Source organism: Arvicola amphibius, chromosome X (genome assembly GCF_903992535.2).
Source record: "Arvicola amphibius chromosome X, mArvAmp1.2, whole genome shotgun sequence".
NCBI lineage: Eukaryota > Metazoa > Chordata > Mammalia > Rodentia > Cricetidae > Arvicola > Arvicola amphibius.
In genome coordinates this window covers 135,936,731-136,003,116 of record NC_052065.1, presented here as the reverse complement: position 1 = coordinate 136,003,116, position 66,386 = coordinate 135,936,731, and the positions used below count along the sequence as shown (strand labels likewise).

General features: G+C 48.7%; 6 protein-coding genes and 2 pseudogenes across 20 annotated transcripts in view; 5 read left to right on the top strand and 3 right to left on the bottom strand.

Annotated features, from left to right (window-relative positions):
• The window catches only part of Hcfc1 (host cell factor C1), a 24,044-nt gene extending 20,147 nt beyond the window's left edge, over nt 1-3,897 (top strand). For 2 of the 5 annotated variants that reach the window (XM_038316482.1, XM_038316485.1), the window contains exons 19-26: nt 1-365; nt 671-1,012; nt 1,161-1,279; nt 1,367-1,504; nt 1,933-2,118; nt 2,755-3,055; nt 3,467-3,530; nt 3,691-3,897. The exon at nt 1-365 is cut by the window's left edge. In XM_038316482.1, the coding sequence (XP_038172410.1) occupies nt 1-365; nt 671-1,012; nt 1,161-1,279; nt 1,367-1,504; nt 1,933-2,118; nt 2,755-3,055; nt 3,467-3,530; nt 3,691-3,730 (1,555 nt within the window). In that variant the 3' untranslated portion in view covers nt 3,731-3,897. The remainder of the gene's footprint in view (nt 366-670; nt 1,013-1,160; nt 1,280-1,366; nt 1,505-1,932; nt 2,119-2,754; nt 3,056-3,466; nt 3,531-3,690) is intronic. The other 3 variants (XM_038316484.1, XM_038316486.1, XM_038316483.1) reach the window with 2 other exon arrangements.
• Nucleotides 3,898-8,531: 4,634 nt separating this feature from the next.
• Nucleotides 8,532-16,592, top strand: LOC119804716 (renin binding protein). Of its 3 annotated transcripts, none has more exons than XM_038316311.1 (11): nt 8,532-8,640; nt 8,846-8,954; nt 9,109-9,184; nt 9,289-9,364; nt 9,514-9,686; nt 10,110-10,334; nt 11,290-11,371; nt 12,018-12,193; nt 12,825-12,956; nt 16,274-16,361; nt 16,449-16,592. In XM_038316311.1, exons 2-11 carry the CDS (start codon nt 8,848-8,850, stop codon nt 16,571-16,573), a joined length of 1,260 nt encoding a protein of 419 aa, XP_038172239.1. In that variant the 5' UTR covers nt 8,532-8,640; nt 8,846-8,847; the 3' UTR covers nt 16,574-16,592. The 3 variants fall into 3 exon arrangements, with proteins under 3 accessions (XP_038172239.1, XP_038172242.1, XP_038172241.1); XM_038316314.1 differs by having other exon boundaries at nt 8,565-8,640; nt 8,793-8,954; XM_038316313.1 differs by having other exon boundaries at nt 8,589-8,711.
• A 163-nt stretch (nt 16,593-16,755) lies between these two features.
• Naa10 (N-alpha-acetyltransferase 10, NatA catalytic subunit) lies at nt 16,756-22,003 on the top strand. Of its 3 annotated transcripts, none has more exons than XM_038316315.2 (8): nt 16,756-16,932; nt 17,340-17,438; nt 17,777-17,835; nt 18,817-18,862; nt 18,952-19,067; nt 19,263-19,307; nt 20,918-21,002; nt 21,690-22,003. In XM_038316315.2, the coding sequence occupies exons 1-8, from the start codon at nt 16,912-16,914 to the stop codon at nt 21,924-21,926; spliced, it is 708 nt and encodes a 235-aa protein (XP_038172243.1). In that variant the 5' UTR covers nt 16,756-16,911; the 3' UTR covers nt 21,927-22,003. The 3 variants fall into 3 exon arrangements, with proteins under 3 accessions (XP_038172243.1, XP_038172244.1, XP_038172245.1); XM_038316316.2 differs by having other exon boundaries at nt 16,777-16,932; nt 21,599-22,003; XM_038316317.2 differs by having other exon boundaries at nt 16,777-16,932; nt 21,603-21,794.
• Nucleotides 22,004-25,652: 3,649 nt separating this feature from the next.
• Nucleotides 25,653-26,135, bottom strand: LOC119805103 (40S ribosomal protein S23-like). Its single transcript, XM_038316956.2, has one exon. The coding sequence runs from the start codon at nt 26,133-26,135 to the stop codon at nt 25,704-25,706; it is 432 nt and encodes a 143-aa protein (XP_038172884.1). The 3' UTR covers nt 25,653-25,703.
• A 627-nt stretch (nt 26,136-26,762) lies between these two features.
• Arhgap4 (Rho GTPase activating protein 4) lies at nt 26,763-43,922 on the top strand. Of its 6 annotated transcripts, none has more exons than XM_038317124.1 (22): nt 26,763-28,665; nt 33,251-33,458; nt 33,539-33,701; nt 33,905-33,967; nt 34,249-34,461; nt 35,307-35,435; nt 35,544-35,765; nt 37,428-37,529; nt 37,701-37,892; nt 37,989-38,073; nt 38,322-38,349; nt 38,512-38,614; nt 40,193-40,253; nt 40,339-40,416; nt 40,536-40,628; nt 40,724-40,829; nt 40,920-41,153; nt 41,229-41,302; nt 41,381-41,564; nt 41,890-41,976; nt 42,265-42,364; nt 43,301-43,922. In XM_038317124.1, exons 1-22 carry the CDS (start codon nt 28,599-28,601, stop codon nt 43,532-43,534), a joined length of 2,826 nt encoding a protein of 941 aa, XP_038173052.1. In that variant the 5' UTR covers nt 26,763-28,598; the 3' UTR covers nt 43,535-43,922. The 6 variants fall into 6 exon arrangements, with proteins under 6 accessions (XP_038173052.1, XP_038173050.1, XP_038173049.1 ...); XM_038317122.1 differs by having other exon boundaries at nt 40,494-40,628; nt 41,384-41,564; XM_038317121.1 differs by having other exon boundaries at nt 40,494-40,628.
• A 460-nt stretch (nt 43,923-44,382) lies between these two features.
• Nucleotides 44,383-45,953, bottom strand: Avpr2 (arginine vasopressin receptor 2). Of its 2 annotated transcripts, none has more exons than XM_038317467.1 (3): nt 45,929-45,953; nt 44,767-45,651; nt 44,383-44,588 (listed from the first exon to the last, which is right to left on the bottom strand). In XM_038317467.1, the coding sequence occupies exons 1-3, from the start codon at nt 45,951-45,953 to the stop codon at nt 44,383-44,385; spliced, it is 1,116 nt and encodes a 371-aa protein (XP_038173395.1). The 2 variants fall into 2 exon arrangements, with proteins under 2 accessions (XP_038173395.1, XP_038173396.1); XM_038317468.1 differs by having other exon boundaries at nt 44,403-44,588; nt 44,855-45,651.
• Nucleotides 45,954-55,043: 9,090 nt separating this feature from the next.
• LOC119804512 lies at nt 55,044-57,137 on the bottom strand (annotated as a pseudogene).
• A 2,834-nt stretch (nt 57,138-59,971) lies between these two features.
• LOC119805565 lies at nt 59,972-60,622 on the top strand (annotated as a pseudogene).
• The last annotated feature ends 5,764 nt before the right edge of the window (nt 60,623-66,386 follow it).

Genomic DNA, 66,386 nt, shown 5'->3' with positions numbered 1-66,386 from the left:
CCTGATGGGGGAGTCCGCCGAGGTCCTGTCAGCCTCCCAGACCCCTGAGCTCCAGGCCGCCGTGGATCTGAGCAGCACTGGGGACCCATCTTCAGGCCAGGAGTCTGCCAGCTCTGCTGTCGTGGCCACTGTGGTGGTCCAGCCACCCCCACCCACACAGTCTGAAGTAGACCAGTTATCACTTCCCCAAGAGCTGATGGCTGAGGCCCAGGCGGGCACCACCACCCTTATGGTAACAGGGCTCACCCCAGAGGAACTGGCTGTGACTGCTGCTGCAGAAGCAGCTGCCCAAGCTGCAGCCACTGAAGAAGCTCAAGCCTTGGCTATCCAGGCCGTGCTCCAGGCTGCACAGCAGGCTGTCATGGGTAAGTATCAGCTGAGAGCTTTCAGAGGTAGTTCCCTTGGGATGAGTGATCACCTAACAGGGAGGGCTAAGGTGCCATGTGGGGACAGCTTGAGATGAGAAGACCTGCTTCTTTTGAGAGTACATAGTGTACTTCGAGGAAGGCCTATGTAGGACAGGAAGTCCTAGAAAGGAGACCCAGGGCCCAGAGGTGAGGGCGTAGTAGGATGTAACCAGGTTGAAAGCTGTGGAAAACAAAATCTCAGGAGCACTATCAACTGTCCATTGGGCCAGGCACACTTTTTGCCAGGTATTCTTTTTGAATAGTAGGTTTTTTTGGTCCTGGAGCAGGCACTGGGGAACCCATGGATACATCTGAAGCAGCAGCAGCAGTGACACAAGCAGAGCTGAGCCATCTTTCAGCTGAGGCACAAGAGGGTCAGGCCACCACCATACCCATTGTGCTGACACAGCAGGAGCTTGCAGCCCTGGTGCAGCAGCAGCAGCAGCTCCAGGAGGCTCAAGCCCAGCAGCAGCAACACCTCCCTACTGAGGCTCTGGCTCCAGCTGACAGTCTCAATGATCCATCCATCGAGAGCAACTGCCTCAGTGAGCTAGCTAGTGCTGTCCCTAGCACTGTGGCCTTGCTGCCCTCAACAGCCGCTGACAGTAAGCTGGGCTGCTTTTTGGCAGGGGTAAATTGTTGATAGAGTTGAACTGGTGGGAGGTGGACATTGTGGCCAGGGTGGCATGGGGGTTCCAAGAGTTCTGACTCAACACAGAACCTTCTCCCTGCTGATACTTTGTTTCTTCCCAGGCCTTGCTCCATCCAACACATTTGTGGCTCCACAGCCTGTTGTTGTAGCCAGCCCAGCAAAGATGCAGGCTGCCGCTACCCTAACTGAAGTGGCCAATGGCATCGAGTCCCTGGGTGTGGTGAGTTCAGTGCAATGGGCCCCAGGGATAAGAGCAGCACTGCCTTTGGGCCCCATGTACTTGATGTCACTCATTTCTGTTCTCTAGAAACCGGACTTGCCACCCCCACCCAGCAAAGCCCCTGTGAAAAAGGAGAACCAGTGGTTTGATGTGGGGGTCATTAAGGGTACCAGTGTAATGGTAACACACTATTTCCTGCCACCAGATGATGCTGTTCAGTCAGATGTAAGTATACCCAGTAGTTGGCACTCTTGGGTGGTAGGTGGATCCTGCATTGCCTGTGAGGCAACTATCAATAGAAATAAACTTAGCTTTACAACTTTGCAAGAGTGCTTACAGGAGAATTCCACCTTCATACCACTTGAACAATTAAGAAATGGTAAGGCAGCCAGGTGGAGACCTTATCCCCAGAGAGTAAGAAAGCAAAATACTCTTTCTTCGCAGCACCAAGTTAACCTCACCATATCCCTAGGCCTTGCTATAAAGGGGCAACCATCCCTGAACAGAAGTCTTGGTCCAATGGTCCCCTGTGATGTTGGCCATTCTAAACAAGTACTCCAACCCTGAACTGCCCCCTAGTTTCTCTAGCATTCTTTCTGACTTAAGGCATTGTGCCATTTTCTTCTCTCCTGGTTTTCCACGTCTTGCTCTAGGATGACTCGGGCACAGTCCCAGACTATAACCAGCTGAAGAAGCAGGAGCTGCAGCCAGGCACTGCCTATAAATTTCGTGTTGCCGGAATCAATGCTTGTGGCCGGGGGCCCTTTAGTGAGATCTCAGCCTTTAAGACATGTCTGCCTGGTTTCCCAGGGGCTCCTTGTGCCATTAAAATCAGCAAGGTGAGTCTTTCTAGGGCTGCCTTTCTGTTCCTTACTGGTCTGCTGTCTCTGCCCTAAGGAGGTACAAATAAACAGAGCCGGGGGTGGCTGGACCAGGAGTGTACCAGATAAGGGCAAGGTAGCCACAGGTTATGTGCTAGGCTCTTCTGATAAATCTTTTTGCCTAATCCTGAAAATCCTAAGGAGGTCTGAGTCTTGATACTCTGATTCTCAAATGCAGAAACTGAGTTATGGATTAGGGAATGGGTCGGGGGGTGTTAAAGAGGCTCTTTAAAACCCTTTGAAATTTGATGTGGAATATCTGGGTTGTTTTGGTTAATTTTGTATTACATTTTTGTGGGTGGGGGTGTGTGTATGTGGGCATAGATGTGCCATGGTGCTCATGTGAGGGTCAGAGAAGGTCCTGTGGGTCACGGAGATCGAACTCAGTCATCAAGCTTGGCAGCAGGCGCCTTTACCATACCACTGAGCCATCTCACCGGCCCCTGGAATGTCTGTTGTGTTGGGGGAGGTTGTTTATGGAGGTTACTAACAGTTCTAGAAACTTCTAGCCCTCTTGCTCTGGGCATAGACAGGGTGGGCTGAAGCCACAGTGGCTGAAGAAGACAAGGCTTGATTTTATGTCCTGGGTTCTAGAGCCCAGATGGTGCTCACCTCACCTGGGAACCACCGTCTGTGACCTCCGGCAAGATCATCGAGTACTCTGTGTACCTGGCCATCCAGAGCTCACAGGCTGGTGGTGAGCCCAAGAGCTCCACCCCAGCCCAGCTAGCCTTCATGCGAGTGTACTGTGGGCCTAGCCCTTCCTGCCTCGTGCAGTCCTCCAGCCTCTCCAATGCCCACATTGACTACACCACCAAGCCTGCCATCATCTTCCGCATTGCTGCCCGCAATGAAAAGGGCTACGGCCCCGCTACACAAGTGAGGTGGTTGCAAGGTAAGTATTTATAAACCCCTTGGCAATTTCTAGGGGAGGCACAGGAGACCAGAGATAACTAGCTAGACTAAGGAGGCTTCACATTGGGATATAAGGGTGTATAGGTACTATAGAGGAGCCTCTCATGCTGTGGGAGTACACAGAAGATACCCTGGGGTGTTGAAAGGTGAGAGGGCTAGAAGAAAGCAAAAGCTGTTAGGCCCGAAAACAGCATGTCCCAAGGCCCTTAAAATGGGTAGCCTAGGCTGAGGTCAGCTTCTAGGAGGCATCTGTCTCAAGAGGGGCATTGAGGTCAGGAGCTGAGCCAAAAGGATCCTGTTGTACAAAGATCAGGGACCATGACAAGTAGGGTACACCCAAGTATTCCCTGCCTTTTGGTGGGCTGCTCACCATCTATCCCATTCCTTTCAGAAACCAGTAAAGACAGCTCGGGCACCAAGCCGGCCAGCAAGCGACCCATGTCGTCTCCAGAAATGTAAGTAGCCAGTCCCTTTCTAGAATCTTCTGTTGGGGGTACTTAGAGTGGAAATAGGCTTCAGCTGCTTGGGACTGTATTCACATAGGGTCCTGAATCAGTGTTTTTGCAATGTTCTTGGGACTCTCTATAACTGTTCTTCCTCTCTTTTTTACATAAGGAAATCTGCTCCAAAGAAGTCTAAGGCTGATGGTCAGTGAGGAAGCTGGCCTGCATCTGAATCCTCCAGACCCCTCTGCTTCAGGAACGCCCTATAGGGCCCACCCTCCCACCCTGCCCACCCAGCCTTTGCACTTCACCCTCACCAACCACTACCATTCAGTCTCCCCACTTCCCTCTGTTTTTACAATAAAGAAAGCACATTTTACCATTGCTGTTGGGAGGAAAGCAGAAGACAGATTGGAAAGAGTGGCGAGTAAGCAAATGAGTGCAAGTTGTGCTCCTTCCTTTTCCTGGTGACCTCCATGAGTTAAGTATGACTGGACAGTTCAGAGACTTTGGGAAACAAAGGAGATAGCACCCACACTTAAGCCTACACTTGTTTGTAGTTAATCGCCCTTGGCCTGAGAGGCAGCCAAGGGCTAGAGGGGGAAGTGGTGTCCCCCAAGTTCCCTCAGAGGCTTTTCCCAGCAGGTGCCCCATTATGGGTATGTGTCTGGTTCTAGTTTGTTTTGTTACTATCCTTTTATTTTCAGCCACCTCCCAGCCCTTCTTCAGGCTTAGTCAGATCTGTCTCACCCAGCAAGCCTACCAGAAGCTTAACACATCTCAGAGGCCTTTGTGCTACCACGTAACACCTCTCCCTTCCTCTTTACAAAACAGATGAGGGAAAAGGAGCCTTGGGTGGTCTGAGCAGTGGCTGTGAAATCCTCCCATTGGGCACAGAGTGGTCCCCAGTGACCCTGGCTTTGGCCCACCTTGTTTGAGCCTGGGGGCCGTATCACCAACTGCTGCGTTTGTTGTACTTTTTAAGTTGAAATTAATGAAGTTAACATTTTTATTGTAATTTTAGCCTTAGTGTGTGGGGGTTTATCCCTTTTTGTTAGCTCTGTACAGAATGTGTATCGTATTTTTTTTTCTTCCACCCCGCCTCCTCCTTTCCTCCTCTTGGCTAATCATTGGCAGGGATCTTTCTAGGGAAGCTGAGACAGCAGCTAGGGCAGGAGAGAAATGGTGTCCTGGGTAGGACCTGGTAGACATTGCCTCCTCAACTAATTTCCTGTTGCTAGCCCCTGCCTGCTTTTGGAACAGTGTGAGACCTTAACCTTTATTTCCTGTGGGTTAGCACTTGACATGTAGAGGCTTGGACTTGAAGATGGGGTTCGCCTTCATCAGTATCATTTGCAGAGATTGGCCCTGAACAACACAGCAGGAGCAGGGGACAGGTGGGTCCTGGCCACCTTGAAGGCAGCCCAGGAAGGGGGTAAGGTATGCCATATATCCCATGGAGGCTGGGGGTAGGTACATAACACAAACTCAGTAATTAATTTCATAGCATTATCCCCAAGCTCTGGATTTTTCTCTCCAGGACCCCAGCTTTAGGCGGTGAGTAATGCTTGCAAGCAAGTTACTAAAGGATTTAAAAATGGACAGCCAATGTGTTCAGCCACTCAGGCCCATACCCCCTGGGGCCTCTAGTGTATTGTATCATATTTCTCTGTGGAAAACGTCATGTTTAGTCAAGTTGGAGCCCACTCTCCTGGTCCATTTGTTTGCCCTATCCCTTTTCCCAAGCACCCTTTGATTTCTCTTCTGAGAACAGTACTACCCGTTCATCTATTGTAGAGTAACCCGTGACTCAATATTACCATAGTGCGATGTTGTTTTGTGCTATTTTGAACAATTAAAAGACTTTTTTTGAAATAACCATCTGGTGTCTACCCCTGTGTCAAGAGTGTCTTGCGACCTTTGGAAAAGGGAAGCTGGGACCTACCCAAGGTTCACTTGAACAGGGAATCTTTTGTTACCAGGAACCATGGGTGAGTGACTCTCAATTGCCCTTCTAAGAAGGCTCCAGTGCAAGGTATGCCACTGGGGCCTCTAGAGCCATGCTACCTTATAGGCCCAAGGCTGAGGGGCCTCTTGAGTGCTTGCTGCTGATTTTGCATTTGGAAGCCAGATCACCTATTCTCCCACTAAGGGGCAGACCAAGATCAAGGCCTGGCTGGCCATTGGCAGACATGAGTAAACTACAGCCTCTATAGTTCCAACATAAACTCAGGAGGCTCCAGGATGGCAGCTGTAGCAGAACAGGTATGTCTGACAAAGGATGGATACTCAATCTAGGACCAAATCCTCTTAACTTTGTGCACAGGCCAAGCGTCCAAAGAGGTCAAGGCAGAATTGTTGACCCTGTTAGTCCTGCAGCCAGTTGGGTGGTACAGCTATGACTTGATTGAATAGTGCTATCTGGGCAGAAAGCTAAGAAAGCCTGGAGATAGCCGGGCGGTGGTGGCGCACGCCTTTAATCCCAGCACTCGGGAGGCAGAGGCAGGCGGATCTCTGTGAGTTCGAGACCAGCCTGGTCTACAAGAGCTAGTTCCAGGACAGGCTCCAAAGCTACAGAGAAACCCTGTCTCGAAAAACCAAAAAAAAAAAAAAAAGAAAGCCTGGAGATAAGGTGGTCCTGGCCTATAGCCAGAGCTCAGTGTTGACAGCTCTAGGTGCCAGCAGGCCGAGAGTAGTAAGCATACCACCTTCATGCATCTCCACGTCCCTGGTGCTTGAGCTAGAGAAAGAAAGAAGGGGTATGGGGACATGTTTGATCAGCACCTCACTTCTTTCTGACATCCCTGCTGCTACTCCCTTTTAGGCTTATTTTTTTTAGATGGTCTCACTGCATTCCTGGCACTCAGTATGTAGACTAAGCAAGCCTCAAACTCAGAAATCTGCCTCTGCTTCCCAAGTGCTAGATTATAGACTGTCATACCCAACTTTATTTTTAATTGTGTGTGGGTAGGTGGGTGGATAAGTATGTGTATGTTCCCTCAGATACCAAAGACATGGTCCTCTGGAGCCAGGGTTACAAGCAGCTGTGAGCTGACCAACTTGAGTGTTGGGAATTGAACTCGGGTCCTCTGTAAGAGCAGTATACATTCTTAACCACTGGGCTACCTTTCCAGGACAGCCAAGACTACATAGTGAAACCCTGTCTTAGAAAGCAAAAACAAATACTGAGCTTGAAGCTGGGTGTGATGCAACACACCTTTAATCCCAGTTCTTAAGAGGTAGAGGCAAAAGGGTCAGGAGTTGAAGACCATCCTTGACAAATAGAATTCAAGGCTAGGCTGGAATACATGAGACTGACTGTGTTGCAAGCAAACCGAGCTTGAAGGCAGAAAGAGGCATCACAGTCTTACCTCACCCTGCTTCCATGAGATCCAGGGCCAGGGAACCACCTTTAGTATTATACTAAGGCTTGGCCTTGATTGATCTTGAGGAGGATGGTATGTGTGTAAGGGAGGCAGAGGAGAGGATGAACATGGATAAAAAACAGTTTAAATAATGGCACACAAGCTTCCTAGCTACAGATCCAGGGTCCCCTGGGTATAAGTTAAGATGAGGGTAGATATGAACACAACAGCTGCAGTAGACACCTAACATAGATGGGAACAAGGCTTACTCCAAGCACTACAAATGTGAAGTGTTTCAGGCCAAAAGCCACTCCAACCTGCAGAGCTAGCCAGCAGCCATAGTCTTTATGAAATCAAAGGTCTGCACACAGCTGGGATGTGTGGGTGGCACAAGAACATAATCATATCCAGGGATTGGATTCTTTTTACTAACCAACTCCTAGAGCAGCATTGATGAGTCAGCAGGTCTAGTTACTTTACACTCTTGGATTGCTGTCCATCCTTAAGGGCATGTTCTAGAAACTGGAGTGATGACTTAGTTAAGAGGGCCCAGGTTCAGTTCCCAGCACCTACATGAAAACTCACAACCAACTGTAACTCTAGCCCCAGAGGATCCCTCTTCCGGCTTCTGAGGATAATAAGGGCATGTGGTGCAGACACACATAGAGGCAATAATAATAACATTTTGAACATGTTCAAGTTCCCCAAACTACCTCAGGCTTTCTGACTGAAACTCTTCCTCCACAGAATTCTGCTGATCAATGAGGTTGCCCAATGGGTAACAAGAATGGGTGGAGGGGGGCTGGAGAGATGGCTCAGAGGTTAAGAGCACTGACTGCTCTTCCAGAGGTCCTGAGTTCAATTCCCAGCAACCCCATGGTGGCTCACAACCATCTGTAATGAGATCTGGTGCCCTCTTTTGGCCTGCAAGTATACATGCAAGCAGAACGCTGTATATGTAATAAATAAATCTTTTTAAAAAAAGAATGGGTGGAGGGGCTGGAGGGATGGCTCAGAGGTTAAGAACACTGGCTGTTCTTCCAGAGGTCCTGAGTTCAATTCCCAGCAACTACATGATGGCTCATAGCCATCTGTAATGAGGTCTGGTGCCCTCTTCTGGCATAGAGGTGTACATGCAGGAGGAATATTGTATACGTAATAAATAAATTCTAAAACAAAAAGAATGGGTGGAACAGATCAACCATCCTGTCTCAGAGCCAACCTATACTGAGTAGCTAGAAGGTCCAGAGATCTGGAAGGTGCCCACTCTGCTCTGCATGATTACCCACTGTTTTCTCAGAAGCATCTTTTGGGATGAAGTATCCAGGAACTGACAATCAGGGCCAATGATACTGACAGCTGAATTGGCAGATATGACTTGCCCACTATATGGGGGTCATAGGGTCTCAGGATTCAGGCATTTCCAGGAGAACCCCAACCCTACACATTTTTTGGGATCAGCAGCCTCAGTTGCCAGGCCCAAGTCATTCTTCCTACTCTCCCAATGGGACAAGACTCCTCATCCAGTTCCCACCAGGGTGATCTAGAGCAAGGGTGCTCAGCCCCGGGCCTAGATGGGCAGGGGGCGGGGAAAACCCCGCCCTCTGTCCCGCCCCTACCTCCGGGCCCTTTGAACCCAGAGGAGGATCAGGTGGGTGGGGCACTGCTCGGTCAGCTGAGTGACTGTCACGGGATTGCAACTAACTCCCATTTCCTGGAGGAAAGCGAATAAGTGAACCGAGCCTTACTAGTCAGAGGTAACCTTGGCGGGAGAGGCGCTGTTCTGGAAGGTCCCAGGCAACGGTGGGGTCAGAAGCCCATCGCAGAGGCAAGAGGGATCCTTGACTCAAGGACCTAAGGGGGGTGGGATGCTAGCAAACAGCTCTGGGGCCCACTTGAGCTGTTTCAGGAAGTCGCTGTGAAGAACTCTGTCTCCATGCCCTGACCTGAATCACTTCACAGACATGGAGAAGGAACGGGAGGCACTGCAGGTCTGGAAGGAACGAGTGGGACAGGAGCTCGACACTGTAGTCGCTTTCTGGCTGCAGCACTCCCATGACGAGGAACACGGGTTAGCTACCCCTCACTGATTGTCCCAGGGCTTTTGCCCCTCTGAAACCCCTAATTCGTTCTGAGGTTTCACAGATCTACTGGCTTCGGGAGAGTAGTGAAGCTATGAAGAAGGGTGCAAGTCTCCTTCCCTCTTTTTCTAATATATCGCACAGGGGCTTCTTCACATGTCTTGGCCACAATGGGCAGGTCTATGATCACCTCAAATATGTCTGGCTACAGGGGAGGCAGGTCAGTTTTCACACTTAAGACTGTCACACAACAATTGGGGATACCCAGGGATACTTAGGATTTCCCTTACCCCAGCTGCCCCTCTAAACTGTATTCCCTCACAGGTATGGATGTATTGTCGCTTGTACCGCCTTTTTGAGCGCTTCCGCCGTGCTGAGCTTCTGGATGCAGCAAAAGCAGGTACTCTCTCCTACTCCCATCTCCTCAGGAGTTCAGTGGATCATTTATTCAGTGGATCTAAAAGGGTCTAGAAAAGGGAAGGGACTGGGTGTGTTCCAAGAGGCAGTATATTCCCAGCCCTCACCTAGCATGCATCTCCCCAACTCCAGGTGGTGAGTTTTTGCTGCATTATGCCCGGGTGGCACCGCCTGGCAAGAAATGTGCCTTTGTGTTGACTCGGGATGGCCGTCCAGTGAAGGTGCAGCGGACCATTTTCAGCGAGTGTTTTTACACCATGGCCATGAATGAGCTTTGGAAAGTAACAGGGGAAACTCGTTATCAGGTATGTGGGAGGGATGGCTACAGGCTGTCCGGTGTTAGTGCACTCTCACAGGTCTGGGAGCCTGCCACAACTCCCATTCATTCCTGTCCTACCATTTTGTGACCACCTTCTCTCCTCAGCTCTCTCCCAATTCCTATACCACCATAGGGACCCTGGGCTAACAGGGATCTGTCCGTGCCCTGTATCCAGGTAGAAGAGGTCCTCTCCTTCCTTCCTGGGCTCTACTACCTGGAAGTGACCTGAATCCCAGAGCCCCCCAAGCAGTGTTGGGTGGATCTGCTTGGCCTCTGGTGCCTGGCTGTGGGCCAGCCCTGGAGAGCTGTAGAAGGAGCAGGTGTCCTTGGAGAACAAGCTGAGTACTGGGTCCTTCCTAGGGGAGACAGATGGTACAAGGCTTGCAGCTTCTGTCTGTTCTCCCCTCAGAATGAAGCTGTGGAGATGATGGACCAGATCGTCCACTGGGTGCAGGTGGACCCCACTGGGCTAGGCCAGCCTCAGTTCTCGGGGACCCCAGACACAGAGCCCATGGCAGTGCCTATGATGCTGCTCAACCTGGTGGAGCAGCTTGGGGAGGAAGATGAGGCACTGACCAGCAAGTACGCAGAACTAGGGAACTGGTGTGCCCACAGGATTCTGCAGCACGTCCAGGTAGGCACAGAGAGAGTGGCAGAGTGACCCTCATCCTCCCACTATACAAGGGCCCCTCTGCCTGAAATATGTTCTTCAGCTTTCTAGACGGGTGGATTGGATCTAAGGAAGAACATTCATTTGAAACACAGTCCAGGGCCCTCAGGACAGTAGAGCCTGGCTTGCTGGGACAGAGATGGGTGGGTCCTAAAGTACAAAGAAGAGGCCAGAGCCCCAGGCAAATCCTGAGACCTTGATCTACTCTGCGTTCTTCCTAGCCTCTGGGCACCCAAATCTATCTCGCCTCCTCATTCAGTGTTTTACTCTCTCCCGCCTGAGATCCAGACCTAAAGGAAGGATGAGAACCTACAGGCCCCTGAGAGACAATCAGCCATTCCAAAAATGTTCTTCTGTTTTTCCAGAACTCCAGAGGTTAAGGCAGGAGAATCTAGAGTTCAAGGTCAGCCTTGCAGGTATAGAGTTTGAGACCAGCCTGGGCCCTCCCAAGACTGTTTCAAAACACACAACCATCAGGTGATGGTGGCACACGCCTTTAATCCCAGCACTTGGGAGGCAGAGACAGGTGGATCCCTGTGAGTTTGAGGCCAGCCTGATCTGCAGAGTGAGTTCCAGGACAGCTAGGGCTGTTACACAGAGAAACCCTGTCTTGAAAAACCAAAACCAAGACACCCACTTTGGGCCTACTGAATAAGTGAGTGGCTGGTACCAAGGGTGGAGAAAAAAAAAGGGATTTTTTTTTTTGAGACAGGGTTTCTCTGTGTAACAGTCCTGGCTATCCTGGAACTCACTATATAGACCAGGCTAGCCTTGAACTCACAGAGATCTGTCTGTCTCCCCAGGGTTGGGATTAAAGGTATGGGCCACCATACCCTGCGGGAGGGATTTTTGAAGTTAGATCATTCTGGTTGGATGACAGGGAACTGGAAACATCTCTCTTTTGCCCCTTTCCTGACAGAGGGATGGAAAAGCTGTGTTAGAGAATATATCAAAGGATGGTAAAGAGCTCCCTGGTTGCCTTGGAAGACATCAAAACCCAGGTGAAGATGTGTGCTGGGCCTATCAGGAAGAAAAAAGAACTCAGCTTTCAGTTTGGCCTCATATGGGAGGGAGCTGCCCTCCTTCCTCCACCAAGGACCAGACAGAGGAAGGAGATAGTCTGCATGGGACTGGGCATTGGCTGCAGGAGCTTAGGGAATGGAGTCCAGGAAAAAGGGTTGTGACAGAGTTCAAACATTTTTCATACTTGAGGAGGAAGGGAGGTTCCAGGAACTCAAGCCCTCAGAGGCTTGGGAGGGAAATTCTGATTCCTGCCTTACTTTTTTTTTGATTTTTGAGACAGGGTTTCTCTGTAGTTTTTGGTGCATGTCCTGGAACTAGCTCTTTTATTTATTTATTTATTTATTTATTTATTATGTATACAATATTCTGTCTGTGTGTATGCCTGCAGACCAGAAGAGGGCATCAGATCTCATTTCAGATGGTTGTGAGCCACCATGTGGTTGCTGGGAATTGAACTCAGGACCTTTGGAAGAGCAGGCAATGCTCTTAACCACTGAGCCATCTCTCCAGCCTGGAACTAGCTCTTATAGACCAGGCTGGCCTCGAACTCAGAGATCCGCCTGCCTCTGCCTCCCGAGTGCTAAGATTAAAGGTGTTGCCTTACTTTCTTTAAACCCTTACTAGGCCATGCAATAGAAGCTGGCTGGTTCCTGCTCCAGTATGCCCAGAGGAAAGGTGATGCCAAACTTCAAAAGCACATCATTGACAAATTTCTCTTGTTGCCTTTCCACTCTGGATGGGACCCTGAGCACGGAGGACTCTTCTGCTTCCAGGATGTTGATGGTCTCTGCCCCACCCAGGTGAGAATTCCCAGAGCAACTTGCTTGAAACCTGGCACATAGTAGGGGAACTCAGAGTCAGGCATGGTAGCACACGCCTTTAATCCTAGCACTTGGAGGCAAGAGGCAAAAGGATCTCTGTGAGCTTGAGGCCAACCTTGTCTACAGAGTAAGCTCCAGGACACCCAAGACAACATAGAGAGACCCTGTCTCAAAAAAAAAAAACCTAACAACAAAAATTTGAACCTAGAGTACAGTTTTCTCCAGCCCATATTCAGTGATGAAAGAAGAGTGTGTGCAAATGCTGGTGCCAAGACACACGTCTCCTTTGTCTGTGGTGCCAGTGGCTGGAAGGGCTCTGAGGTGGTTCACACTTTCTCACTTGGTGGCAGACAGCAGTGTCGAAGAGGCTTAAAGATGATGTGGCAAGACAGACAGCATTCTGATTTAAGGGCTAAAGGGAGTCTGCCCCAGGACTTTTCTTTTTAAGGAGCTGCTTAGAAAGCTATCCCTACTCTTAAGGACTATTCAAACTCTATCCCCCATGTCCTATGATTTAAAACCAAGTCCTGAGCCAGTCAGACTGAGCCACAACAGCGGATGTAAGTGTCCTTAAGGGGACCTCAACTGCCTATCTCTGCTCTGTTCTCAGCTAGAATGGGACATGAAGCTTTGGTGGCCACACAGTGAAGCCATGATTGCCTTCCTCATGGCTTTCAGTGACACTGGGGACCCTGCCTTACTTCAAATCTTCAACCAGGTTGCTGAGTACACCTTCGGCCATGTAAGTGCTGTCTCCTTGTTCCTTAGAAGCCCAGTTCAGATATGAAGGGTATAACAGGCACCAGGAGGGAGAAACAGGGGCTGTGTAAGGGGATCCAGTAGGTTTTCCCTCAGCCCCTCCTAGGGCCCATTCATGAGGTGTGGCTCTCAGCCACAAGAGTGCCTTTTGTTTGGTAAACCAAGAAAGAAACCCTGCCTCAAGGAATTCACTTTTCTGTGTGATCAGATTCTAATCAAGTAAACAAGCAAATGTAGAGAAGAATAAGCTGTGGAAAACAAAGTAGACAGCAAATGATAAAGAACTTTCTCATAGAGGGGTCAGAGAAAACCTTGTGACCAAAGATCCAAAGCAATGGAGGGCAGGAACATCCTTGATCTGCCAGGTCCAGCAGCCTGAGCCTTGACAGGGAATCCAACAGCTAAAAAAAACTGGTGAATCACCAGTTGAACACTACCTCCCCACATGTGTACGTGTGCATGTATGAGAGAGAGGAGAGAGAGAGAGAGAGAGAGAGAGAGAGAGAGAGAGAGAGAGAGAGAGAGAGAGAGAGAGAGAGAGAGAGTGTATAGGTAGGTTGGAGGACAACATCAGGTGGTCCCTCAGGCACTACATACCTTTTTGTTGAGACAGGGTCACTCACTAGCTATGTTGGCTAGCAAGCGAACCCTTGGGACCATCCTATGCCTGTCTCTCCAGTGGTGGGAGAGAACCGCCTGCCTCTGTCTCCTGAGTGCTGAGATTAAAGGTGTTCACCACTGCCACCAAGCTAGTTTGCAAGGCACTTTACTGACTCTTGGCCCAGCAGATGAGTTTCTGAGGCTGTTGTTTAAAAAGAGAAATTCAGCCTGTTACAAATGCCTAGTTGTCAATAAAAAAAATGTAGGTGACTTGGGTAAGGTGGTTCATATCTGTAATCCCAGGCCTTGGGTGGCTGGAACTAGAAGATCACAGCAAAGAAGAGCTTAGTCTGGTCTACATAGTAAGTTTAAGACCAACCAGCTACATATGGAAATCTTGCCTCAAACAAGCAAATAACAGCAAAAATAGTTATTATGTAGAGCCAGGAGCAAGGTGAGTTTTTTAGTACAGAAGCTAGAGAGAAGAGGGAATCAGGGCTAGTGAAGGAGACCAGAATCAGTCATGAAGTAGGAAAGAAAACAAATCAGGGGCCTCCCGAGGAAAGTGTACTTAAAGTAGGTAGTGTTCTTAAAGACTAATGGTATATTTCCAATGTCACTATTCTAGTGGTTATCCTACAACTGTACCAGGGACTCCCATTCTATGGCTTGTGGTTTTGGTTCTAGAAGAAAATTAAAGTTTATGTGTGACTTTTTTTTTAAAAGATGTCTTATGTAACCCAGGCTGGCCTCAAAACTCACTACGTAGCTGAGGATAACCTTGTACCTCTGTCCCTCCTGCCTCCACCTTGACTCCTGAGTGCTGAGATGACAGATGGGTGTACTACATCTGGCTGGTTTGTACTAACTGTAACTGAAATCCAGCATGGTTTTATTGTGATTAGAGACAACACTATCCAAACCATGCTACTATTACAGTGTGTCTAAACAGGCAGCTAGAGCTCTCTCAAATACTCAGTGCTAATTCCAAACACGAGCCATTAGGTCGTATCTCTGCCTGAATACTGAATATATATGTTAAGGGAGTGAAATAGAAGTCATCAATCTTTTTTCTTTTTTGTTTTTTCGAGACAGGGTTTCTCTGTATAACAGTGCTGGCTGTCCTGGAACACGCTTTGTAGACCAGGCTGGCCTTGAACGCACTGAGATCCACCTGCCTCTGCCTCCCAAGTGCTGGGATCAAAGGTGTGTACCACTGCCCAGCTAAAGCCACCAGTCTTAACCATAAAATGAAGTAAGAATGAACTTGAACAAGGTGGAGATGACATTAAACAATTTCAAGAGCCCATTGTGGTGTGCATCCTTGTAATCTTAGCAGTTAGGAGGCCAAGGCAGGAGGTCTGTGAGTTCAAAGCCTTCCTGGGCTACTGTCTCAAATGAGAACAACAAAAAAAAAAGAATTGCAAAAGTTATAATGGAGAGCTGGGTGGTAGTGGCTCATGCCTTTAATCCCAGCACTTGGGAAGCAGAGGCAGGCAGATCTCTGTGAGTTCGAGGACTGCTAAGGCTACACAGATACTGTTTCAAAAAAACTAGAAATGAAAGGGCATGGACCAGTTATGGGGGGGGGGGGCAGAGGCAAGAAGACTTCAGTTGGATTCCAGGCCAACCTGAGCCACATAGAAAGTTCCAGGGCAGTCAGGAATACAAGGTGAGACTCATTCTCAAAAATAAATACATAACAAGGACAAGACTAGTCAAAAGCTACAAAGATTAGATACAGGGCTGCTTATACCTCCCTTGAATACACTACCACCACTCTTTCTGAGACAGACTGTACTGCCTTGAACTTGAAGCATTTCTGCCTCAGCCTCCTGTGTCCTGGGATTATAGACATAAAACATTAACACAGTTTAAAATCCACAACTCATATGTCACAATTTAAAGGAGCATTTTGATAGTAAACTTGAATGCCTTCTAAGAAGGGGTTCTACTTAACTATTTTATCAGTGAGAACAAAATGGGAAGGGCTTAGGATAAGGACCTGGGCTACATTTTGGGGAACTGAAAAGCCTCAGCGAGACAGGTACAATGTGTCTGTCCAACCAGCTCAGCTACTATTCCCCCATATCTGAAGCATCAGAAGTGAGAAATATGTTCAGAACTCATGATGAAGGTAGGCAGATGACCAGGCTGGCCTGAAACTTACAGCAATGTGTCAGCCTCCTGACGGGTGGGACTAAAGGTATCACACAGGGTTAGAGGGAAGTCTGAGAGCCTGCTATAAAAACCTCAGTATATACGATGGACAGGAGTTATGTGTATCTGCTTGATAATCCAAAGGCCTGTGAAGTAGAGGACATGAACTCCAGGGAAGTCAGTTGTCCCAAACTTTGCTGGCAGGAATCTTTATTTCTCTCCCTCTCTTTTAACTTAGATGAGGTAAAAATGTGCCTGTTTTTTAAGTATTCAAAGTGTTGGATAACACTTGGACTCCAATCAAACATAGAGCACCTGTTCTCCCAGCATTTCAGCACTTCGCCTGCAGCCCCTTACCCCACTGGGTTACACAAGCTGGGAAGTCCTACTTCTTACTATCCTCAGCTTTCTTCTGAGATCATGCTATCTGAACTCTGCTGGTAGCAGAGCAAAAGGGCAGCAAGGGCCCCTTCCTCAGCCAGTGATATTCGGGTGGGCCCTGCCAGACACTAGCTGTCATTGTCTCCTTCCTTATCCTAGTTTCATGATCCTGAGTTTGGAGAATGGTTTGGCTATCTGAACCGAGAGGGAAAGGTGGCCCTCAACATCAAGGGAGGTCCTTTTAAAGGTGAGCGGAGAGCGGGGCGAAGCTGCAAGAGTTTGTGACACCTAACTGCCTGGGCCCTCCCAACCCTAGCATCCATTCTCCACACAGGCTGCTTCCACGTGCCGCGGTGTCTGGCCATGTGTGAGCAGATTCTGGAAGCCCTGCTCCACCGCCTCGGGCCCGCCCCCGTCGGATCCTCACCCGCTGTCCGCATCTGCGGAGGCTCGAAATAAATCTGACCCTGCTCCACCACCTTGTGTGCGCACCTCTGTGGGCCCCGCGGGAGGGTACAGCTACTTCCCTTGCTGCCTGCGTTGCCGGCCTTCGCCATGGCCTCAAAGGCGCCACCCTTACCGCGCCCATTGGCTCTGGGCGCGCTTACTGACTGCAGTTTGGAGGCGGATCCCGTAGCCGCGCATTTCCGCTGCAGGCGGCTCGTAGCGGCCCACCCCTTCCGCCACCGCCCCCCTGGGAGCCTGGCTCCAGTCCCTATCGTCCGTGCGGTGCTTCTGAGTGGCCGCTGAGCGCGCGCGTTCACGACCCACAAGGACCCGCGAGCTCCGCCGCCGTGATGAACATCCGCAATGCTAGGGTGAGGTGATGGGGAGCCAGCTTGTCCCCACCGCATGGGTACCTTCCCGGGTGACCGCGTGCACATGCTACCGAGGGACCTGGGAGCTGTGGCCCTACACGTCTGCGGCCGCTGGACCTTCAGGCTGCTGCAACCTGCTTTAGACATCTCGCAATTATAGTCTCCCTCGTTTGCCTAATGTCAGGGCTCCATAGAGTGGGCTCCGCGACCACCAGGCCCTGCTGCTTAGTCCTGGAACTGGCATCTTTTGCAGGGTGCATAGAAACCAGGCTTGTGCAAAAGTCAGTCACAACCCTGACCTTCCCAGGGGAAAGGGGAGGCCCAGTATCAGAGAACAGGAGTCTCGCGTGTGTGAGGCCCTCTTAGTCACTGCAGTCTTGGACTAACCGTGTCCTGCTGTTATACAGCCCGAGGACCTGATGAACATGCAGCACTGCAACCTCCTCTGCCTGCCCGAGAACTACCAGATGAAGTACTATTTCTATCATGGCCTCTCTTGGCCCCAGGTGGGCAGCTTTTGTGTTTTGTAAGGGGCAACAGTAGTGAAACATAGATCCCAGTAGGCTAAAAGCAGTGGGCAGTATCTCTTGGCACAGGAAGGCCCTGGCTGATGGGGAAGCCTGGCAAATGAAAAGGTGTATGTAGGTACTGTAAGCTAGACACAGGTTGGAGATGGGATTCCCACCTGTGCCTGTGCTCTTCCAAGAAAGGGCACACGTGTGGAGTATGGAAACTGGGCTCCTTGCATTGCAGCTTCCCAGTATCCTACACACAACAGGAGTTTGGTAGTGAGCTCTAGCCTGTTGCCTGCTCTGCCTGACTTCCTTTTCCTCTCTGTCTCCAGCTCTCTTACATTGCTGAGGATGAGAATGGGAAGATTGTGGGGTACGTCTTGGCCAAAATGTGAGTCACCAAGGAGGAAGAAAAGAGTCTAATGCTATGACTGGCTGTTGAGGGGCTGGGGGAAAAGCTTTGGAGAAGGGAATGGGAAGTCAACACCAACCGTGTCTGGTGAATAAGGGGTTCCCACTCTTTTGCCCAGATTAGTCTCAAACTTTTAGCAGTCTTCATGCTCAGCCTCCTGAATGCTGAGATTAACTATGCCCAGCTTGCTGTAAATTTTGTTTTTTTAATTAACAGGTTGCTTGTAGGGTAGCTCTAAGTTGACAGAAAAATTGAGCAGAAGGTACAGAGTATTTCCACGCAACCTTCCTCCACATTTGTTCTCTCACTACCATGTATGGGATACTTAGTAGAAGTGAGAAACCAGCCCAGATTTTGTTTAGATTCATGTTTTCATTGTTGTGCTTGTCTGTTTTGCATGCCCTCTGTGTTGGACAATTGAAAAGTGTCTGTCCATCTTCAGAGTCATCCATCCTCCCACAACCTCCATCAACGAGGTCGCCTTTTCAGAGTGTTGCATTCAGCACTACTCTCTTTTTAAAGATTTTTAATTTAGTTATTTTTATTTTATGTACGTTGGTGTTTTGCCTGCAGGTATGTCTGTATGAGGGCATCGAATCCCCTGGAATAGAAGTTACAGACAGTTTTGAGGTGCCATGTGGTTGCTGAGAATTGAACCTGGGTCCTCTAGAAGAGCAGTCAGTGCTCTTAACCACTGAATCATTTCTCCAGCTCCAGCACTACTACTCTTCTGGCTTGGCAGCTGACATTTTTGGGGGGCTCAATCTCAGAGCAATGTCCTGTTAGCACTGCACATATCTGGTGTGTATAGCGTGGGGCTTTATTCTGCTTGAGAAGTTCCTAGTTCTCTACCTGGATCTGGGGTGCTGTAGAGTCCTCCACAAATTGCATGCTTGCTGTGCACAGGTGTCCCAGATAGACTGCACCTGTACCAGGCTCCTTTCTAACTTTCTCCTCTAGGGAAGAGGACCCAGATGACGTGCCCCACGGACATATCACCTCACTGGTGAGTAGAGCTATGAGGGTTTGGCAGAGGTGGACTGGAGGTAATTGAACACAGCCTCCAAGGTCCCACTCTACCCATCCTTCTCTCAGGCTGTGAAACGTTCCCACCGGCGCCTTGGCCTGGCTCAAAAGCTGATGGACCAGGCCTCTCGAGCCATGATAGAGAACTTCAATGCCAAATATGTCTCCCTGCATGTCAGAAAGAGGTGAAAGCCAAGTTGGAAAGGGTAACACTGGGGAGTGGGGAGGAAGAGGTAGCCAATTGGTAGGGATACTGGGGCTTACTGCCTTCAGAAGAAGATGGGAGGAAGCATTAATGGGGAAGGAGGACCAGGAAGAAAGGCAGGACCCGGCCAATATGTCTGGTTTGTGAACTTCAGCGGTGCCTTATTCCCCTGCAGTAACCGGGCTGCCCTGCATCTCTATTCCAACACCCTCAACTTTCAGTAAGTAGATCAAGACTTTTTAAGTGGGATGATCCATCCATTTGGCTGAGGTGGACTGAGAAAGGGGTGAAGGGACTTCAGACATCGCTAGGAGGCCTTCTATATATTCAGTGGCTGTTCACTGACAAGCTAACATGGAGAAGGTGCCTGCTTTCTGTGTGTGTGGGAGAGAAGAGGTCCAACACATCTTGCTGGGTAGAAGAAGGATGGCTTGGTACTTATTGAGGCTGGTGAAGGGCAATGGGATAAAGAACACACAAGGCTTCTTAGTGTTGGTTTAGGAGTAAAGAGAGATAGGCTAGGGCATGAGCAAAGGCAGAGAAGTGACTGGTACTAGGAAGCATCAGGTGAGAGCAGATGAAAGGGGGTGGCAGAGAAAAAGGGCCATGAGCAAAAGCAATGAGGGACCGATAGCTCTGGATGTCCTGATGACTGCCGTCAGCTCATGTTCATGAGACGAGTATTGAATAGAGGATCTGGCAGTACCTACTGCCACATAAAAGTGTGGCTGGTATGAACTGATTGGAGGATCCACTGAGTCACACTAGGCTTTGAGTGGGTAAAGCGAAGATGAGACCATTGGGACAGGGCAGTGGCCTTCAGGCTTTTCTGGGTTCAGTACCCAGATTCATGGAGGGCTCTCTGACCAAGTTAAGGATGCCTCCGGTGAGAACTGCTTAACAGTCTTAAGTCAGCAATTCACAGCTTGGTGTGGTGGTACATGATGCCTCTTAATCTCTGCACTCAGAAGGTGGGGGACTATGGGTTAGAAACCTGGCACAGGGAGTTCCAGGTCAGTCTCAGCTACACAGCAAGGCCCTGTCTCAAAATAGGGGTGCTAAGGAGTTAGCTTAGTTATGAGAACCTGAATTTGATCCCTGGCACCCATGTATAAAAGCCACATACAGTGTTATCCTAGTGCTGAAGAGGTTAAGACAAGAGAATTGGAGGTTAAGACAAGATAATTCCTGGGTACACTAACCAACCAGCCTAGCTGAATGGGAACAGTCCAGATTCAGTGGAAAAAAAATAAGGTGGGAAGCAACTGAGGAAGATACCCAACATATACCTCTGGCCTCCACATAAACACATGAGCATGTGTACACACACCAGTTCTCTTGTCTTCATGTCTTAGGCTGACAAAAACCTTTCTAGGCCATCAAATGGCTTCCCTTCCACTGTCAGGGCTACTCAAAGTGTGCACACACATCTCCCCTCAGCAGTAGGTCTGTGATGACCACCTAAATGCAGGTACAGTGTCTCTCTTTCCTAGCAGAGGAACCAGCTGTATGTTCGGTAAATGACAGGAAGCAAGCAGATCAGAGAGAGGAAGGAGGAGGCAGAATTGAGGACTTCAACTCAGAAAGACACAAGTCATTGCTAGTGAAGCTAGGGACAAAGTAGTGGCAAGTCCAGGGAAGGGAAGCAAGCTGCATGATGCTTGGCTTCAGGGGGAGAGCAAAGAAAGCCATCAGGCTGTTGGAAAAGAATCCATTCTGGCTGGCCTTTTGCTTTGCGCACCCCCCAACCTCGGGGGAGATACACCCACCCTAGTAGCCTAAGAACCCAGAGAATTTGCCCCCAGGCGTGTGTCTCCATCCTACCCTCAGAATCAGTGAAGTGGAGCCCAAATACTATGCAGATGGAGAAGATGCATATGCAATGAAGCGGGACCTTACGCAGATGGCTGATGAGGTAAGAGTTCAGCCAAATCAGACCAGCAGTTCCAGCAGTACCTAGATATTGATATCTAGGGGATTTAGTACTTGGGAAAGACCTGTGAGTCAAGGGGGCAGTGGTGGCTGGAGGCAAGGCCAAGGTTGAGTGTCAGCCCTTGTAGCTATAGAGCTAGGAGTCAGAGTCCCTCTTTTCCTCACTTCGTAAACTGACAAGTAGGGGCATGGCCTTGGTTGACTGTAGAAGAGGGCATGGGATGCTCTTCAAGGAAGAAGCCCGGAGGTGGATGGAAGAGGAGACAGAAGAGATTTTTGTCTGCAAAGGGATTGGGACTACTAGGGTAAGGAGCAGTCATGGCTAGCCTGCTCAGTTCTAGGACCAAACTGGGCTGGGGAGAAAGGGTCCCTGACCAAGCCTTCTGGGGGTAGAGCAATTAATGGGGGAGCACTACTGTGCTTGGGAGCTTCCCAGAAGTCCATTTGAGGGCAGCAGGACTCTTGTCATTTTACAAATAAGCAAACAGGCTTAGGAGCAGAGCTAGGATTGAACTGCATCTCTACCCAGTCCTATTTCCTGCGTGGCCCTACCACTTCTCACTGTGTCCCTTCCCCCAGCCAGCCCCAGGGCCTGGCTCCTCTTGTCTCCTGTCTGGAGACTTAGGCCCTGTCTCTTTCCACCCGCTTCCCTCTGGGCTCCCTGCGGCAGCTGAGGCGGCACCTGGAGCTGAAGGAAAAGGGCAGGCACATGGTGCTGGCGGCCATGGAGAACAAGGCGGAGAGCAAAGGCAGCGTGCTTCTGAGCTCGGGAGAGGCCTGTCGTGAGGAGAAGGGCCTGACTGCTGAGGATAGTGGTGGGGACAGCAAGGACCTCAGCGAGGTCAGCGAGACCACAGAGAGCACAGATGTCAAAGACAGCTCAGAGGCCTCTGACTCTGCCTCCTAGAGCCTGCCCCACCTGGTGCAAGCCTCCTCCCATGTGTTTTTACAATAAATGTCACCCTTGGGGAATTTGAATGTGCATATGAGGGCTGTGCTTCTTTCCAGCTCTTTGATGGCAGGGATATCATCTTAACAACCCAGAGCCTACTGAACTCACAAGTCAAACAGATTGGGAGAATGTGGCCACCTTGAACAACTGAGTAGGGTCGACAGATACACTGGCTTGGGTGCCCTGTTCTCCTGTCACCAGCAGGCCTCACTGCCTTCCTTCCTAATTTTCTAGGGCTAGACTAAATGATTTCTTGGGGTTTTCTAGTGAACCTCTCGTTTCAAAGGCAACTTTCCCACCTTGATACTCTTTGCTTCGTCCTCTTACGTCCTGCTCTCAGCCCTTTCCCCAGTCATACTTGCTCTCACCTGCAGCAGCTCCGGTTGATACCTCCTGAATCCCAAACACCAACTGCTTATCTATCTTTCACTTATCTGGAGATGTCCTAGCTGGACCCTGACCTATTTAACTACCCAGTTGCTTGGGCTTTTCCTTCTGCATTATCCTTGATTCTTTCCTCCATACCATCCCAGCAGTCATTAAGTCCTGTCGGTTTAATCACATTAATACATTTTTTTAAGAGAGGCTGGGTCTTTGTTGCCACCACACCCAGTTTATACAGTGCTGGAGATCTAACTCGGGACCTCTTGGATGTTAGGCAAGCACTCTAGCAACCGAACCACATTCCTAGCCCTGTTGGCCTCAAAGGCCTGGTCCTCTAAGGTGTTCTTTGCATACTGACATTCACCATTATCATGTTTATTTCCTTTATTTTGTTTATTCAAAATAATAATTTTTGGGGGTGGGGTGAGTTTGAGACAGGGTTTCTCTGTGTAACCCTAGCTGTTCTGCAACTCATCCTGTACACCAGGCTGGGCTCAAACTCCTGCCTCTGCCTCCTGAGTGCTGGGATTAAAGGCGTGCGACATCATCTTTTTGAGATAGGATCTCCTTAGCCAATACTGGCTTGGAACTCATTATGTAGTCCAGCTTGCCTCAAACTTGTGGTAATCCTGCCTTAGGCTCAAATACTGGGATCACAAGTGTGAACCATCCTGGTCAGCTGTCCCCCGTTAATATTTGTTTTGTTGCTATGCTGAGACAGTTCTGTGCACTGTTACCCCAATGTCTTATAACATTTCTGTGACTTCTGGTAATCGCAAAAAATCAAATATAGCGATTTATTATAGTTTTGTATTGAATATAAGCCCTCATGTCTTTTTCTTTTAATCCCCCCTTTTTGTTTTTAGAGACAGGAGTTTCTTTGTGTAACAGTTCTGACAGTCCTGGAACTCCCTTTGTAGCCCAGGCTGGCCTCAAACTCAGAGATCTGCCTACCTCTGCCTCCCGAGTGCTGGGATGAAAGACCGTGTACCATCACTGTCCTGCTCTTCTTTTCTTTCACGGGGTCTCAAGTATTTTAGGGTGGCTGTGAATGAATTTATTGTGTAGCCAGGTTTCGCCTAAATCCTAATCCTTTCGTTTTAGTGTTCCAAGTGCTGAGATACCAGGTGTGAGCCACCACTCCCGACATTTTTGTTTTTTAAGCTAAAAAAGCAAAAAGTGAGTTCACCTGATTCTCAAACGCTTTGTCATAACATTCTCCTAAATGTGCTTTCTGGCTTCTACACCTGACATCCGAGCTGTCACTTTACTAACAATTTCCCCGCTCCCGCAAGTGATACAGCTGTCCATCGCTAGGTTGAATGATTTGTCCCGGACCTTAGTTCTTTGGTTGTGGAAATTATCCATTAGAAACCGAGAAAGCGGCTGGAAAATTACGCCAGCGCATGCTACTTACGCCCCTTCGCTACTTCAAGCGAAACTGCGTTCTGATTGGTCAGAATTACGTACTTCCCTTTGTACGAGTCGAGTCAGCGGCTCGTCCCGCCTGGCGTGCTGACGTCATTATCTTCCGGTTCACAAACCGGTGACGTTATTAGTTCCCAGACTCTGATTGGTTCTACAGCGCCAGAATAAACGCCACACGGCAGAACGGGCGGAGGTACTCACTGCATCGCCCGTGCCCCATAGTTGGTAAGAGGGTGCTCGCGGAGCTTTTTCAGATGGCTCTTGCGGAGGCCCACCCTCTTGGGTGTCATTGGTGGCCAGCTGAAGCTCTTCTGTTCGCTCCGCCCCTAGTCGGTTAGGTTTCCTGGGCGGAGGTAAAATCTGGAGGGGGGGGGGTGAAACCACTAGGCCCACTGTCTCTTGAAAGTGCCGACTTAAGTGCCTTGTGAGCTGAGGCTGGAAGGTGGATTGTAGGGTGGCTGGGGTTGGCTCCAGGGACGCTTCTCCAGGATGTACCCTCACTGCCTAATATTTTTTTTCTCTTCGGAGCCCCCGCTGTCCTTAGGGTTCGTCTCATCTCCCTATGTCCACAGTAGCCAACCAGTCTGATTACATCAGTCATGTGATCAGGACCAAACGTACATTCTTCCACGTCTTTAAAAAGGTCTTGCGGGACTGGAGAGATGGCTCAGTGGTTAAGAGCACTTGTTGCTCTTCCAGATGACCCAGGTTCGATTACCAGCACCCACATGGCAGCTCACAATTGTCTGTAACTCCAATTCCAGGGGATCTGACATCTTCACGCACAGATATATATGCAGGCAATTCCAGGGGATCTGACATCCTCACGCACACAGACATATATGCAGGCAATTCCAGGGGATTTGACATCCTCACGCACACAGATATATATGCAGGCAAAATTTCAGTGCACGTAAGATAAAAATCCTGAAAAATAAAATAAAAAGGGTCTAGCAGCACTCCGGAGACAGAGGCAGGTAGCTCTGCAGCTCTGTTTTTTTGTTTGTTTGTTTGTTTGTTATGGGGTTTTTGGGGTTTTTTTTTGTTTGTGTTGTTGGGTTTCTTTGTGGTTTTGTTGTTTTTTTAAGCCAGGGTTCTCTCTCCTCTCTCTCTTCCTCCATCCCTTGCGCACTCTCTCCTTGCTCTCATTTTTTTTTTGGTTTTAGTTTTGTTTTTCTGAGGCAGGGTTTCTTCTCTATGTAGCTCTGGCTGTCCTGGAACTCACTCTGGACCCGAGCGCTGGGATTAAAGGCATGTACCACCTCTTCTGGCAGCTCTCGCTGTTTTAATTTTTCTATTGATTCTGATAAGTGCATAAAGTCAAATATATTAACCATTATGACGTCATGTTGAATATAAACAGTTGGATGCCTGACTGTCCTGCATAGTAAGACCCTGTCATAAATAAATAATCCTGTAAATCTAGCTCCTTTTAAAAATTTAGTTTTCTGGGCGGTGGTGGCAGACGCCTTTAATCCCAGCACTCAGGAAACAGAGGCAGGCAGATCTCCAGACCACCTTGGTCTACAGAGCGGGTTCTAGGACAAACTCCAAAGCTACACAGAGAAACCCTGTCTTGAAAACAAAACAAAAATATCTAGTTCTCTTTTTGTGTCTACATGTGTGTGTGCGGGTTCCCTCAGAGTACAGAAGTGAGCATTAGATCCTCTAGAAGTGAAGTATTACGTAGTTGTGAGCTGCCTTTGGATTCTAAGAACTCTGCTCTGGAAGAGCTCTTTTAACCACTTGGAACCATCTCCATTGCCTGTCTTGCTGGGTTTTGTTTTTGTTTTTGTTTTTTGACAGAGTCTCCATATGTAGTCTTGATCTCTGTCTCTAGGTGAGCATCACCATGCCCAGCTTATCTGATTTTTTTTCTCAGAATAGGAAAATTTATTACTGTGTTTCAACTGTCAAAATTTAGGATCTTGGTCTTTCCTTCTTGCCTTTGTACAGAGCCAAAAGGGACACATTGGCTACTTTAACAACCTTAAAGCAGACTCCAGGAATATCACCTACAGCATGACCCTTTCGACCAAATCCAGCAACCAGAACTTCATCGTTTTCCTCAATGAAGTTCAAGCAACCATCATTGGGCACGAAAGCCGTGATCTTCTTGCCTTTCTTGATGAGCTGTACCCTGACACACTTCCTGATGGCAGAATTTGGCTGCTTGGCTTCAACTCCTACTTTTTCCAGCACGATTCCCTTGGCACGAGAGGCACCTCCAAAAGGATTGGCCTTTAGGGCCATGCCCAAGTGGGCTTTCTTGTACTGTTTATCATGCCACTTCTGGTCCCGTCGGTGGCTGTGGAGCTTCCTGGCAGTACGGAGACCACGACACTTGCCCATCTTGCCGACGCCACCGCTTATCTGATTTTTAAGACAGGGTTTCACTCTGTAGCTTAGGCTGGCCTGGAAGTCACCCTGCAACCCTGGCTTACCTCTGAGCCAAAACTCTCACCTTGCCCAGCAGGCTTTTGAATTCTTAAAACAGGAGCTAGCCAGGAGAGGTGGTGGTACATGCCTTTAGTCTCAGCACTGGGAGTCAGAAGCAAGCAGATCTCATGAATTCAAGGCCAACCTGGTCTACATAGCAAGTTCCAGTCTGACTAGAGCAACTGAAAGAGACCTTGTCTCAAAAAGCTCAAGAAGGGAGCTGAGGAGAAGGTTCAGTGGTTAAGAGCATCTTACAGAGGATGCGAGTTCAATTCTCAGCACTCACATGGAGGTTCACAATCATCTGTAATACCAGTATTTAGGATCTGAAACCTTCTTCTGGTCTCCATGGATACCAAGCACACACACACAAATTGCACATACATGCACACATAAAAGCAAAACACATGAAATTAAATTAATATAAATCTAATAATATTTTTTAAAGTCAAAAGGAACAGGCCAGGTGTGCTGGCACATGCCTTTAATTCTAGCATTCAGGTGGCAGACTCAGGCTAATTCCTGTGAGTTCAAAGCCAGCCTGGTCTACATACTGAGTTCCAGGACAGCCAGGGCTATATAGTAAGACCCTGTCTCAGAAAAAAAAGGGGGGGACAGGAGCAAACAATACAAAAAGCAGCTTTATTCATGGCTTCGGGTGCCAAGCAAGTATCCTCAGAACCAGGGCAATCACTCAAGTTTTCTGTTTTGCTTTTCACTCGTTTTTATGCAAAGGGGCTGAATGGGGGCACCATCAGATTCTTGGAGTTAGGACTAAGAACATTTGAAGGCCAGTTCAGTAGCTATTTCTTGTGTGCCTGATTCCTGAATTCGGCCCTGGGTGGATGAAGGACTTCCGAGGATTAGTTAAGGCTCAGATAGAATGAAAGCCAGGCAGGGTGGGTTGTTTTAACAAATAAGGTCATGGGTGCCTGGTTTCCCTTAATAGGAGGCACTGTTGGAGTAAATCAACATCTAACTAGCCTCCAGACCTTTTCTTCAAGGGTCTTTTAGCACCTAGCAGCATCTTAGAGAAGGGCTTCGGTACTGGGAGTGAGTAGAGACCAAGAATCAAGGGAGTAAGTATTCTTTCTGGCCAAGAGAATTGATTGCACACAACTGAAGGGCCAGAATAGTCTCCCTATCCAGGTCAGTGTCATGCATGCTCACATGCACTTTGCCATCCATGTGTGCACATACAGGCCCAGATTCCTTTTGTATTTTAGTGCCTTGCCTGTCTTTCATCATCTGTATACCCCAGGGCTTTCTCTCCAGCTAGAGACAGGTGGGCCGATGGCTTGTCACCTGTCTCCTGCCTTCTCAACAGCCTGGTGTGATTGTGCACATCTGTAATCCTTGCACTTGGGGCAGAGGCAGAAAGATTGCCTCAAGTTTGAGGCCAGCCTGAATTGCATAAGGAGTACCAGGCCAGGCAGGGCTACAGAGTAAGGCCCTATCTCAACAAAACAAAACATCACAAACTGGTGAGTAGGTCTTGCCCTCTGACTTAAGAGTTGGTGGGGGTGAAGCAAAGCCCCATTATCCCTGGATAAAGGAGGCGAAAGGAGTTGCTCCCAGGCTGTCTCATAGCCCCCACCCATGTAGGTTCCTATAGGCGCAACACAGAAGGGAAAAAAGACAAAGTCTCTTCCGGCAGCAGGAAGTGGTAACTACCTATGGGGAAATGAGGCTAGTTCTTTCCTTTGGGGCTGAGTAGAAGGGGAACTGTAGCTGAACCCTGCTCCCTCCCCCTCAGGGGGCCCAGAGGGAACACAGGCCTGCAGTCCTCTGGGGAACTTCCCATCAGCTGTCAGGACTCCCTTAGGCCTCACTCAGGGTTGTGACTCCAGGAAGGAGGGTGGCATCTGATGTCCAGGGAGGCTGCGGGGAGGCAGGCTGCCTAGGGGCAGTTCTGGGCTTGGAGCAGCTATGGCGCCACTGTCCACTGGTATTGAGGGCCAGTGGCCTTAGGGATGTGGTCTGACACTGGAGACCACATAGAGCTTTCTGTAGATGGTGAGGAACAGCAGCAGGTGGTCCCAGGCATGTTGGGGCCCTCTTGCATTGGCTGCTTTATGCTGAGTGTTAGGGCTCAAGGTGATATAGGTAGATGAGCAGAGGAAGGAGGAAGACAGCCTGCCTCAAGAGCTGTGCACCTGGGAAGGGGCGCCTTGTCCTTCTGAGGCCCACCAGAGCAGCAAGCAGCTCTTGGTCTAGGTTGCCCCGCCCCTCCGGGGGACCTGCTCGGGGCGGGGCGGGGCGGGGCGTAGCTGGTGGAGGGTGCTGGTCTTGGCGCCCCTGGTCCCTGTGCTCGGCCGTCTCGCCTTGCCGCAGCGTGGGAGCATCGGGACTTGAAGGTGCGATCAGCCCTCGGCCATGGCGGCGCACGGGAAGCTGCGGCGGGAGCGGGGGCTGCAGGCTGAGTATGAGACACAAGTCAAAGGTGAGAGGGCGCTTTGGGCCTGGTCTACTGTGGAGACCTCGAGTGTCTGCTGTTGATCTTCAGACATCCCCGGAACGGGGTGGAGGGAGCCCAGGCCCTGCTTCTTGGAGCCTCTTTGGCCTCGACTGCCTGCCCATGCCCTCCCTCCGTCCTCTCTCCTCAACTTGGGTCGCCTGCTGCTCACTCAGGCAGCAATGACTCTGGTAGCCTGAGGGAAGGGCAGACTGAGAGGGTGGCTTTATAGCTGGAGTGTTTTGGGCCACTTTGACTTTGCTGGTGGCCTGACACCTCATTCAATACCTCTAGAATCCATGAAGCTTTAACGCCTTTGCCTCCCTTTGACTCTGAAGTAGCTTGCAGGTTAGGGTTGTTGACCCTGGGTCAGGCTGGAAGACTGTGGATTAGAGAAGTCCAGCCGGACTGACTTTATAGCCTTAGGATATTAGATCTCTGGATTCTGGCAAACACATTGATGCAAATCACATGCAAATGAGCTTTGTAAATTCTTAGCTGACTGCTTCATTTCTTCAGGGTGTGGTAGGTAACTCTCACACAGGAAAAGAGGCAGCATCTAACCTCCGGCCCCCACCACAGTTTCTTGTTGTTTCCAGATATCCTGACTCCCATTACCACTCTCAATGGCTCTATATTTTATCTATTGTGGATACAAGCTCAGAGAAGCAGTGTCACATACAACAGCTCCCAAAAAGAGGAATGAAATAACCCTTGGAGTTTCCAACCTGTAGATGAAATTCCAGTGCACTAATTTGGTGCAAGCAATTTATACCAAAGTGTGTCTTAGTGATGTATTACTGCTATAGTAGTGAGCATAGCTACCTTTGAAAGTTTGACAGTCCTTTTCTTGGTGTCCAGAGCCAGCTTGAGGTAACAGCAGAGGGTGAGCCAGCAGGTGGAGACAAGGATCTCTCTCCTCCTACTTCCTCAAAATGTCGAGAAGCAGCTGGGCGGTAGTGGCGCATGCCTTTAATCCCAGCACTCTGGGAGACAGAAGGAGGCAATTCTCTGAGCTCTAGACTAGCCTGGTCTACAGAGCAAGTTCTGGGACAACCATGGCTTATAGAGAAACCCTGTCTTAAAAAAACCAAATAAACAAAACAACAACAACAAAAATTGTGACGCCCAAAGACCTTAAGAAGTCTTCAATCAGCAAACAGATCAGTTAGTTCCTACTAAGAAACTGGAGTTTGGTACAAGACTGTCTTTAAGATGCCCTTGCTCATTCAGGGTGTCTGGTTTTTTGTGGCTTTTATTTCTCGTGCCCCTCCCTCAAACAAAGAAAAAAGGTCTTCCAACAATGCTAGAACAGAGGCACTGTCTTCACACTTTAAATTCTGAAAGGTCAGCATAGTCGCGGTTTAGAGGCTATCTATTCTGCTCTACTGGTCAGCAGAAGTGAGAATGAATGCCTGGCTCACAGGAAGTGCTGGAGGGGCCTGGGTCCCAGCTTTGTAATTCAAATATGCAGGATTTCTCACTTCTTTTTGTCAGCTGTTCTTTGTTTGGGTGGGTGGGATTGGAGCTTGGGTATGTAGCCCAGGCTAGTCTTTTTTTTTTTTTAATATTTATTTATTTATTTATTTATTTATTTATTTATTTATTTATTTATTATGTATACAGCATTCCTTCCATGTATGTCTGCAGGCCAGAAGAGGGCACCAGATCCCATTACAGATGGTTGTGAGCCACCATATGGTTGCTGGGAATTGAACTCAGAACCTTTGGAAGAGCAGGCAATGCTCTTAACCTCTGAGCCATCTCTCCAGCCCCCAGGCTAGTCTTGAACTCATTATTTTACTCAAGCTGGCCTGTGACTTGGAGCATCTTCTTCCACAACGTTCCAGGGCTGGGATGACAAGTCTGCTACCAGATTTTTTTTAACACATCTGTTTTGCTCTAGACTCTGAAAATGCTTTATTGTATAGAAGAGAAGCAGTCCTTGGTGGTTCACAGGCCTGAGGAGAGAAAAATTGCACACAGCTGATTTCATGTATGGTGATAGCCACTGCAAAGGACAGCCAAGGTGCCAAGAGTACACTGGGGTTTGACAAGGACCAGAGCTAGTTTGGTAGGACATCAGGGTTCTTTGAGCTGAAATCAACCTGGAGACTTCAGGCAGCATTTTCCTGCCCTGTGTGGACTTCAGATGCAATTGACTTGCAATCTATAGCTTCTTGACACTGGCTGGTGTGCATGTTCAGAACAGGAAGTGCTGTTGCTACTGGTAGAGAACCCACACAATACTGTGGTGCACTTGGCACTGTGTAGCTAGAATAGGTCCCTCCTTGGATAACACATCCCTTTTGGAGGGCACGGCAGCCTACAAGGAAGGGTATGCTGGATATTCTTGAGGCCCTGCTTATTATGAACTTAAATTGCCATTCTTCAAACCCTTTTAGTCTTATTTAGTGGAGACTCCCCTGATTGAAGTCAGCAGCATTAGCACTCATTCTAATGAGTAGCTGGCACATACCACTTCAGCCACATGAGGCTGGTGACAGTGACACTTGGTATTGTGGGCTTTGCTTTGGCTTCAGTGTTGGGAGTTTACACACACACACACACACACACACACCAGCTTCCTTCTGCCTAACTTGTCCCTTTGGTGGAAATTTAGCAATTACAGTGGCCAGGTTAAGGGTATGCCCCAAAGACTACTCCTAAGAGAATCCAGTGGGTGGGATAGAAGGCTGATGAGTAGGTCATGCAAGCAGGCAGATCTGGAGCCCCTGGACTCAGGGAAAGAAGTCAGTCCCACCATAGAGTGGAGTCTGAGAACAGGCAAGAGACATACCGAGAAAGGAAATCAGAAGGGGAGATGGGGACTTCTGGGCAGGAGATACCTAAGGAGGCCTTTCATCTCATAGTCCCAGGAAAGTCACTGCCAAGACAGTTCACCCATTCTGATCTCTTCATATTGACTTTCTTTTGAATAGCTACCCCAAGGCTTGCCTTTCAGACTGGCTTCCTGGTTCCAATACCCACCATCTTTTTCTTAGACAAATGTAGTAACTGCCCCTTGGGCTCTACACAGTAGCCATAGAGACCCTGAAAATGAAATGCGTCCACAGGGCTCTACGCCCTGGCTTATCTCTCCCTGGGCATCTTGCTGGAATCCTGGACCACAAGCTTTTGGTCATCTGTTCCCATCCCTTCCTCCCAGATTCCTCCCCCTTGCTTTTTGTTTGTTTGTTTGTTTTTCAAGACAGGGTGTCTCTGTGTAACAACTCTGGCTATCCTCAAACTTGTTCTGTAGACCAGACTGGCCTCGAACACACAGAGATTCACCCGTCTCTGCCTCCTGTGTGCTGGGATTAAAGGCGTATGTCACCATTGCCTGGCTTCCTGTAGCTTTTTGTATACTTTTTTAAAGGCAGTGTCTCCTATAGCCCAGGCAAGCCTCAAACTCACAGTGTAGCCAAAGATGATCTTGCATTTTGGATATTCCTGTTTCTACTTCTTGAGTATTGGGATTACCACCATACTTGGCCTGTGTGTGTATTTTATAAGCTCCCATCATTGTTCCTCATCATTCTACCATAGCTCTATCCCCCCGCTATGGTCCCAGCTCCAGAGGAGCAGGCACTGTGTCTAGAATATGCCTGGAATGAAATAGATGTGAAGTCACCATTCTACTAAATGAAGAAATCAATTAATGTTCTGCTCTGAAGATATGGCTAAAGACCTATCTGTGGCCATGCTGCTTCCTGGAAGCCAAGACAGTGTGTTTGATGTAATAGGGTGTGGGTTGAGGTGCTCATCTGGGTCTTTGGTGTGGGGGTGTGGGGCATAGTGTTGCTATCAGCTTGCAGGACAGGCAGTTTTTGCTTGAGATATGGGTGAGGGAAGAAGTATTGCTAAATCAAGCCAGAGATAAGATGTCAAAAGGCCAGTGGTAGTGTGGGGCCCTCAGCTATGAGTCCCTGTAGAACAGAGGAAAAAACCCTGGGGTGGGTAACTTCCAGTAGAAAACAACAAACAGAAGCCAGGCAGTGGTAGCACATGCCTTTAGTCCTAGCACTCTGGAGACAGAGACAGGTGAATCTCTGGGAGTTCCAGGCCAGCCTGGTCTATATAAAACAAACTATAGGACAGGCTCCAAAGCTACAGAGAAACACTGTCTTGAAAAACAAACAAGAAAAAAGGAAAAGAAAACAACAGACAAAAAACTTAGGCCAGTCCCTTCACTCCTCAACCTTGACTGGAACATTCGGCCATGGCCCTTCTTACTATGGGACTGGTTTTACCTGGCCTGAAGGCCCTGAAGGCCTGGCCGAGTGCCACAGCAGTCCTGCCACTGAGCAGGACTTGTGTCTGTTCAGAAGCCACAGCACAGAGTTTTCTGCCTCATGGCCCTTCCCAAGTGCACAGGGGCTGCCGAGCCTGGGTACCTTGCTTCTGGGGACACTTCTTTCTTCTGCCCTTAGTTCCAGTTTGTTCAGTCGGGTGCCAAGGAGCCTTTGGTGTGGACAGAATGACTGTCTATCTTTGCCTCTCCTACCGCTTGCTGGTCTGGTTGGTTCACGCCATGCATGTTAACCAGGCCTGAACCGAGGTCCCCTTGCAGGGATGCGCTGGCAGTTGAGTGAGCAGCTCCATTGCCTAGAGCTTCAGGGAGAGCTGCGGCGAGATTTGCTGCAGGAGCTAGCTGAATTTATGCGGCGCCGGGCAGAGGTGGAGCTGGAGTACTCTCGGGGCTTGGACAAGTTGGCTGAACGCTTTGCCAGCCGCAGTGGTCGCCTGGGGGGCAGCGGCCGGGAGCAGCAAAGCTTCCGGTAGGTACCGCACGGGCAACAGTGCCTTGCTGGGCCTGAGACCTAAGCTCCCTGGTCTGAGTATTTCTCTGCTACAACAGGAAGGAGCCGACTCTCCTGTCACCCTTGCACTGCTGGGCTGTGTTGCTGGAGCACACGCGGCAACAGAGTCGTGAAAGTGCCGCCCTCGGCGAGGTGCTGGCTGGGCCCCTGGCTCAGCGCCTGAGTCATATTGCTGAGGATGTGGGACGCATAGTCAAAAAGGTAGAGTCACACAAGTTGTGGAAGGCCTCAGGATCTAACAAAGCCCATGGGGATCTAACTGTGCTTGAGAGGCATGGAAGGCCAGGTGGAAGTTGCAGCCCAAGGTCGGCTTGTGCCAATCTCAGGTGGGATGGGTTGTCACAGGATGGTGGGAGGCACTAAGTAGGGTAATGCTATAGTCACACATATCCCTTCATCTCTAGAGTAAGGACCTGGTGCAGCAGCTGCAGGATAAGCTCCTGGAGGTGGTCTCAGAACTCCAGACAGTAAGCAGGACCCACTGTGTGCTGATCAGGGGGAAACAGGAACAGTCCCAAGCCATTACATCTCCTAGTCAGGTTCAAGAGAATGGATGCTCAGGGATGACCTGAGTTGGGGGGGGGGGGGCAGGCATGGGCTGCTCTATGCTCTGGGGACAGAGTGGTTAGATGATAACATACTTAGGTGAAATGGCCCAACCCTCAGATGTGAATCCCAGGGGGGGCTAAGGGGTACTGTTCCTGGTCATGGCCTTCATCAGGGCCACCTTACCTGGGCTTCCCTGCAGACCAAGAAGACATATCATGCGTACCACTTGGAGAGCATGAATGCTGAGACCAAACTCCGGGAAGCTGAGCGGCAGGAGGAGAAGCGGTCAGGCCGGAGTACCCTGCCCTCCACCACGGCTGCCTCTGCCAGCACCACAACTACTGTCACCACCACTGAGACAGGGCCCCTCAGAAAGAGCTCTTTCAAGAAAGGAGGGCGACTGTTGGAGAAGGTGGGCCTGGAAAGCTGTGGGCCCCCTCTCTCCAGCTCTGGTCCCTGGCCTTTGTCCCTACAAGCTCTTGACTGTCCCCGGGGTAAAAAAAGTGTGGGGGAAGAACCCTAGGCCTCCAACAAGATTCTTCCTTCCTGGTCAGACCTGATGGCTCTGGGATGTGGAAAGACAATCATAGTATCAGGACAGACTGATTCTATCACGTTAGTTCTAAGCATGTTGTCCCATAGCCCTGCCAGAGCAGAGAGCTGGAGTACTCTAAGCCTGGAGGACTTTTTCCTAGCTAGTAGATTTTAAGAGCAGAAGAACTCAGGATGAGTGAAGGACTGGGTGCCATTCCGAGAGAAGCATTCAAGGAGACCCCATGGAGAGGATGGAGAGGCTCCAAACTAAGTGGAACTGAGGGCAATGGCTTTTGTTTTGTGCCACCCCCATGTGGAGCCTACATGGCTTTCTCATACATTTTCATAGCTCATACCTCTGTCACGGGGTCTGAATAAAAATGCCTTTTACTTAGCCATCTGTTTCCAGGTGACCCACTTCCACTTCTTTGGAGAATGGTTTTTCGAGACAGGGTTTCTCTGTGGCTTTGTAGCCTGTCCTGAAACTAGCTCTTGTAGACCAGACTGGCCTCAAACTCACAGAGATCCGCCTGCCTCTGCCTCGCAAGTGCTGGGATTAAAGGCATGTGCCACCACTGCCTGGCAGTGTATGACAGTGTTAGAAGTTCATGATGTATTAAGCATAAGGGACCTGTGGCACATTGGTCATGCTTTTCAGCAGAGGGAATGGGAACAAGTGGTCTCCAAATGGGTGGGCCTGATATGCTTTGGTGTCTTGAGCAGCGTCAGGCCAAGTTCTTGGAGCATAAACTTAAGTGCACGAAGGCCCGAAACGAGTACCTGCTCAGCCTGGCCAGTGTCAATGCTGCTGTCAGCAACTACTATTCACACGATATTTTGGACCTCATGGATGTAAGTCCTGTGTGGGCAGGCAAATGGGGTCATGGTATTGGAACTTAAATGCTTGGACCATTGGCTCTGGCTCCAAGTCCACAACAGTATCTGCTTGCTTCTTCCCAGTGCTGTGACACAGGTTTCCACTTGGCCCTGGGGCAGGCCATCCGGAGCTACAAAGCTGCTGAGAACCGCACCCAAACCTGCCAGATGCAGGGATTGGGCAGCCTGGAAGAGGCTCTGGAGGCTCTGGATCCTCCAGGGGACAAGGCCAAGGTGCTTGAGGTTTATGCCATGGCCTTCCGTTCCCCTGAACATTTTGACTACCAGCCCCATGAAGGTGATGAGGTGAGGGTCAGTTTATTCCACCCTTGTTCCTGCTACCCTTACAGCCCAAGCTGATTGCAAAGGGCTTTACATTCTCTGGACTTCATGCTAATGTGGGTCAGTCACATAATTTACACTTTGATAAAACAAAACAAACAAGAAATTCTAGGATGCTGAAATTCAGCCCTTCAGTCCGTGGCCTCTGGCCTATTAGAACAGTTTGCTGTGGCAGTTCACTGAGGGGCTGCCCTCAAACACAGGGTAGCCCCAGCATCCACATCTTCACCATGGCTGTCCATACACTATATAATGAATACTCTTTGTAGCCATGCGTGCCTTTTATCCTAGTGCATGTCATCCTAGCACTGGGGAAACTAAGGCAGAAAGATTACCCTAAGGTTGGGCTTCAGTGTAAAAATCTGTCTACAAATAGACAAACTGATGACGACAACAACAAATTTCATAATAGTGAGGAAATATAGAATGCAGCATCCTCCATTCTTTCCTCCTTTCCTTCCTCCCTTCCTCCCCTGACTTCCTTCCTTCCTCCCTTTCTTCCTTCTTCCTTTCCTTTCTTCCTCCCTGCCTTCCTCCTTTCCTCTCTTCCTCCCTTCCTCCTTTCCTTCCTTTCTCTCCTTCCTTCCATTCCCTCCCTCCCTTTCTTCCTTCTTTCCTTCCCTCCCTCCCTTCCTTGCTTCCCTTCCTTCCTTTCTTCCTTTCCTTCCTTCCGTCCCTCCCTCTCCTTCCCTTCTTCCCTTCCTTCCTCCTTTCCTCTCCTTCCTTCCTCCTTTCCTCCTTTACTTCCTTCCTCTCCTTCCTTCTGTTCCCTCCCTCCTCCCTTTCTTCCTTTTTTCCTTCCCTCCCTCCCTTCCTTCCTCTCTCTTCTTTAGTTTTTCAAGGCAGGGTTTCTCTATATAACAGCACTAGCTATTCTGGAACTTGCTTTGTAGATCAGGCTGACCTCAAACTCAGAGATTCACCTGCCTCTGCACAAGTGGTTGTGATCCACCTAACATGGGTGCTGGAAACTGAACTCAGGTTGGGGTGAACAGCAAGTTTTTTAATGATAAAAGATAAAACATTATTTCTGCTATTTCCAGGTGCAAAGTGATGTGAAGCATCACTGCTATGTGACTGTTACCCTGTCTATTTCTAGACTGTTTATTTTCTTAAACAGAATTTGTCCCTATTAAATATTTAGGTCTCCATTGCTCACCTTCCAGCTTCTAGAACTCACTATCCTACTGTCTCTGTGAACTTGGCTACAACACTGACACATAAAGGTCTCTCACGGCAGTCAGCTTCTACAACATTTGTCTTATAGGGACTGGCTCATTCTGTTCCTCAGGGTTCATCTATCCTGCAGCACGTGTCCTTTTTTCATATGACTTAAACATTATGTATTCCTTTGTATTGGTATTTGAAACTTACAGAAGATACAAGTCATATCCTTGGCAGAGACTGCAGCTCCTCTGGTAAAGTGTCTATCTAGCATGTCTGAAGCCTTTGGTTCTCTCCCCAGCACCCCATTAACCTGGCATGATAGCCATCCTGTCATCCTAGCACTCAGGAGTTGGAGGCAAGCAACAGAGATGTACCCTGTTTCTTCAGGCCTGTTTTTACTCCTCATTTGAGGTCTGCCCTGGCCTAGTCCTCCTCAGTCCCTGATACTACGTTCTTCAGGTGGCTGAGATCCAGGTTGAGATGGAACTTCGGGATGAAATTTTGCCCAGAGCCCAAAACATCCAGAGTCTCCTGGACCGAAAGACCCTCGAAACAGAAGAGGCATGAATGGATGCGCCTGGGGTGGGGACAGGCCTTAGAGCTTTCTCTCGGCTTCAGCTGCCCAGACAGTTCCTTCCTAGCTGGCAGTAGCTTCCCTTTTCTCTTACTGCGGATTTAGGCTTCTTTCCTCCCATGCTGTCCTCTCTCACTGCGTTGGCACTCTCCCTTCAGGTGAATAAGACACTGAAGGCAACACTTCAGGCTCTGCTAGAAGTGGTGGCATCAGAGGATGGGGACATGCTGGACCCTCTGCAGGCCAGCCCTTCCACTGAGTCCCTCAAGTCCACAAGCTCAGACCCAGGCACCCGACAGACAGGCCGCAGACGGAGTCAGCAGCAGGAGACAGAAACCTTCTACTTTACGGTGGGGCTGGACAGGCAGGACAAGGCCATAAAGGGCAGCAGAGGGAAAGGGAGCTGAGTTGGGTTCAAACTAGGGACTCTTCTTTGGGTTTTCCAGAAGCTGCAGGACTATCTGAGTGGCCGGAGCATGCTTGCCAAGCTGCAGGCCAAGCATGAAAAGCTGCAGGAGGCCATACAACGAGGTGCGTCCTGCTCCAGACACACCCTCTCTAGGGCCGAAAGCTGCCCTGTCCTCCCTCTAACCTGGCCCATGTTCTTTCCTGACCAGAGGTTGTTTGGCATACAGGAACTAACCCAGCATAGGTGTACTGACTTCTCTCCTACCCTTTGGTCCTTTGACTTTCCTGAGCTTTCAGTCCAAGCCTCTTCTCTCTGGGGTAAATTGAAGATCTTTAGCCTGAGAGACAGACCAATATTTTCTCCTTTCCAGGTAATAAGGAAGAGCAAAAAACATCTTGGTGAGTCCTTGATGAGGCCTATTAAGAGGTCCCCATCTCCTCTATTTTTACTCTCCAGCTCTAGTTCTACTGCCAGCACCCTGTGGCCTGGCTGGGTTAGGGATGGGAAGACTTCTCCATGGCATGCATGTTCCTCTAAGAGGCAGCTCCCATTCTTCTCAGGACCCGGTGCACAGAGAGAAAATTCCACAAGAGCCACCATCCCCGTCCTACCTCCCAGTATAACCAGAAACTCTTTGGAGTCGACCTGGAGAAATTTATCCAGGTATTTGCTTTGCCCCACACTCCAGCCACTGAAGGCTATCCCTGTTGCTTCTGGTCTTTCGCCAGCCTTGGTGGTCCACGCAACTGCCTAATCCCAGAGCTCTCTAGTCCCAACCTTCCTGGGTGTAGCTCAAGCGCCTCTACCTATGCACACCACTTGCCAGTGCTGCCGAGGGCTCCCTGGGCTTCCTAGTGACCTGTACCAATTAAAGTAAACTATATTTTTGTTATTATTGTTTACTTTTAGTTTTTGAGACAGAGTCTCTTTTTTATTTTTATTTTTTGTTTTTTTTTTTTTTTTGAGACAGGGTTTCTTTGTAGCTTTGGAGTCTATCCTGGAACTAGCTCTTGTAGACCAGGCTGGTCTCAAACTCATAGGGATCTGTCTGTCTCTGCCTCCTCAGTGCTGGGATTAAAGGTGTGTGCCACAACCACCTAGCATTAAAGGGAACTCTTTTTTTAAAATAATTTATTATGATTCATTTAACTTTATATGCATTGGTGTGAAGTTGTCAGATCCCCTGGAACAGGAGTTATAGACAGTTGTGAGCAGCCATATGGTGCTGGGAATTGAACATGGGTCCTCTGGAAGAGCAGTCAGTGCTCTTAACCTCTGAGCCATCTCTCCAGCCCTCTAAAGGAACTCTTTATTTTTCCTTCGGTTTTTCCAGACAAAGTTTCTCTGTAGCTTTGGAGCCTGTCCTGGAACTAGCTCTTATAGACCAGGCTGGTCTAAAGGAACTCTTAAGGAACTCAGAAAACCTGGGGCTCTAGGAGCTGGAAAGATAGCTTAGTGGTTAAGAGCACTGACTGGCCTTCCAGAGGACTCCGGGTTCAATTCTCTAGCACTCACATGGCAGCTCAGAACTGTCTGTAATTCCACTTCCAGGGGACCTGACACCTTCACACAGATATAAATGTGGGCAAACACCAATGCATATAAAGTTTTTAAAATTAAATATATACTTAAAAGAGAAAAAAAGAAAACCTGGGACTGTAACGTTTTTAGGGATAAGGTGTTGGGGATTCTACCCTGTGGTTAGGATCAGCGCAAGATGCTTATAGGTCATACTTCTGGCCCATATGACCTTGACAATTCTAAACAGAAAAAATGCAGCAGAGATCTCAAAGAGCCAGGTGTGGTGGTGCAGCCCATAATCCTAGCACTTCATGGGCAGAGGCAAGAGGATCAGGAGATCAAGGCTAGCCTTAGCTATATAGTAGGCATTAGGCCAACCTGGGATTAATGAGGTATTAACTCAAAGGGAAGGGAGGAAAAATAACAGCATCATTTACAACCATCTCATTAAGTACCTAGAGCATCCATAGGAATCAGACCATTTAAATGAGCAGATATAAGTTCTGGAGTGTTCTTTGACTGCAGGTCACCATCTAAATTTTGATTGTCTTATTATACTTTGAACTATTTGTAAATAAAAGGTAAAGTGTCACTTAAATGGCACCAGTGAATCAATTTCTTCACAGAGATTCCAATAAACTCCACTATTAAGAGAACAGTGATAGAATAGCCAGGGAACTTGCTGTGTCCTAGTAAAATAAATGTGTTCTCTGTTACTAGAGCTCAGGTCAACCTGTGCCCCTTGTGGTGGAGAGCTGTATCCGTTTCATTAATCTCAATGGTAAGTATAGGCTATCTTCTGTCACCCTGGCACTGGGTATTTGTGGGAGAGGGGATTCTGCCTGTCAGCTCCTTATCCTTCACAGGCCTGCAGCATGAAGGCATCTTCCGGGTGTCGGGTGCCCAGGCCCGTATCTCTGAGATCCGAGATGCCTTTGAAAGAGGTGAGGACCAATAGATAAGCGTGGCAGTGGCTTCAGTAGGCACAAGTAACCTCATTTTACCATGTTACCCTCCACAGGGGAGGACCCTCTGGTGGAAGGTTGTACTTCTCATGACCTAGACTCAGTGGCTGGGGTGCTGAAGCTGTACTTTCGGAGCCTGGAGCCCCCACTCTTCCCTTTGGACATGTTTAATGAGCTGCTGGCTTCAGCAGGTAAGGCCTGAGGCCAGATGGGTAGGAGGGCCACCCACTAATGCTAGTGGATACAAGTTTACTTGGTCTGCTCTCTTGGGCTGCCTTGGCCACAGAACTAGAGGCTGTGGGAGAGCGCATACAGCCTGTGAGCCATCTGCTGTCCAGACTGCCCAGACCTGTACTAGTGGTTCTGCGATATCTCTTCACCTTCCTCAACCAGTGAGTACTTCTGGGGAGCCAGTTGGCTCTTGGGGTTGGAGGGGTCACTAGTGCTATAGCTCCCTGCCTGTGACCTGCATATTTTCCCAGCCTGGCCCAGTACAGCGATGAGAACATGATGGACTCCTACAACCTGGCTGTATGCTTCGGGCCCACACTGTTGCCTGTGCCTGCTGGGCAGGACCCTGTAGCCTTGCAGGGTCGGGTGAACCAGCTGGTGCAGACTCTTATCCTGCAGCCAGCGCAAGTTTTCCCATCCCTGGCCACGCTGCCAGGCCCCATCTATGAGAAGTGCATGGCACCACCTTCTGCCAGCTGCCTGGGGTATGCTTTGGGGGCTTATTGGGGTAGAGGGAATCTAGTGGAGGGAAACCTGCCTTACTCTGCTTGAAACATCAGGGATGGCCAGTTGGATAGCCTTGCTGGGGAGCCAGAGCTGGAGTTGGAAGCTGGGACCACAGCTCAGGAGGATGGTGAGGAGGGATCGAGCAGGGAGGCTCTGCCCCATCTTTACTCTACCCTCAGCCTGACCATCTATCTCTTCCTGACAGAAGCAGAAGGAGTTGTGGAGGCTGTGGCTTGCTTTGCCTATACTGGCCGCACGGCCCAGGAGCTGACCTTCCAGCGGGGCGATGTACTGCGGCTATATGCTCGGGCATCAAGTGACTGGTGGCGAGGGGAGCATGCTGGCGTGCAGGGACTCATTCCCCATAAGTACATCACACTGCCTGAGGGGTGAGTGAGCTGACATCCTGGGAAAAGTCTTATTGTATCTGCCTGGAATCTTCTGTCATATTCATGGTTGCTTTTTAGCCTATACTCAACATAGAGTCTCCAGGCCTTCTTCTTTCTAGAAGTAGTCGTTGACATTCTGCTATGCTCAAACAGGACTTGTTCTAACCAAGATTGCCGCCTTCCACAACCCTAAAACAAAGTCTATAGGCGTGGGTTTCACCCAAACGCAAACTATTCCTAACTCCTTTGACTGGGGCAGGGGATATTGGCCTCCAAGCTCCAGCCAGGAGAGAGTACAAAGCAAGACAGTCTTTTCCCTTCCCAGGGATGAGAAGCGGACAGCTAGTTTGCAGACCACGGCGGAATCTGTGAGCCAACCAGAGGGCTTCCTGACCTTGGAGTTTACCAATCGGTGAGCCAGGAGAAGACAGGCTTTTGGAAAGACCCCTCAGCCATGTGTGCTGTTAGAAGCAGCAGGCATCGTGGATCAGAGGCTACCTGCACTGTTAAGCTTGAGGGCATGGGGTCAGGTTTTGACCACATGGGATTGGGGGCATTGTTGCATAAAGGACACTGTGTCCAGAACAGAGTCAGCCCTATTTGTGACTGGGAGGGATTCTAGAGGAATAAGATGGGCACTGCCAGCTTATGTTAAGGATTTTCCAGGGCCATAGTCAAACTTCCTATCTGTGCCTTGTAGGCTGGAATTAGGCATCCCACGTGAGGCTGTGGGTGCCTCTGGGCACAGAGGACACTTTTTGGTCCCCACCTCCCCTGAGCGACCTGTGGAAATAGATAAGGTAAGAGCCAGGACTGGCTATGGAACCAGCAGGGGGCGCCTCTTCTACATGGTCTCTGCCCTTCCCAAGGTGAGGCTCATTGTTCTTATCCTTAGTCCCAGTCCAGGGGCACCTGGTGCCAGCAAGTCCAGTCACAATCTAGGGAGGGGCATGGGGACAAGGGAGAAGAGACAGGGTGGGAGGGACAGGGGTAGAGACACAGAGGCAGAGATAAGAGGGCAGAAGATCATCAGCCCCACTGTGGTACTCGTGAACTAGAGAGAAGCCAGACTGTCTAGGCTGATGGGGGCTAGGGGCTCCAGGATAGACTTCAAGGCTGGCATGTAGAGCTAGGTTTTGGTCCTTAGCAAGCCAGGGAGAGTAAAAGAACAGATGATAGGGAAGTAGAAGGGACAGCTGACTGAGGTTCTGATGAGTGGTACAACTTGGGGAGTCACCTTTATACGGAGAGTCCTTTTAGCCCCTATGAACTAAGCAGTGAATCCCTGAAGACAGATGCTAAGTTTTAGGAAGACTATCCCCACTCCTAGGCCTATGGAGCCTAGTGAAAGCTGGTAAATACACAGACACTAAAGCCTGGCAGCTGGGAGACCTAGGGGAAGCCACTGACCCGGGAGTCCCAGCATGTTGACAGCCCCAGAGACCATGGATGGAAGCTCTGATGTCAGCCAGAGAAAAAGTAGTAGTGAGAAGAAGGGGGACCCAGGACTCAGAGGGGCCCCTTCTTCAGAACCAGACCAAGAAGTTACTGTCCCACAAGTTACTGAAAGTGACTGGAGGAAGAAAGCTGGAATGAAGTGGGAGAGGTGGCCTGGAGGCTCAAGCAGTCTCTTCTATGGCTCCTGGAGAGAGAGCCTGGTGGCAGTGTGATAATCAAGGCCTCAGTTTGGGCAATGGAGGAAACTCACTGAGCCCTCCATTTTTCCTTTCTGCTAGGTTGTGGCGCAGAACATGGACTCTGTGTTTAAGGAGCTCTTGGGAAAGGCTACTGTCCGCCAGGGACATGGGCTAGCATCTACAGCCTCTCCCAGTCTAGGAACCCGAAACCTGAAGCCCTTGGCCTGCAGCAGCTTCGGCAAAAACAAAGTCTTCTCCCGGGGACCTGGGACTCCAGTCTCTCCCTCAGCCTCCCATTCCCAGGGTCCAGACTCAACTCGCAAGCCACTCTGAGGCAGCTTATCTCAGCAGTCACCAACCCACCATTTCTCCTTAGGCCTTTTTGGGAAGTAGCAAAGGAAGGAGGCTAGAGACAAGCCCCTCTGTACCTTTGCTGGGAAACCCTGAGCTGTGGCTGTGGAGGATGGAAGGTGCAGCAATTCATAAAGACCCTTACAGTGGCTGCTGTTGTAATAACCTACACTCTGTTTGGATGTGCTAAACAGGTCCAGTGCAGTACAGCTCCCAGAGCCTGCACTGCTAGAGGCCAGATACCAAGACAGAAGGTTGAACAGCTTCAACAGCTTCTCCTGGGAAAGAGGGTCCTCTGACATGGAGCTAGCTGCCTGTTGTCATTTGGGGACCTGATCCCAAAAGTACAATCTTGGTTGCTCATATCACATGCTCTTGACCATATGTATATTTATAGGTATGGAGGGGTCTTTGTCTTTATCCACCATTTACCTGGTCCGAAAAACCTTTTCCACGTGGAAAATTAACTGCAACTTTTATTAAGGAGATAGACAGAAGGGAGGAATAACAGGAAGGTCTACTAGCCCCATCCTGGTCCTTCCTTCAACTCCCTGGGACTCTTCTTCACCCACAGGATAAGAAACACAAGTATCTCTGTCCCTTGTTCCCCTCCAGACCTTGAGGCCTCTGTCCCAGTTGCTTCCCATGTCTGGCGCATAGGAGTCAACTTGAGGGTTTCCTTACAGTCCTGGAACATCCTTCTTGCATACCTGAGGACAGTGAGACCTAGGGAGGATCAAGGATGGCCAAGTTACCCCTCTCTTGGTACTCCCAGGGCCAAACTGAGACAGCTACAGGGAGCCTTTGGATGGAAAAATCCCAGTGATTGCTCAGGAGGGTGTATCCTTGGTCAGAGAAGAGCTGGCCGTGGCACAGGACTCATCTTGAGGCCCCAGGCTGGGTGTGGTGTGCCTTTGAGCACAGCAAAGCAGGCTCCGCAGCTCTGAGGAGATGCTGCTACTGAAGGAAGCATAGATCCAGGGGTTGGTACAGCTGTTAAGGCTAGCCAGCAGCATGAGCAGCACAAAGGGAGGTCCTATGAAGGAGAGAAGAGTTCAGGTTGGAGCTCAGGGTGTCCCTTGCTCATGCTAGCAAGCCATGGGGGCACCACATGTGAACCCACTAGTAGGGCATAAAGGTAAAGCAGGTGGAATACCTGAATGTTTATAGCCAGGCCCTCCCTCACCCCCAGCCTTAGTCACACCCACACCCACTTTCCAGAGGAGCCTCTGGGTCCCACGCTGCCCACAGCTGCACAAGGAAGAAGGGTGCCCAGCACAGCACGTAGACGATCATAATCACCAATGTCATCCTCACAGTCTTGGCCATGGCTGCTGACACATGGGCTCCCTCGGTGGGACTGCCTGTCCGGTGCCCTCTGCGGCGCCTCCCTGCCCTCTCAGATGGCCCTGGCACCAGACTGGCATGAATCTCTCGGAAGATAAGAACCTGGCAGGCAGCAATACCCAGGGCAGGTGCTACAAACACCATCAAGGCAATCCAGGTGACGTAGGCACGAAGGCCCCAGGGCTCTGCAAATCTGGCCCAGCAATCAAACACTCCACTGCCATTTCCCACATCTCGTTGAGCAAAAATGAAGAGCTGAGGCAGGCTGAGAAGGAGTGAGAAGGCCCAGGCCACCAGCACTGGCCGGTTCCAGCGAGCCCCACCTCCATGGCGGTATGCCAGCATAGGGCGGCAGATGGCGCGGTGGCGGTCTAGCGTCATGGCCAGGATCATATAGGAGGAGGCATACATGCCCACCATCTGCAGGTACTTGACAGCCCGACACAGGGCATCAGGGCCGTGAAAGCGGTCAGTGGCATCCCAAGCCAGCTGGGGCAGCACTTGAAACAAAGCCACAGCCAGGTCAGCTAGGCACAAATGACTGATGAAGACGTGCATGGGTGCCCAGCGTCCACGACGGCCCCGTCGTATTAGGGCTCCCAGCACCAAGCCATTGCTCAAAGCCACAGCCACAAAGATGGTAGAAAGCAGGGCCAGTTCAGCCTGGACTAGCAATGGGTTTCGGTCATCCAGTAGCTCCTCCTGGCTGCTGTTGCTGGGATAGCTAAGGGACGAAAAAGGCCCAGGCACAGCTAGGCAGGGGGGAGGGACAAGTTAGTGGGGTGCCCTGTAGGCTCCCTAGAATGAAAAAATTCCAGCGCCAGGGATGGTGGCCTGTGCAGCTGACACCTAAACCCCTTGTTGGTCTTACTGTCCATTTCCTGGCTCCCAGCAGAAGGGACTTCAACCCGCTCACAAGAAAGGGAAAGAGGTTTTAGAAAAAAGGCCTTCTTAGCTTCATCAAACCCACCTAACCCACCTGGCTCATCCAAGCAAGGGGTAGTAGGAACCCAGTGACTGGAACCTTACCGGATATGGTGGACACAAGGAGCATGGTGGGGGTGGCTGCAGGTGACCTGCACACCTGTCACAGGGGCCAACTCAGCCTTCACTCCAGGGGCCAGCCCCGCTGTCCAGGGTCACTGCACAGAATAGAGGTGCCAGGAGGCAGGCACCTCTCTTAAGGTGCATTCACAGGTTGGAGGTCCAGCCTCTATTTAGGCCTGGGCAAGGAATATAAAGAACAATCAGAACAACATATGAAACTCAGATTCCATCCAGGCAGCACGCAAGAGCCAGACTGGTGATTAGGCATCAGAGGTAAACACTAAGATCCCCCTGCCCAGACAGCAACTTGGATAGACCACCACTGGAGGGCTAAGGACTGGACAAGAGAGACCAACTATGCTTCTCAGAACCCTTTTACAGCCCCTTACCTGCTCCAGCTCCTGGGCTTCTGGGCAGCTGGGCAGCAGGCGTGAAGGTGGCTCAGCGCTCCAATCCGTTCTCCATTGTCGGCCCCGCCCCAACCCAGCCTCAGGGAATAACCTGCACAGGAGACTTCCCCCTCCTCCCCTAGCCTCCCGCCTCCCCTAGTCTCGCTGGCCTCCTTCCTCCTACCAGGAAGTAAGTTCCTGTTCTCCAATTTCCCTTTCTGCCCCAGGCTTCCTCCATCAGTCCCAGGACTACCCTTCACAAGCGCAGGCCCCATCTTGTTTCAGCAGCAGCCTCCATCCTGCCTGTCCCTATTCCACAGGTCCATCTTTCTAGAACATCTGGTACAGCAGTGCTGTGGGAAACTATTTAGTGCAGCACCTCATCTCCTAAGTGGGAAACTGAGGCTGGAACTGACCCAGAATCACTACTTTTTCATGGCAAATCCTGACCATCTTTAGCCAAGCCAAACTCCTTCTTTTATCTTCATCTCCCGGTGCCAAAAGCCTGGGGATGGGAGAACCTCTCAGGACCATTCAAGACTCTCCTTCTCAATTAGGGCTGTCTGCCCAGAGATGAAGGACAGGAAGGGAAGGTGTGGGGCTGGGGCTAAACCAGGGTTAATGTGCTCGTGTGTGATCCAGCTTCCTCTTCAGGAGCCTGTAGGAACCAGGAGCACCTGCACCCTCTTCTTCATGCCCCACCTGTAAGCACCCATTCCAGGAGGAAGAAGGCTTTTCAGACTGATCTCCAGTATAGTTACCTGTTTCTCTCTCTCTCTCTTCATACATATACCCTCAAATACATGCTTCACCCAACGTGAAGACTCATGCATTTGTGCACAAACAGCAGGCTCAGGATCCAAGGTCCCATGTGAAAGAACCTGAGCAGAGAGCTTAGGGACCCAGATGTTTAGGACCTCCTCTCTCCCACACACCCAACTCCTGCCACCTGTAACTCACCAGCTCCTTCTCTTTTCTATGGCTCCTTGTCTGTTCAAGTTAGCTCTGTTTTCCAGGCTGGCCTCAAACTCACAGAGATCTGCCTGCCTCTGCCTTCTGAGTGCTGGGATTAAAGGCGTGCACCACCGCCGCCTAGCTCATTTTTAAAATTTTACTACATTTATTTATGTGAGGTTGAGGAGTGTATACACCTCTCTCTCTCTCTCTCTCTCTCTCTCTCTCTCTCTCTCTCTCTCTCTCTCTCTGTGTGTGTGTGTGTGTGTGTGTGTGTGTGTGTGTGTGTGTGTGTGTAAGTCAGAGGAAACTTCTGGGAGTCATTTTTCTCCTTCCACCATGTGGGTCCTGGGAATCAAACTCAGGTTACCAGGTTTGGTGATAGGCACCTTTACCCACTAAACCATCTTGCCAGCCCATCATTGTTACTCTTTAATACTCTTTAATTCAGCTTCACAATAGAGAGGTATCCACGTCCTTTGTGCTTTATTGGTATTTGTTGATGTTGCTGAATTTTCCATCTGCACTAAAGAAGAGTGGTTTATCCCACATGGGGATATAGTGCTCCCTAAATATCAGTTACATTAATTTGCTTGATAATACTGTTCAAATCTATATTCTGACTGATTTTTTTCTTTCTTATTTGATCAATTCCTGAAAAACATATGTTGTAGTATCAAACTGTGTTGGAAGATTTATTTCTAGAGCCCTTTAAAGGGAACAATTTTTTACTTTATGTATTGAAAGATTTGGCTTTTAGGTCTTGTTATTTGTCCCCTTTAGTGTCCCTCCTACTTCTGGTAACACTCTTTATGCTGAATTCTACTCTATCTGGTATTTGTAAAGCCATACCAGCTTTCCTGTGCTCTGTGCTTTCTTGGTTTATCTTTTTCTATAATTTGAATTTCAACGTGTATTTATGCTTAAAGGTGCTTCTTGGAAATACCATATAGCTACTTTGTTTAAGGTTGACAGTCTCTGCCTTTTAACTGGTATGTGGCAGATTGTGGCTTTCCAAGGTAGCCCCAACAATAACTCCATCCCACATGTTCTCCTGGAGCCTTGCCACCTCCCATCAAGAGTTGAAATTTAGCCCTCCCCCAACAATCTGAGTAGGTTTGCATATTGCTCGTGATTAAGATAATCTGCTAAAAGTGCTGCTTGCTTTCTGAGGCTGGGTCAGAAAAATAAGGCATGTGGTTTCTATCTTATTAGCTGGTATATTCACCCATCACAACCATGTTAGCTGCCCAACTTCCCTTCCACCCCATGAGAAGACCTGAGCAGCCATCACAGAGAGTATAAAGGAGACAGGCCCAGGCAGGCAGCTTTAGCTAGCTCCATCTGTAGCCCTTGTTGGACAACAAGCTTGTAAAAAACCTCCAAGCAAGAATGACTTGGTGAACCCCTCCCAAATTCTTTTTAAGAATATTGATTCTATTGGGCAATGGTGGCTTATGTCTTTAATCCCAGCACTCAGGAGGCAGAGACAGGCAGATCTCTGTGAGTTCAAGGCCAGCCTGGTCTATAAGAGCTAGTTCCAGGACAATTAAACTCTAGTTCATCATGCTAGACATGAATGGACTCATTGCTTTGGCATCCTATCTGGGGTGAATAAATGTTTGTTTTTGTCCCCCAGCAAAGTCAAACAGTCTGATCTCTATTTGCTCCATTTTTATTTCTCTTTTTATCCTTTTCTGACATTTGGGGGCACAATTTGAGCCTTTAAAGAGTATTTTTTCAGGGCTGGGTAGTGTTGGTACATGCCTTCTAATCCCAGCACTCTGGAGGCAGAGGCAGGCAGATCTCTGTGAGTTCAAGGTCAGCCTGGTCTATAGAGCAAGTTCTAGGACAGGCTCCAAAGCTACATAGAGAAACCCTGTTTCGAAAAATGAAAAAATGTATTTTCTGTTGATTGACTATTCATTTACTATTTATTCATTTATTTATCTTGTAGTGCTGAGGATTGAACCCAGGTCTTTGTGCACAATAGGCAAATGCTCTATCTCTGAACAACATCCCCAGCCCCTATTGACATTTTAGTTATCATTTGAATTTGTGTATGCTATGCAAATGTCCTGTCACTAAGCCATAGCATCCTCCATCCCAGAAAAAAATTATTATTATTTTTTGAAACAGTCTCATGTAGCACTGATGTAGTGGTTTGAATGAGATTGGTCCCTAGTATGTAGAATTGTTTGGGAAAGATTAGGAGGTTTGGCCTTGTTGGGGGAGCTGTACCACTGTGGGTGGTTTTTGAGATTTCAAAAGTCCATGCCATTTTCTAGTTAGCCTTTCCCTCTGCCTCTCTTTCTCTGTCTTGTACCCGTGGATCAGATGTAAGTTCTGTTCCCGCTTTAGGGCTATGCCTACCTGTCTGCCTACTGCCATCCTCCCTGCCATGACAGTCATGAGCCTGCCTTCTGAAACTGTAAGCCCCCATTAAACACTTTCTTCTATAAGCTGCCATGATCATGGTGTCTTGTCCCAGCAATTGAGAAGAAACAGGGATATCAGACTAGACTCAGACTTGCTAAGTAGCAGAGGCTAGCCTTAAACACCTTATCCTTTTGCCTTCATGTCTTAGTTACTTTTCTATTGCTGTGATAAAACGCTATGACAACGTAAATTTCTAAAAGAAAGAGTGTATAATTGGGTTTATGGCTCCAGAGGGATAGAATTTATATAATGGCCGAGCAAGGTCACATATGTGGTTAGAGCAACAGCTAACAGCTCACATCTTAATCTGTAAGCAGGAGGCAGAGAGCATACTGGGAATCCCACGAGTCTTTTGAAACCTCAAAGCCTGTCACTAGAGACACATCTCCTTCAACAAGATCATGCCTCCTAATTCTTCCCAGACAGTCTCCAACTGGCAACCAAACATTCAAATATATCATCCTATGGAGGCCATTCTCATTCAAACCACCATACTTCAAGTGCTAGGATTACAGACATGTGCCACCACACTAGGACTTCTTTGTCCAGGTTTTTATTTTCTTTTGTTCTTTTTGTTTATTTGCTTGTTTTTGAGACAGGGTTTCTCTGGCTGTCCTAGAAATCACTCTGTAGACAAGGCTGGCCTCAAACTCACAGAGATCTGCCTGCCTCTGCCTTCTGAGTGCTGGGATTAAAGGCATGGGCCACCACTGCTCAGCTTCATTTTTTTTGTTTTTTGTTTTTTTTAAATTTTAAGACAAAGTCTCAGAGTGGCCTTGAATTTTATGTAGACCAGGCTGACCTTAAACTCTTGGTCATCCTCCTGCTTTAGCTACCCAAATGCTGGGATTATAGGCCTATTGCACCAGACACAATTTAAAAAAATATATGCTGGCTAGTTTTATGTACGTTTGGCACACTCCCAAGTTATCTGAGAGGAAGGAGCCTCAATTGTGAAAATGCCTCTGTAAGCCGACCTGTAGGGCATTTTCTTAATTAGTGATTCATGGGAGCATAGAGGGCAGTAGGGAAACCAAGACTGTTAAATTAGCAGGCTTTTCTCTTTAATAAAAGGGATTTACACTTCTTTTCTGTGATTAGATGTAGTTAATAATCTAGTGATCTTTTGCAATCTTTAGAGCCAGGTCTTATCCAAATCCCTGAGACTATTATATTTATCCCAGACTTGTGAGCATTGTTTCTCAGTCAATAGAACTTGTTCTTTTTAAAGATTTATTTATTATGTAAATAAAGCTTTTGCCTGCATGTATGCCTGCAGGCCAGAAGAGGACACTAGATCTCATTACAGATGGTTGTGACCACCATGTGGTTGCTGGGAATTGAACTCCGAACCTTTGGAAAAGGCTCTTAACCTCTGAGCCATTTCTCCAGCCCAACAGAACCTGTTCTTAAGAAAGAGGTCCCAACTGGGTGGTGGTGATGCTTGCCTTTAATCCCAGCACTGGGGAGGCAGAGGCAGGTGAATCTCTGTGAGTTTGAGGCCAGCTTGGTCTACAGAGTAAGTTCCAGGACCTAAAGAAGGAAAGAGATCCCATGTACTTTGCAAAAGAGTCTATTATTATGCTTATTCCATACCCTTTCTCTCTCTTTTTAAAATTTATTTATTCTTATTTTATATACATTGGTGTTTTGCCATGGATGTTGGATCCCCTGAAACTGGAGTTACAGATAGTTGTTAGCTGCCAGGTGGGTGCTGGGAATTGAGCCCAAGTCCTCTGGAAGAACAGTCAATACTCTTAACCACTAGGCCATCTCTAGGCCCTTCCTCTCTCTCTTTTTTATTTTTATTTTTTTTTTTTGCTTTTTTATTGATATTTACTGAGCTCTACATCTTTCTCTGCTCCCCTCCCTGCCTCTCCCATCCCCTTCAACCCTCCCCCAAGGTCCCCATGCTCCCAATTTACTCAGGAGATCTTGTCTTTTTCTACTTTCTACTTCCCATGAGAATTAGATCTATGTAAGTCTCTATTAGTGTCTGCATTGTTGTCTAAGTTCTCTGTGATTGTGGTTTGTAGAATGGCTTTCTTTGCTTTATGTTTAAAAACCACCTATGAGTGAGTACATGTGATAAATGTCTTTCTGTGTCTGGGTTACCTCACTCAAAATGATGTTTTCTAGCTCCATCCATTTTCCTGCAAAATTCAAGATGTCATTATTTTTTCTGCTGTGTAGTACTCCATTGTGTAAATGTACCACATTTTCCTTTTCCATTCTTCAATTGAGGGGCAGTTAGGTTGTTTCCAGGTTCTGGCTATGACAAACAAAGCTGCTTTGAACATAGCTCAGCACATGTCCTTGTGGCATGATTGAGCATCCTTTGGATATATACCCAAAAGTGGTATTGCTAGGTCTTGAGGAAGGTTGTTTCCTAATTTTCTGAGAAATCACCACACTGACATCCAAAGGCATTGTCCCAGCTTGCATTCCCACCAGCAATGCAGAAGTGTTCCTTTTTCCCCCACAACCTCTCCAGCATAAATTGTCAGCCGTGTTTTTGATCTTGGCCATTCTTACAGGTGTAGGATGGAATCTCAGAGTTGTTTTGATTTGCATTTCTCTGATGACTAAGGATGTTAAACATCTCCTTAAGTGTGTTTCAGCCATTTTAGATTCTTTTGTTGAGAGTTCTCTGTTTAGGTCTTTACTCCATTTTTTTTATTGGATTATGTGTTCTTTTGGTGTCCAATTTCTTGAATATTTTGTATATTTTGGAGATCAGACCTCTGTCTGATGCAGGGTTAGTGAAGATCTCTTCCCATTCTGTAGGCTGTCATTTTGTCTTGCTAACCATGGCCTTTGCTTTACAGAAGCTTTTCAGTTTCAGAAGGTCCCATTTATTAATTGTTTCTCTCAGTGTCTGTGCTGCTGGGGTTCTATTTAGGAAGTGGTCTCCTGTGCCAATGAGTTCAAGTGTACTTCCCACTTTCTCTTCTGTGAGGTTCAGTGTGACTGGCTTTATGTTGAAGTCTTTGATCCATTTGGACTTGAGTTTTGTGCATGGTGATAGATATGGGTCTATTTTCATTCTTCTCCATGTTGATATCCAGTTATGCCAGCACCACTTGTTAAATATGCTTTCTTTTTTCCATTTGATATTTTTTGCTTCCTTGTCAAAAGACCCTTCCTCTTTGATGTAGGTGTGTCTTCTGATGTAGGTGTGTCTTCTGAAATCTGATGATTTCATTGGATAATTAATAAAGAAACTGCCTGGCCCATTTGATTGGCCAGCCCTTAGGTGGGCGGAGTAGACAGAACAGGAAGAAGGAAGTGAGGTAGATGGCTCAGTCAGATGCTACACCTCTCCTAAGTTAGACAGACCGCCGTGCCTCTCCTCAGAGAGAGAAGCCAGACGCGATGAAGCTCCAGCCCAAGATGGACGTATGCTAGAATCTTTCCGGTAGGACACCACTTCGTGGTGCTACACAGATTATTAGAAATGGGTTAAAGCAAGATGTAAGAGGCTGAAACTAATGAGCCAGGCAGTATTTAAAAGAATACAGTTTTCATGTAATTATTTCAGGTAAAGCTAACCAAGAGGGAGCCGGGCGGGATGAAAAGCAGGCCTGCCCGCCGAGCTCCACACTACACCTCTTTTTCTCTCTCTTTTTTTTTTTTTTTTTTTTGGTTTTTCGAGACAGGGTTTCTCTGTGGCTTTGGAGCCTGTCCTGGAACTAGCTCTTGTAGACCAGGCTGGTCTCGAACTCACAGAGATCCGCCTGTCTCTGCCTCCTCAGTGCTGGGATTAAAGGCATGCGCCACCACCGCCCGGCTCTCTCTCTTTTTTTTTAATACAAAGCACAGTGTTAGGCATGAAGTAGGGGTCTGGGGACAGGGGTACTCTCCACCCTGACCCCAGACTCCTCTTTTGGCCACCCCACCATCATACCACCAGGGGAGAGCTGTTAGCACCAAAGGGGGGTGGGTGTCCCACCTGTGGGGGAAGTATCAAGCTGGGGGACAGGCTGGGTGCCATCTAGTCCCAGGAAGGCAGGCCTAGGCACCCCCAGGCCAGCTGCTACTTCAGAGGTACTTTTTTTCATTGATTTTTTTTCAAACTTTTATTTTTTGCTTTATAAATAATACCATTCAAAATTTCTACCTCCTCCCCTCCTCCCATTTCCCTCCCACTCCCCCACTCCCTCTCCCCCTCCCTCTCCAGTCCTAAGAGCAGTCAGGGTTTCCTGTCATGTGGGAAGTCCAAGGTCCTCCCCCCTCCATCCAGGTCTAGGAAGGTGAGCATCCAAACAGACTAGGCAAGTCCATGCAGTAGAATCAAAACTCAGTGCCATTGTCCTTGGCTTCTCAGTCAGCCCCCATTGTCAGGCACATTCAGAGAGTCCAGTTTGATCACGTGCTCCATCAGTCCCAGTCCAGCTGGCCTTGGTGAGCTCCCATTAGATCAGTACCATTGTCTCAGTGGGTGGAGGCACCCTCCGTGGTCCTGACTTCCTTGCTCATATTTTCCCTCCTTCTGCTCCTCATTAGGACCTTGGGAGCTCAGTCTAGTGCTCCAATGTGGGTCTCTGTCTCTATCTCCATCCATCACCAGATGAAGGTTCTATGGTGATATGCAAGATAATCATCAGTGTGGCTATGGGACAAGGCCAGTGAATCCAAAAAAAAACATATATAGATCCTCCTGGAAATTGGAAGCAGACAAGATCACCGGGCAAAAGTTGGGAGCATGGGGGTGGGGTGGGGGGTAGGGGAAAGGGGGAGAGAGAAGGGAGAAGGGGAGGATTGGGGAGAGCTTGGGGGAGAGGGATGGTTGAGATGGAGGAAGGGCAGATATGGGATCAGGGAAGAAGATATCTTAATTAAGGGAGCCATTTTAGGGCTCTAGAGGGGTTCTCAGGTGTCCAAGGAGATGTGCCCAGCTAGGTCCTTGGGTAGCAGAGAATGGGGTACCTGAACTGGCCTTGTTCCATAGCCACAGAGGTACTTCTTATACCTTCTCCAAAATGTCCTTCATGGAGGAGCCCAGGCTCGGAGAGAGGGGCTCCCCTACCAGGGTTTCTTCTTATTCCTCATATTCTTTCACCTCACCCTTGTTCTTCCACATCACGATTCATAGTACTTCCCCCAGAGGAGGGGGCTCTGAGCTGAGCAGCAGGGCTTCTCCAGCCCATCTGCTGCCAGGCAGGCACTAAGTCCAAACAGGGGCCGACCAAAGGGAAGAAGAGGCAGGGTAGGCAGCTACTTCACACCAAGTGCAGCCTGAGGGATAGGAGGGTTCTGCCCCGTCCTCCCAGCCCCCAGGCAGCCCCTGCTCCTTGGCACAGGGGCAGCCAACTTCACAGAACATTGCCCTCCTCCATACTAAAGCTGCTCCGGGGCTGCTGGCCTTGGAGGCCTCAGGGGACATGGTAGAAAAGAGGGGGTTGGAGGCCAGGGGTAACAGGGAGTCATCTAGGAGCATTAAGTCCAGATCCTTCTTGGACAGGTTGGGGAATGGGGAGCCATGCTCTGTCCCCAGGGGATCATGGTAGCCTGTGGGCCCCTCATCACCCCCACCCCCAAAGCTCAAACTGTGACTAAAGTCCAGGTAATGAAAAGGGGACTGTGGCTGGGCGGCTGGGGGCAGTGGGGCCTGAGGAGGGAGAGCAGGCATCGGCTCAGGGTCGGGGACCTCAGGCCTTAGCATGAGAGCCTCCCCTGGGCCGTCTTCACTGGGTAGTTCCTGCTTCACCACCTGTTGGGCCAGCTCAGCCATGTTCATGCCAGATGGCATTGTAGTGGGGAGGCTGTGGACCCGTGCCTGCATCTCCAGCTCCTGGAAGCAAAGCTAGAGCTGCTTGTTGGTCATCTCCAGGTGCCAAGAGTGGTTTTCCAGTTCTCGGGATTTCTGCAGATCCTTCTGCATCCTCCGGATGTAATCCACAGAGGCCTTGAGAATGATGCCCTTATTCCAGCTCACGTCCAGGTCATTGGCCTTGGGGATCAGCATTCCCAGCTCCTTGATGCGGTCATTGATGTTGAACCTGCGTCTCCTCTCAACTACAGATTAAGATTTCAGAGGGCATGGTTAGAAAGGTGGGAACCCACCTAAGAAAAGCCCCCAACCTAGGATGGTAGGCACCCCATAGAAAATCTTAGTTTAGAATAAAAGGGACTCAAGCCTCGGTATGGTGCTTTAATCCCAGCACTTGGGAGGCAGAGGCAGGTGGATCTCTGTGAGTTTGAGACCAGCCTGGTCTACAAAATGAGTTCCAGGACAGCCAGGGTTATATAGAGAAACTCTGTCAAAAAAACAAAAAAGAAAAAAAATAAAAGAAAAGGGAAGGAGGGATAGGAGAGAGAGAGAGAGAGAGAGAGAGAGAGAGAGAGGGAGGAGCAAGAAAGAAAGAAAGAAAGAAAGAAAGAAAGAAAGAAAGAAAGAAAGAAAGAGGAGCTGGAGAGATGGCTCAGTGGTTAAGAGCACTGACTCCTCTTCCAGAGGGTTCAATTCCCAGCACCCACATAGCAGCTCACAACTGTCTGAAGATCCAGTTTCAGGGGATCACCTTCACACCAATGCACATAAAAATAAAGTTAAGCCGGGCGGTGGTGGCGCACGCCTTTAATCCCAGCACTCAGGAGGCAGAGGCAGGCAGATCTCTGTGAGTTCGAGACCAGCCCGGTCTACAAGAGCTAGTTCCAGGACAGGCTCCAAAGCCACAGAGAAACACTGTCTCGAAAAACCAAAAAAAAAAAATAAAAAATAAATAAATAAAATAAAGTTAAATAAACCATTAAAAAAAAGACACCAAGACCTTTAAAAAAAAGAAGGAAATGAAGGAAGGAAGGAAGGAAGGAAGGAAGGAAGGAAGGAAGGAAGGAAGGAAGGGAGGGAGGGAGGGAGGGAGGGAGGGAGGGAGGGAGAGAGAGAGAGAAAGAAAGGGACCTGCAGGTTGGGATTGGTGGCTGAGGAGGGTCTGACCCTCCCTCTCTTAACCCCTTATCCTGAGCATTGCTTCTCAGTCAATAGAACCCATTTTTATGGAAAAGGTCACCAGTACTTTACAAAAGACATGTACTTTGCAAAGCAGTTTCAATGTAGTCCTGCCTTAAGCTTTATTGTGATAATTGTCACTAGGAAACTTTTTTCCAAAGTTGTACTGTACTTAAATATGTAAAAAATTAACTGCTCAGGGTCAGACTCTCTGTGTAACATCCCTAGCTGTCCTGGAACTCAGTCTGTAGAGCAGGCTGGCCTTGAACTCGCAGAGATCCACCTGCCTCTGCCCCCCAAAATGCTGGCATTAAAGGTGTGCACCACCAGACCCAGCTAGATTCTGGAAGTTTGAACCAACCCGAAATAAGTCATATTGAGCAGGATTTCCTTCTTGCCTCATAATTCCTCTGCCTGCCATAGCATTTATTGGGACCTCCACAATGGGGAAAGGCATATCCCATTTGGTTGGGTCACCCCTAGGCTGGTAGTTCTGGGTCCATTAACAAAGTAGGCTGAGCAAGCTATGATATGAGCAACCCAGGAAGTAGCACTTTCTATGATCTTCTGCTTCCAGGCTCTCTCAGATTTGAGTTCCTGACTTGGCTTCCCTTAGTGAACTATAACTCTGAATAAATAAACCAAATAAACCCTTTCTTTTCCAAATTGCTCTTGGTCACGGTGTTTCATCACTGCAATAGTAACCCTAACTTAGACAGAAATCAGTTTGTGGTTTGTTTTGTTTCCTTTTCATTTGCTTATTTTTGAGGATCTTGTTGTATAACTTTGGCTAGCCTGGTACTCAATATATAATCCTGGCAGGCAATGTATAAAATATAGGTGGCCAGGATAGAGGCTTTCCTCAGAAATCTGGTGATCTTTGACTATTTTCTCATGTTGGTCATGGAAGCACAGGCTTTCAAACCTAGCTCCTCAAGAGGCTAAGCACAGCCTGGCAACTTAGTGAGAGAGCCCCTGTCTCAAAATAAAATAGTAAGAAGGGCATAGTAGTGAATGCCTTTAATCCGAGCACTCTGGAGGCAGGGGCAAGAGGATCTCTGGGAGTTTGGAACCAGTCTGGATAACCATGGCAACACAGGTAAATTCTGTCTCAAAAACAAACAAACAAGCAAATAACTAAGCACATAATAAAAATAGGGTGAGTGGGGGTAGTGCAGCAAGGGTCTGATGACCTGAGTTTGATCCCCAGAACCTAGGTAAAGGTAGAAGAGAGCTGAGTCCACAAAGTTGTCCTCTGACCTCCATAGGCATGCTATGGCATGTGTGCTGCTCTGGATCATGCACATATAATAATAAGTAAAAATGTCTTAGAAGATGGCTGGGGATATAGTTCAGTGGTAAAACATGTACCTAGAATATGCTAGGCCTTGGGTTTACTACTGAGTACCAAATGAAAGAAAAAGAAATGTTACAATGATAGTGAATTTGGAAGAATGAAAGGCTAACTCTTACATATTAATTTAACCCATTTCTAGTAATCTGTGTATCTCCATGTGGCTATGGTTCTGGCGTCCCTGACGGGGCTACATGGCTTCTCTTTGACTCTGCCTTCCTTCTACCTTGCTATAGGTCAAGCCAGTTTCTTTATTCATTAATGGTAATCACAGTATACAGAGGGGACTCCCACATCAGTATTTATCATTTGTTCATTCATTTATTTATAGTCATGGGTATGGGTGTTTTACCTGCATGTATATCTGTGTGCTATATGTATGCAAAGCCCATGAAGACCAGAAGAAGGTTTCAAGTCCCTAGTACTGGAGTTACAGATGGTTGTGAGCCACCATGTGGGCACTTGAAATCAAACCCCAGTCCTCTGGAAGAACAGGTAGTGATCTTAACTCTGAGCTATCTCTCCAGCCCCTCTCTCCCTTTTGAGGGTATGCTTTCAATGCATGGAACACTTCCCACTGGTCCAACCACTTCCCAGAATCCCATGTTGAAAACTAAGCTTCTAAGCTTTTAACACAGAGACCTTTGGGGACCAGTCTATAACAAATTTCATCAGTGTTGTTTTCAGATCCTGTGCCTTGGGGTTAGTCCCAAGGAAGATCTTTAGGCTAATGCCTGAGGCAGGCTGGCTGCTTGCACTTAAGGAACTAAATGGATCAAAACTCAATAGAGCATCTGTTTAGCCCTTAGATTGTGCTTGAAGGATTGATCCAGACTCAGGAGTGGAAGGGAGCTGCAGAGAATGGAAAGGAACAGGCATGAGGCTAAGGATAAGCATTTGAGATGAACAGGTTAAAGCAATTGAGGCAGAAAGAGGAGGAAGCTAATGTGAGGTTAGCACAGTTTGGGAATGCTGAGCATGGTGGGCAGATCTGTAATTCGTAAACTTGTGAGGCTGAGTCAGAAGGATGATGAGTTCAAGGCTAGCCTGGGCTACATGAGACCCTTCCTCAAAACAAAACAACAGCAAGCAAGAGATAAAAGAAAACAAAGGAAAGACTGTGCCAGACAGACAAACACAGTGAGGGGGAGCTGGGCAGACAGGAGGCAGAGGCAGGTGTAGTGATGAGGCGAGCAGGCCTGCTTTTCGTCCCGCCTGACTCCCACACGGCTAGTTTAACACCCGAAATAACAACACACAAATTGTATTCATTTAAACACTGCCTGACCCATTATCTCCAGTCCCTTATTGGCTAACTATCACATATTGGTCTAACCCATTTCGAATATCTGTATTGCCACTTGACTGTGGCTTACCAGCATGAGTCTAACCAGCGTCCGTCTTGGAGAGGAGAGTCATGGCGTCTGCCTGACTCTGCTTTCTTCCTCCTAGAATTCTGTTCTGACTACTCCATCCACCTAAGGGCTGGCCTATCAAAAGGCCAAGGCAGTTTCTTTATTAACCAATGAAAGTAACACATAGACAGATGACCCTCCTACATCATTTCCCCTTTTTCTGTTTAAACAAAAAAGAAAGGCTTTCATTTTAACATAGTAAAATTACATATAACAAAACAGTTATCAAGTAAGAATTATAGTTACAATATTTATATCTATTTTATCTTTTATCATAACTAAGGAAAACTATAACTACTTATTTTTTAACTTTATCAAAGACTCCAGAAGGATATAATACTACCTAAGTAAACAAGAAATAAGCAACTTCCAAACTTTAGAAATGACAGAGATGGGCACAGCATGGCAGTGACTGAGCTGCGAGCCTGGCGGGCTTGCGCCAAGCCACGTGCTCCCCCCCCCCCCCCCCCCGGCTCTTCACCCTGATGCTGCATGGGTGCTAAGCCCGTCTGGGTCGAGACGATGGTGAAGTATTTCCTGGGCCAGAGCGTGCTCCAAAGATCCTGGGACCAAGTGTTCGCTGCCTTCTGGCAACGGTACCCGAATCCCTATAGCAAACATGTCTTAACGGAAGACATAGTACACCGGGAGGTGACCCCTGACCAGAAGCTTCTGTCTCGGAGACTCCTGACCAAGACCGACAGGATGCCATGTTGGGCAGAGCGACTTTTTCCTGCCAATGTTGCTCACTCGGTATATATCCTGGAGGACTCTATTGTGGACCCACAGAACCAGACCATGACCACCTTCACCTGGAACATCAACCACGCCCGGCTGATGGTGGTAGAGAAACAATGTGTTTACTGTGTGAACTCTGACAACAGCGACTGGACCGAAATCCGTTGGGAAGCCTAGGTCTCCTCCAGTTTATTTGGTGTCTCTCAAGCTGTCCAGGAATTTGGCCTTGCCCGGTTCAAAAGCAATGTGACCAAGACAATGAAGGGCTTTGAGTATATCTTGGCCAAGCTACAGGGGGAGTTTCCTTCCAGAACACTCGTTGAGACAGCCAAAGAGGCCAAAGATAAAGCAAAGGAGACGGCACTGGTAACTACAGAGAAGGCCGAGGACCTGGCCAACAAGGCCGCCACCAAGCAGCAGCAGCAGCTCGTGTAGCTGCTCCCTTCCTCTCCCTTCTCCTCACTGTACTTGATTATTAAAGATGCGCCTCCAGCCCTCTCTGCTGTCTGGGTGGTGGGTTCGGGTGATGTCCTGGTCTGCATCTGCAGTACACCTGGCTCATTGTCTACTGAGCCCAGCCTCCTTTTACTCCATGAGGGCAGGGCTCCTTGTTTTATTTTCTGATGTGTCCCAAGTATCCTGAACAATATTTACCACATAACAGGCACTCAATAAACACATGAATTGATTGCCCCCCAAAAAAGAAATGACAGAGACATCTCATTGTCTGGACAGTCACCCAAAGGTTTTTTGTATCGTTGGGGCATCCACCTTTGGCCTTCGGGCCCATAGTATCCAGTAGACATTTTCATGAAGCAGGAAATTTTTTTAAAAAATCAAAAAACAATGCATGTTTGTAACAAGTTTTTCTCTGTCCCTCCAGCCAGCTCCCAAATAATGACACAAAGACTTACTGTTATTAATTTGAAATCTCGGTCTTAGCTTAAACTTGTCCCACTAACATTTATAAATTAAATTAACCCACCATATTTTTTATTAATCTATGTTCTACCACATGACTTTTACCTCTCTCCCATCCTGTTTAACTTCTTCTGTGTCTCCTGGCATCTCATGCACCTAGATTTATCTCCTACTTCCTGTCTCTCTCTGCCTGGAAGTCCCACCCATACCTCCTGTCTAGTTATTGGCTGTTCAGCTCTTTATTAAACCAATCACAGTAATATATCTTCACACAATGTACAAATAACCCATAATATATGTTACAAGCTGGGTGTTGGTGGCGCACACCTCTAATGTTAGTTAGCAGTTGGGAAGCAGAGGCAGACAGATATTTGTGAGTTCAAGGTCAGCATGTAACTAAAAATAAAAAAATAGCTGGGTGTTGGTGGTGCACACTGTTGTGGAATATTCCTTTACACTGTGTGAAGATTTGTCACTGTGATTGATTTAATAAAAAGCTAAACGGCCAATAGCTAGGCAGGAGGTAATAGCAAGAACTTCTGGACAGAGAGAGCTCTGGGAAGAAGAAAGGCAGAGTTACAAACCAGATGCAGAGGGAACAGACATGCAAGAGGAGAGGCAAAAGCCACAAGTTACATGACAACACATAGATGCATAGAAATTAATTTAAGTTATAAGACCTAATGGGATAAGTCTAAGCTATAGCCTGTTGGGGCAGCTGGCCCAATCCCTGCGTTCAGGGGCGTGGCTGCCCCAGAGGAGTAGGATACCCTTAAAAAGGATCGGGGCGCCGGAAGGAGCCCTGTTTGCTATCCCCCGCGTTACCTTCTGCTTCGCTGGACCCTTGGTTCTGTAAGTTCCCTTATTTCCCCTTTTATTAAAACTGATTTATTATAAAAAGACTATTTTGGTTATTTCCAAACTCCTCCGACCGCCGGTACAATAGCCTGTGCTTTCATAATTAATAATAAGTTTCCATGTTATTTTTGTGAGCTGGCAGCCCAAAGAAAAATCTGTTTATAGCACACCTATAATTCCAGCACTTGAGAGGCAGAGGCAGGCAGATCTCTATGACTTTGAGGTCAGTCTGGTCTATAAAGTGAGTTCCAGGACAACCAAGGCTAAACAGAGAAACTCTGTCTCAAAAAAAGCCAAAATAACAATAATAAATAAGATAATGAGCCGGGCGGTGGTGGCGCACACCTTTAATCCCAGCACTCGGGAGGCAGAGGCAGGCGGATCTCTATGAGTTCGAGACCAGCCTGGTCTACAAGAGCTAGCTCCAGGACAGGCTCTAAAGCTGCAGAGAAACCCTGTCTCGAAAAACCAAAAAAAATAAGATAATGATAATAATAATAATAATAATAATAATAATAATAAATTTTAAGAAAGATCCAATTTGCCTGGTGTGGTGGCACTCACCTTTAATCCCAACATTCAGGAGGCAGAGGCAGGTGGAGCTCTGTGAGTTCAAGGCCAGCCTGGTCTACAAGGCAAGCTCCAAGACAGCCAGAGCTGTTATATCTTGAAAAACCATAAACAAACAAACAAATAATAAGAGTGCATGGCAGTAACTTCAATAACTACTACAAAATTCATACAGTGCTTAAAAGCAAGGAGATAAGAAATTTAATCCAAGATGACCAAGAGGGTGTACTTGGGTCTGCTCTCTGTCTTTATTCTCTCCTCTTTACTTATTTATTTAAAGATTTTATTTAAATTTTTAATTACCTCTGTGTGTGTGCGCATGTGTGTGCACATATGTGTGTTGGATTAAAGGTTAAATTAAAACAAAAAACTCAGAAAACAAACAAAAATCACCCCCCAAAAAAGCCAGTTGTGGTGGCACATGGCAGAGGTAGACAGGTATCTGTGAGTTTGAGGACAACTAAGACTGTTACACAGAGGAACCCTGTCTCAAAAAACAAAACAAAACAGAATCAAAACACAATAGAAGAACCAAATAGTCAAAAACCTTCCTGAAAGTATATACCTCAAAAGAGTTAACTTTATTGTAAGTTGTATTTCAACTGATTTTTAGGGGACTTTTCTTTTCTGTTTTATGGAAGAACTGAGAAAAAAACGGAGGGCCTCATGCATGTTAAGCAATCACTCTCCCACTGAGTCACAGCCCTATCCCTAAAGTTGATTTTTATTTAATTTTACTTTTGTTTTTGGAAGCGGGTTTTTGCAATACATCCCAGGCTGTCCTCGAACTCACTAAATAGCCCAATTTGGTGTCAAAGATAAGGCTCTCCTGTTTCACCTCCCTGTGCCAGGATTATAGGCATGTGCCATTATGTCCAGCAAGCAGATTTTTATTTTTTAATTGATTCACTTTTTTTAGGCAGGCTCTCACTATATAGCCTTGACCCATTAGGAACTTCCTTTGTAAACCACGCTGTTCTGCCTGCCTCTGCCTCCCAAGTGCTGATATTTAAATGACAAAGATTTTTTTGGGAGATGAAACAAAACCTATGTCTAAACTTTGTATACTGCATTGGGTGTGATGAACCACCACCTGTAGTCCCAGCAGGCAGAGGCAGGGGGATGTAGGTTTAAAATGAACCCAGGCTATAGAGTGAGTTCCAGGACAGCATCAACCCTAAATTAGGTCGAGCTCAGGCTTGGGTGCAAACTGGGAGTAGGGCAGTAGAGGAAGCAGCTGAAGAGGAAAGGCCAATTTTGTGTCCTATCGCCCTTACATCAGTGCAGTCAGGAAGCTGTTCTCAGCTCAGTGCCTCATGGAAAATACCCTTCTCTGCCCAGCCCAAAAGGCCTCTGGCTTCATGACCCAGGCAGGTGCAGTCTCTTCTGCTGTTTCCTGAAGTCTTGAACTAGTGGTACTTCTTGAGTACTTATTGAGCTTCACTCTGAATCCTTCTGTGCCAAGTGGTAGAAGGGGCGGCACCCTCTGAGCTCTCTGCTCAGGCCTCCGCCTTCACTCAAATGCCTCTTCCTTAAGACTCCATCGAACTCGGCATCCAGACCTTCACAGAGGGCTGGTGGGGCGCCCCCAAGTTTTTTTTCTTTCATGAGAAAAGAAGGTGGCAGGACGTGGTCCTATGGGGGAGGGAGACCAGACTAAGTGCCCAAAGTGATTACATGGGAACAGGGCACTGCACCACTAGGGGAGTCTTAGCAGGCTGAGCAGAGGGCCTATGGAATGCTTCACTGAGTAACAGGCATGCCCATAAAAATACCGTAGCTACCAGGGCTGCAATCTGCCATCTGGGCCCTAGGCCTTCCTTGCCCCCGAGGCTTCAGCTAGCTGGACTTAGTTTGGAATTCCAGCCCCCTCCACTTTGCCTCGCTTGGGAGGTCACAGCCGTGAGCCTGGGAGGGGGCGCCACTGGGAAGAGATCCATCTTTCCAGAAGCTTTCCTCAAAGAGCTGTAAGTGGAAGTAGAGAGGGCAGGAAAGGTCACGAAGAGGCCAATCCTGAGGACAAAGAAATTAGGCACTGAGCATGCTGGAAGTGGGAGTAGGGGGTTGCAGGTCTAAGAACGCCCTCTCTGCGACCTTTTTCTTCTGGGCTAGGCTGGGGCCCGACGTTCGGTAGGTAGGGACTGTGGGGTGTGCGGGAACATGCCCCGCTACACTTCCTTCACAGGCTGGGGACTCAGGTTCACGCGCACATCAATGAAGGATGTGTGGCCTCGCGTCCTGGATGTGCAGGGGTTCGAAGAACTGCCCGAGGTTATGGAGGTTACTAAGGGCATGGAGATGTTCAAACGCCTGACCAGGGCGCGGCACGGACCTAATTGTATACGAGTTCCCATCACTGGCCAGCGCCCTCCATGGCTAAGTGGAGGCGGGGCAATCTGGTTCACAGCCTCTCCCCACTGCCCAGCCCAGGGATCCCAAGAATATTCCTGCCAACGATTCCCAGCCCAAAGCTCCAGGGCGGCGGGGATCCCCGATGGTGAGGTTGGGGTCACTCTGGTCTCTGGGGTTCAGGATTACGGGGCTCCTGGATAAAGATCCCAAGGGGGTCCCAATCAAGCGCGGAGCTCTGCGGCTGGGTTCCGATGAAACAAGGAGCGAGGGTGTGGCGAGGCGGGGCCTGCTGGCCTGCTGCGGGGGAGGTGATCTCACTCCCCCTCCTTCCCCCCCTCTCCACGCTCTCCTCTTCCCCTCCCATCCCTTCCACGCACGCCGCCCCGCCCGCCGCTGCCTCCGCAGCAGCAGCAGGAGCAGCAGTAGCAGCAGCAGCAGCAGCAGCAGCAGCAGCAGCAGCAGCAGCATCCGCGTCCTCAGCGGAATCACGGAGGCTCTGGGTGTCGAGTCCGAGGCCGGCGTGCGTAGGGGCTAGGCTGGCAACCCGAGCGGTGCAGGTAAGGCGGGCTGGTTTGTCCCCTTGGCCGCAGCAGCGACCATTCTACATTCCAGATATAACCCTGCCTCCGGCCGAGGTACAAGCGGGTTTCGTGCTGGCCTCGGTAGAGGGCAGGGAGGCTGGAGCCCCACCCATACTAGGCACCCGGCTCTGGGTACTGCAGTCTGGAGTGGGATAGGGCAAAGTGGCTAGGTGCCAGAGCCCGACAGGTGAGGGGTAACTGGGCGGCACCTCAAAAGCAGGTTTAGGGAGGGGCACAAGGGTGGTCAGACAGGTTCTGTATGGACAGGTGGGGCTGAAGTTGGCATATGCCTATGGGTGTGTGCGTGTGTGAGGAAAGAAATGTGAACCCAGCAAAATGTCCCTCTAACCTAGTCGACCGTCGTGGGGTGTGGCTCTGGGCGTGGCTGTTCCTCATACACCCCCTCCCCCATTTAAGGTCCTGTTTGCTGGAATAACCCAGTGTCTAGCAGGGTGTGAGAGAGACTGAGCAAAGCTCCTCCGGCAGTGGGGGAAAGAGAGGGAACAGGAGGGCTGGGCGCTGCCTGCTTCTCTGCCCCAAGGTGGGGAGGGGGCTTTGTTCTTCACCTCCTCCTTTCCAAATTCCTGCTGAGAATCCCCTCAAATGATATGCAAAGCCAGTCTCCTCTCAGGTGCAGCAGGGAACCTCTTCCGTTAGGTTCTTTGGCCAATAAAGGCTAGGAAAGGAGAGATGTGCCTCTGGGTACATATGGGTGTTGACCACGGGTCCATCAGGTAGGAATAAGGGGAAAAGGGCCTCATTGGCTCAGGACCAGGGACTTCTAGAAGCAAAGTGCCTGGGACCCTTTTCTGTAGAGACTGCAGAAATTTTGGCCATTGCCATATCTTACAGTCTCTGTTTAATTATCAGAGGGGAGAGCTTTCCATACCCTACTCCCTTCTGCCTGGTTCAGAGTT

What these genes read in the sequence shown, in the direction of transcription:
- LOC119804716 (XM_038316311.1), top strand. Translation starts at nt 8,848, where the DNA reads ATGGAGAAGGAACGGGAGGCACTGCAGGTCTGGAAGGAACGAGTGGGA. An exon ending in TCTGGCTACAGGGGAGGCAG is followed by an intron (nt 9,185 to 9,288) that starts GTCAGTTTTCAC and finishes ATTCCCTCACAG; the next exon opens with GTATGGATGTATTGTCGCTT. An exon ending in GGATTCTGCAGCACGTCCAG is followed by an intron (nt 10,335 to 11,289) that starts GTAGGCACAGAG and finishes CTTTCCTGACAG; the next exon opens with AGGGATGGAAAAGCTGTGTT.
- Naa10 (XM_038316315.2), top strand. Translation starts at nt 16,912, where the DNA reads ATGAACATCCGCAATGCTAGG. An exon ending in TGAACATCCGCAATGCTAGG is followed by an intron (nt 16,933 to 17,339) that starts GTGAGGTGATGG and finishes GCTGTTATACAG; the next exon opens with CCCGAGGACCTGATGAACAT. An exon ending in TTACGCAGATGGCTGATGAG is followed by an intron (nt 21,003 to 21,689) that starts GTAAGAGTTCAG and finishes TCCCTGCGGCAG; the next exon opens with CTGAGGCGGCACCTGGAGCT.
- LOC119805103 (XM_038316956.2), bottom strand. Translation starts at nt 26,135, where the DNA reads ATGGGCAAGTGTCGTGGTCTCCGTACTGCCAGGAAGCTCCACAGCCAC.
- Arhgap4 (XM_038317121.1), top strand. Translation starts at nt 28,599, where the DNA reads ATGGCGGCGCACGGGAAGCTGCGGCGGGAGCGGGGGCTGCAGGCTGAG. An exon ending in CGGGAGCAGCAAAGCTTCCG is followed by an intron (nt 33,459 to 33,538) that starts GTAGGTACCGCA and finishes CTGCTACAACAG; the next exon opens with GAAGGAGCCGACTCTCCTGT. An exon ending in AGACCCTCGAAACAGAAGAG is followed by an intron (nt 37,530 to 37,700) that starts GCATGAATGGAT and finishes CTCTCCCTTCAG; the next exon opens with GTGAATAAGACACTGAAGGC.
- Avpr2 (XM_038317467.1), bottom strand. Translation starts at nt 45,953, where the DNA reads ATGCTCCTTGTGTCCACCATATCCG. An exon ending in CCTTGTGTCCACCATATCCG is followed by an intron (nt 45,652 to 45,928) that starts GTAAGGTTCCAG and finishes CCCCCTGCCTAG; the next exon opens with CTGTGCCTGGGCCTTTTTCG. An exon ending in CCCAGAGGCTCCTCTGGAAA is followed by an intron (nt 44,589 to 44,766) that starts GTGGGTGTGGGT and finishes TCTCCTTCATAG; the next exon opens with GACCTCCCTTTGTGCTGCTC.